At 43.0% G+C, this 72,089-nt stretch overlaps 2 protein-coding genes across 8 annotated transcripts; both read right to left on the reverse strand.

Moving 5' to 3' along the window:
* Nucleotides 1-18,170: 18,170 nt before the first annotated feature.
* Nucleotides 18,171-46,521, reverse strand: LOC110522468 (E3 ubiquitin-protein ligase pellino homolog 2). Its single transcript, XM_021600888.2, has 7 exons — nucleotides 46,196-46,521; nucleotides 28,117-28,246; nucleotides 27,893-27,994; nucleotides 26,558-26,755; nucleotides 26,066-26,251; nucleotides 22,644-22,849; nucleotides 18,171-20,118 (listed from the first exon to the last, which is right to left on the reverse strand). The coding sequence occupies exons 1-7, from the start codon at nucleotides 46,270-46,272 to the stop codon at nucleotides 19,719-19,721; spliced, it is 1,299 nt and encodes a 432-aa protein (XP_021456563.1). The 5' UTR covers nucleotides 46,273-46,521; the 3' UTR covers nucleotides 18,171-19,718.
* A 21,933-nt stretch (nucleotides 46,522-68,454) lies between these two features.
* Nucleotides 68,455-71,723, reverse strand: LOC110522469 (ADP-ribosylation factor 6). 7 transcript variants are annotated; one of them, XM_036976077.1, is made up of 3 exons: nucleotides 71,336-71,723; nucleotides 71,006-71,163; nucleotides 68,455-70,389 (listed from the first exon to the last, which is right to left on the reverse strand). In XM_036976077.1, exon 3 carries the CDS (start codon nucleotides 70,359-70,361, stop codon nucleotides 69,834-69,836), a length of 528 nt encoding a protein of 175 aa, XP_036831972.1. In that variant the 5' UTR covers nucleotides 70,362-70,389; nucleotides 71,006-71,163; nucleotides 71,336-71,723; the 3' UTR covers nucleotides 68,455-69,833. The 7 variants fall into 7 exon arrangements, with proteins under 7 accessions (XP_036831972.1, XP_021456565.1, XP_036831973.1 ...); XM_021600890.2 differs by having other exon boundaries at nucleotides 70,872-71,163; nucleotides 71,336-71,721; XM_036976078.1 differs by having other exon boundaries at nucleotides 70,872-71,184; nucleotides 71,336-71,721.
* Nucleotides 71,724-72,089: the final 366 nt, after the last annotated feature.

Here is a 72,089-nt window from a genome sequence, read left to right on the forward strand (position 1 = left end):
AAGACACCTGACCATTCTGGAGGATATACTGTAGGCTGTATTAAGACACCTGACCAGTCTGGATGATATAGGCTGTATTATGACACCTGACCAGTCTGGATGATATAGGCTGTATGAAGGACACCTGACCAGTCTGGATGATATAGGCTGTATGAAGACACCTGACCAGTCTGGATGATATACTGTAGGCTGTATGAAGGACACCTGACCAGTCTGGATGATATAGGCTGTATGAAGACACCTGACCAGTCTGGATGATATACTGTAGGCTGTATTAAGACACCTGACCAGTCTGGATGATATACTGTAGGCTGTATGAAGACACCTGACCAGTCTGAATGATATAGGTTGTATGAAGGACACCTGACCAGTCTGGATGATATAGGCTGTATGAAGACACCTGGCCAGTCTGGATGATATACTGTAGGCTGTATTAAGACACCTGACCATTCTGGAGGATATACTGTAGGCTGTATGAAGACACCTGACCAGTCTGGATGATATAGGCTGTATGAAGACACCTGACCAGTTTGGATGATATACTGTAGGCTGTATGAAGACACCTGATCAGTCTGGATGATATACTGTAGGCTGTATGAAGACACCTGACCAGTCTGGATGATATAGGATGTATGAAGTACCAGATGGCGAGGTGGTCGAGGAGGATGCTAGTTATTTGACAGATGCCCTCCCTACCTCCCCCACCCTGCCCTGAGTCATGTGCCTTGCCCACCTGTTTAGGCCAGCAGATAGGCCCTGAAAGCGTGCATGGCTGTGTGGATACACGCAAGGAGAGGTGGAAGGGGAGCTGGGGTATATCAATTCTGGCACGTGTGAGTCTTTGGAGCACTGTGTATATCTATTTGTGTGTGTGTGTGTGTGTGTTTGTATGAATGTGTGTTTTTTGTGTGTCCAGTCCCTCTCTCAAGGCTCGGACACAAAGTGGAGCATTTGTGTGTGTGCGTGTATGTGTTTGTGTGTATTTGTGTTTATGTGTGCGTAGGTGTGTTTGTGCGTGTGTCTGTATGTGTTTGTGTGTACGTATGTGTTTGTTTGTCTGTGTGTCTGTGTGTGTGTGTGTGTGTGTGTGTGTGGTGTGTGTACGTGTGTACGTGTGTTAGGCGAGGCAGGAGGAGTGTGCCTTCTCTGCACCCCCACGGACACCACACGCCTGGCCACCTGCTCGTGGATTAGGGAGCATGCGGATTACACACGTCACAATGGAGACACACTAACACAAATTCACCAAACACCACACACCACCCGCACAACAAAGGATACACAGCATCGCCTGTCAACATGACCCCACAACAACTATAGCTTTTGGCATTTTCATTAGTTTTAAATAAGGAGACATTTCATTGGTCTATTGTATTGAACTGGAGAGAGGATTAACAAATCCATAGCATATAGTGCCAATGTTTGACATTCAATACTATTTGTATGTGTTGACCCAATGTCTTTGTGTAAGGATAGTTGTGGATTATATTCAATATTATGATGGTGTAAATATTTACAGTTCATAGTAACCATGTGAGATGTGGTTAACAAGAGTGTGAAGGTTTTCTATGTATTGTGTTTTTGTGTTTGTGTATTCCTGTGTTTCACTTGTGTCATGTGTTTATCCTATACGATCTGGTGTGTTATCTGGGAAAGAGTGGGATTGTGTTTGTGGGAGTGTGTTGTTGTTCCAGGGAGTGTGTTTTCCACGCAAGGAGGGACGAGATGACGCACTCTGACCCACTACAGCCCCACTGGCCTAGTTTAACCAACAACAACACTGTGATGTCACCATCCTAGATAGAAAAGAGGGTCAAGTGAAGAAAAAAACACAACAACAATAATCCACAAGACAACAACATACAGTAAGCAACAATGACCATTCAAAACAACACCTTTGAATTGCCATGTATGTCCTTCCATACAAAGCACTTGTTATGGACAATGAGTAGGCCTAACTAGCCTACCCTGACATGGGGAGATTCTTTTGTGACCAAATTTGGTTTTGTTTGGTTATTTGTTTTGTTTGGATGGTTACAGGTACATTATTCGTTTCAAATTGTAATATGTTTATGTACCTGTAGGCTGCCACTCAAATGAAAGAAAGAAAACAGTAAGAAATACATACAGAGTTTAATAATAAATAATAAAACCAGGAGGATAACAAAAAAGAAGTGGACCTCCACCCTCGCATCCCATCCCATTCCATTCCACCAAGCCTAACCAGCCAACATCCACATTTTTCTATACTACAAAAGGCCGCCTTTCAGATTACAAGGCATTATTGTGAAATATTGGACTATGGGCATGCCATTTTGATTCCCAATTACATTGTTTTTCAAATTTGTGTCAAACAGAAATTGCGGGAGCAATTTATTTAAATGTTTTATTTAATCTTTATTTAACTAGGCAAGGCCATATACAGTGAATTCGGAAAGTACTCAGAACCCTTCACCTTTTCCATATTTTTTTAAGTTACAAAATGTATTAAATGTATGTTTTTCCTCATAAATCTACGCACAATACACCATAATGACAAAGCGAAAACAGGCTTTTAGACATGTTTGTGAATGTATTAAAAATAAAAACAAACATACCTTATTCACATAATTATTTAGACCTTTGCTATGAGACTCGAAATTGAGCTCAGGTGCATCCTGTTTCCATTGATCATCCTTGAGCTGTTTCTACAACTTGATTGGAGTCCACCTGTGGTCAATTCAATTGATTGGACAAGATTTGGAAAGGCACACACCTGTCTATATAAGGTCCCACAGTTGACAGTGCATGTCAGAGCAAAAATCAAGCCATGAGTTCAAAGGAATTGTCCGTAGAGCTTCGAGACAGGATTGTGTTGAGGCACAGATCTGGGGAAGGGTACCAAAAACATTTTGCAGCATTGAAGGTCCACAAGAACACAGTGGCCTCCATCACTCTTAAATTGAAGAAGTTTGGAACCACCAATACTCTTCCTAGAGTTGGCCGCCCAGCCAAACTGAGCAATCGGGGGAGAAGGGCATTGGTCAAGGAGGTGACCAAGAACCTGATGGTCACTCTGACAGAGCTCCAGAGTTCCTCTGTGGAAATGGGAGAACCTTCCAGAAAGACAACATTCTCTGCAGGACTTAATGGTAGAGTGGCCAGACTGAAGCTACTCGTCAGTAAAAGGCACATGACAGCCCGTTTGGAGTTTGCTGAAAAGCACCTAAAGGACTCTCAGACAATGAGAAACAAGATTGTCTGGTCTGATGAAACCAAGATTGAACTCTTTGGGCTGAATGCCAAGCGTCACATCTGGAGGAAACCTGGCACCATCCCTACGTTGAAGCATGGCGTGGCAGCATCATGCGGTGGGAATGTTTTTCAGTTGCAGGGCATGGAAGATCAGTTAGAATCGGGGGAAAGATGAACGGACCAAAGTACAGAGAGATCCTTGATGAAAACCTGCTCTAGAGCGCTCAGGACCTCAGACTGGGGTGAAGGTTCAACTTTCAACAGGACAACGACCCTAAACACACAGTCAAGACAATGCAGGAGTGGCTTCGGGACAAGTCTCTGAATGTCTTCGAGTGGCCCAGACAGAGCCCGGACTTGAACCAGATCGGACATCTCTGGAGAGACCTGAAAATAGCTGTGCAGCGACGCCCCCCCCCCCCCCCCCCCCTACCCTTTGTGTTATAATAAATAACGGAGCTCAACCATCTGCCTCCTGTGTCTGCATATGGGTCTCGTCTTGTGCTCTTACATAGTATCCTATTGTATTTTTTCATACGGGGACGACGAGGGAGGAGAGGAAATGTGGAAACAAATGCACTTGTATGAAATGAGACTCACATGTCATCAAGCAAATTGTTTACAGGGTTGCAATCCCAAATGAGTAAAAATACATTTCGATAGTTGTGCTAGACATTTGATAGATAAAAGGATAAGTAGCATATTGTTTAATGCATGCTTTTCTCCTCCGAGTAAACAACAGCTGCTTCAAAGGAGGTGTGGCAGATATCAAAACTATTTGGCGGGTAGAGGCTATCGAGGAGGCGAGGACACTCCTCCTGCTAACTAATTGACACTCTCTTTGACCACTCAATCACTTATCGGTTTCCTGGTCACGGAGGAGAGATAACGGAGTACGAACAAGTCGAGGAAAGGACGGTATTTTGCCCAAATGTAAATCTCCCATAGTGTCCCTCATGCTCCACTATCATGTAATGACAAGGGTCATCCCAAGTCCCCAAGCCCATCCAGGGTCTCCTCCAAGGGTCTCTTTGTGGATATGAGAGGTCTTGAGAACAGAGATGACAGGAAGGCAGTGAACCAGGTGGTTCTTCACTTGGTAGACAGACATCATTTGTTAATATGTTAGTGGTGGAGGTGGAAGAAAACTATTCATTTAGCTCTGGTCCAGGGTCAGTTAATGGTTAAATAATGTTGCGTTTAAGGTAGAGAAACTGATCCTAGAGCAGCACTTATTACATGGACGTCAATATTTTGTCCTCATACTGAACCCACCATTATGGTCCATCACAGTGCCACCAATAGGTTTGAGGATGTAGTGCATGGAAAGGAATTGACATAAAAGGTGACAAGTACAGTACAGTAGTTTAGTGATTTTCTTAGAAATGGAGAAGGGCATTCTTTATAGTGATGTCACACATTTCTATCCTACTAATTAGATGAGGAATCTCACTCAGTAGTGATTATTTCTCCCCTCTTGGGGATTGTTGTGTGGGGTTGGGGTTGGCAAGAGCAAAGTTTGGGGGAGTGGGGGGAGTGTGTGAGAGAGGGGAGATTTGCGCAATTGGGGGTAACTCTACTGCCCCTGCCACCCCTAGCCACTTGGTTGGAGTCATTGCAACTAAAGGTGGCACAACCAGTTAGAGTGTAAGGGGGCAATTCATTTTCTCTGCATATTTTTTTATAGCGAATGTTATCAACCAAAATCTAATATTAGATAAAGGGAACCTGAGAAAACAAATAACACAACAATTACATACTTGTTTAATTTATTTCCTAAAGAAAGTTATGCAACACCCAATGCCCCTGTGTGAAAAAGGCAAGTACTTTTTCACAGCACTATATGTCAGCTAATGTGGCACAAAATTACCCTCCTGAGGTGTTGAGAGGAGCTCCACCTTGACCAGGAGAAATGTCCACTCTGGCAACCTGTATAATGTTTATAATCTGGCAACCAGGAACATTCCCCTTGTAGCCCATCTTCCTCTGAAAGCAGGCAGAAATATCATTGTTAGAAACGCCTGTGGCCGTCCATGGCCATGAGTCTGTTTACACTCCATTACTCAAATGGGTCTAGGGTGTGTGTGTACAAGAGATGGGAGAGAGAGAGAAAGACACAGGGGGATAGAAAAAGAGGGAGAGCTAGTGTGTGTGTGTCTGCAAGGAAATGTGCCACCCATGACTTCAGAAAGTCCCGCAGTGGTTATCGCCTATCAGAAAGTTTGTGTGTGTGTGGCTGTGTCTGTGTTTGTGTTTGTATGTGTGTGCGTGTGCACACATTGAGTAGCCTTTTCACACATATTCAATATACAGTGTAGGTGCTCCACATAACATGTCAAATATGATAATAATGCATTTGATGCAAGACTGCAAATGTTCCAGCCAGGTCACACCTGATACAAGTCAGTATTCGACGTCCATCACTGTCTGAGGACGAAGGGAGATTACATGGGAAACGGCCACTAGGGGCAACAGTGAGCACTGTTACCTTCAAGTAGATTTTAGTTTTGCTAGGGCATTGTGGATGGGAATGTCAGATGGGATCTGCCTCTGATTCCAAAGGTTGCTGGTTTGAATCCAGTGAGAATGTTTTTTGGAGATTTTTATTTTAACAAACCTTAACCCTTACCTTATCCATTTGGAGTTAATGCCTAACCTTAAGATTTCTGAGTTAATGCCTAAACTTAACCATAAAAACCTTAAACAAATGTGTTGTTTTGCAACAACTTCAGAATTGGATGAACATGGACAAACATCTAATTCTGATGCGAGACTGTGAGAGCTAGTTGAATGTTTGGGTGCATCAGAGTCTATAGTGTTGTTGGCGGGTGAACACTGAGCAGACTACTGAAGTAAGGCAGGATGATAAAGATGAGAGAAGATGGAGGAGGAGAAGGACGAGTAGGCGGGAGGAAGAGAGGAACAGGGAAAAAAGAGATGGAAGGAGAGGTAAAAGGTCATTTAGCTTCATCCTCGTTTGAAGGTTTCAAAGTCCTGCCCTTGAGTTGTGGCACAGCCTCACAGTAGGCCAAAGACTAGCATAGGTACCAGTCTTCCTGCTACATTTGAGGGTTTTCTCATCTAAACAGATGGACCTATGGTGTTACAAATACGCCATGCTTGAAGGTGAGCACCACTGGGACCCAAGACAGGTAAGAGGATTTTAGAGGATTTCATTCACTTGTTCATTCACACACATACACTTACAGAGTGAAGCGGGCGCGCACACGCACACGCATACGCACACACACTCTTCCTTTTCAGACTCAGCGGGTGGCAAGTAAAAGTCATATTTGCAGCTCCCTCTCTTCCTGCCCCTCTCCCCTTCTCCCTCCTTCCCCCGCTCCCTCCTTGCATCCCTCCCTCCACTCCAGCCTCTATCATATCGGCCAGGGTCTACTTAGAGCAGTACGCCACCACAGAGAATAGGTAGAGAATGGGTATTATGACAGTGGGTAGAGAAAGAGAGGGAGAGACAGAGAAAGAGAAAAGAAAGGCAGACAGGGTATTATGAGAGAGAGGGATGAGAGCAGTGAAGGCATTTGGAGTCTTTATTCTCGGTTCTAAGCTGCAGGTTCTGCTCTGCAATCCAATTGGTCGATACAGCCAGGCATGTAAATGAAATGCAAAGCAGAGTGAGGCTGACTTTTCCTTCGCCAATTTGTGGCCCCCTTCTTCTTTCTCTCTTAAAGAGAAAGGGGGAGAGTTTAAATATGTGTATCACTCTCTTTCTTTCCATTTCTGTGTATCACTCTCTTTCTCTCTGTTTCTCTCTCTGTCTCCCCCTCCGCTGTTCTATTTGTCGTTGTTCTCCCCCTCCGTATCCTTCTGTCTCCCTCAACATCTGTCGCTCTCTCCCTCCTTTACTTGCTCTCTCCCTCCTTTACTTGCTCTCTAACGCTCTCTCTAGCTCTTTCTCTCTCTCTCTCTCTGAGGAAATATAATCATTTGCCTTTTCAGTGGGAGCTGAACTGTGCACTTCTCTAATGTTCTGCTCTGAGGGTTTTAATCCACAGAGGCTTTTTGAGTTCCTGGGAGACTCCAGTGGTGATTAAGCACATGCACTAGATTTCTCTCTCTCTCCCCCTCTTTCTCTCTCTCTCGCTCTCTCTCTCTTTTTGTGTGTGTGTGCTTGTAAGTGTGTAAATATGACCCCTTTGTTTCGACTGTACTTTTACTGCTGTGTATGTGACAGTGAAGTCAAGCTGCTCTGCCAGGCCAGTGTTTGTTCAACTGTCTGTCTGCATGATTTTCTGTCCAAGCATTCCAATGTGGCCAACTGTATTTGGCTATCACCATCCAGAAATAGAAAGGTAGATATGATGCAGTGTGCCACATCACGTGGCTGGCCTAGGGTTTTGGCTATACCCTAAGAGGGTACTGTGCGCTCCGAACACTCACCAGGGGGTAGAGTGGTGTTAATGGGGTGTCTGGCTGACCATAAAGCCCCCAGTTTAAAAAAAAGCTTGATCAGCCCTAGCAGTGTTTAGTGCACTAACAGGACTAGGCTGGGGCAAGGCACACACACACACAACAGACACACACACCACACACACACAGGGGGTAGTCAGTGGGACTGTTTTTAAGTGCAGATACACACAGACAAGGACAGTCTGTGACAGATTAAATACTAGCACCACTGTAATCCCTGGCCTGTCCCTCAGCCAAAATATAAGCTTTCCTTTACCCCTCGGAGAGAAAGAGAGAGAAGGTAGAGAGAGAGTCAGAGAGAGAGGAAAATCAAAGAAACAGACATGCAGATATATAGACAAAAATAAAGAGGAGTAGAGGGGGATTAGTCAGAAAGAGAGAGAGAGAGAGAGAGAGAGAGAGAGAGAGAGAGAGAGAGAGAGAGAGAGAGAGAGAGAGAGAGAGAGAGAGAGAGAGAGAGAGAGAAAGACAGAGAGAGACGAGATGTGTTCTCAACTCAACTCAAATGCCTCTGTTACTTTTCATTTAATTCCCATGTTCATTCTCAACTAACCCCTCAACCCCTCCAGGACATATTCACCCCCACATGCATGCACCCCAAACTGTAATCCCTGTGTGGTAGTGTGGTTGTCTTGGTTCAGTGGGGTCCTCTGGTTGCAGTGGAGAGTTCTCCAAGCAGATACTGCCCTCTGCAGGACACTGGTATATGGCCTATAGGGTTGGTCCAAGTTGACCTCAAGAGTATATCATCCTAACAACACTAAAGTATGATCCTGTTTCCTTACTTAGTCTTTTCATGTCACACACAGGGTGAGTTTCCCAAAGCCTTTGTTGTTTGTTTTGCGTGGCTGCGTGCAGTGTGTTTGAACGTTGTGACTGTCTATGCTGTGTGTGCCAGAGAACTCTCTCTCTCTCTATTGTGTGATGAAGCTTAGAGAGCTCTCTGCAGACTATCAGTTCACTGACAGACATGGAGGAGAGGAGAGAAGGCCTGCTCTATTCTATTCACACTCTGGGCCAAAACAACACTTGTGCCAGCTCCCTCATGACCCCACAATATACTCCTCTCTTCAACCCCTCTCCATCTCCTCCTCAGCCACCATCTCCTCCACCATCTCCTGAATTTCACTCCTCCTGCACTTCACCTTCCCTTTCTTTCAGTCTCCTATTCTTTCTCTCCCTCCTGTCATCTTCTTCTTACTTCAACCCCTCTCCCTCTCCTCCTCAGTCCTCATCTCCTCCCCCCATCTCCTAGCTTTCTTTCCTTCTCCCTTTCCTCTCCTCGCCCCCCACAGCCCACCAAGCTGACAGCTCCAAGCTCCGTGGCAAATGAGTCTCGCTCGCATTACAATCGCGCGGGACAGATTCCATTAGCGCTATCTGAAATTGAGTGTGAGGAGCAGGCAGGCGGCAGCGCAAGAGGCCGGTTATCAGAGAGGGAAAGAGAGCGCTGGAGTTGTAACCGACGACCTCATTAATCTGGCGGGTGGGATGGAAGAACGCACACAACGAAATCGAACAACCTCGCGTTTCCCGCTCTTGTTGCGACAAAAGGAGCCGTGTTGAGACTGAGACATTAAGGGAGAGAAAATGTTGAGAACAAATGCCATATGAAGGAAATAGTGATGAAACTGAGGAAAATATAAACTCTTTCTCTCTTTTACACACACACTCCATTTGTCTCTTTATTTCTTACAACCCTCTTGTCAGGGGATTTGTAATGTGTTAGTCAAGAGGTTGGGAGTCCCCCTCTCTCTCTCTCTTTCACACACACCACTTGAACCCTCCCTCCTCCCCAATATACTCATCCTTATAGTTATTAACCCTTGACACGTAATCCAAGGGTATGCGGTTTGCGATATTAGGTATGGGGGTGGGGCCATCTTTTATGTAGAGAGCTCTTTCACACAAGATCACTCAATTTAAATAGACCACCACTTTGATGTCTCTCCTCCCTTCTGTCTCTTGAACACACTCTCATTTCCATCTTGTAGCCCTCCAGTGCTGCACGATAAGGAGTAATGAGAAATGTTTTCAAATTACTCATAGGCATAGGATGCCGACCTGTCTAATAGGCTAATTGAGCCTGTAACTGATGCCCAACCTCACTGCTGGCTACTTCATATCAAGAGTGCCAATGTCTACTCTGGGGGACTCCACTATATTACACCCTATTCTGGAGCCAGGATCAACAAGGAAGGAGAGTTAAAGAGAAGAGTTGAAATATTCAACACAAGTGGAGAAAATCTTGGCCTGTGGGCAAGTAAAGTAGCCTAAATTGTGGTGGATGAGGCGTACACACACACACACACACTGTAATAAGGAAATAAAACATGTTCATTAGGCATCATTTACAGTGTATTATGGTGTGGTCCCTGAGGGCTGTATCGTTCCCACTGTACCACACTGACAGTTGAGACGTTGGGGAAGAAAAGATGGCTGTTCTTATGCTTGTATCCACCATCTTCATTTGTCCTCTATTTTGAGTATAATCTCACATAGTCTTATAATTGTTAACCAAGTTTGAGAGAGCGGTGTTCAAGTGGTTATGTCGATACTCAATTCTGTATTATTGAAAGTAATATGTGGACAACTGTTTAGTCCTACTGTAGTCATGGTATGAAAATAAAATAAAACAGACCTGTGCCCAGTTAGACATGAACAGTCTGGTCTGAACAGTCAGTTAGGTCTACAGAGGACAGGACACAGATATTTTCTTAAAGGCCAAGTGCAGTCAAAAATCATGATTTCCCTATGTTTTATACATATATTTCCACACTCTACGGTTGGAATAATACTGTGAAATTGTGAAAAATATGTCCTTTTAGTGTAAGAACTGTTTGAAAATACCACCTTAAATTTCAGCCTGTTTAGGTGGGATGGGAGTGACATCACCCGGTGGCAAATTAGTTAATTAGTTAATAAGAAAGAGAGTTCCAAACCTCTTTGCCAATAGCTGCTAGTTTTCAGTTTTTCCTTCCCCACTCAGACCACTCCCATACCGTCCTGGCTAAATTCTTGCTTGAGAAATTGCTCTTTGCTAAGAAGGTATTTGTGTTTCTTTTTGACAATTTTAATGGAAAAAGATCACAATAAGGTATTTGATAATGATATTGAGATAAAAACGGCTGCATTGGACCTGTAAAAGGAAAAGCACACAGACACCGGTAACAGGCGGGGTTTTTAAAGAGACCACTCAGAGCGATGGGAGACACTCAGGATTACCACAACACCACCTCCCTAATAGGATAACACAGCATAATAAACTCCTTTCAATAACCAAACTTATAACTGCTAACCCTATTTAATACATTATTCTCTGGCTTACACATACACACACTGGTTGTTCTACCCACATAAGAGGATATTATTATAGCTAAGACTATGCACGGGACAGCTTGTGAAGCCTTACTATTGACTTTAATTGGATTTGTAAATTGTGTGGCTAAATTAGTGCATTCTGTAGCATATCCCTGACTTAGCAAACGAAGTGTACAGGAAAGAAAAGAGGAAGTCAAGTCTTAAAGTGAATTAATTGCGGCAGGCCCCAAGCTTAATTCAAGTTGTAGTGCGTTAATGAGTGAATTGATTGAACAATAGAGAAGATGGCCTCTGCTGCTCTGATCATCGCTCCATAGGGACACACAGAGGAAGAGATGATTATAGAACCCAGTGATTACCACTGAGACACACACAAGACGAACAAACACACACAAACAAGTCCCCTGCAAACTTCCCTGTCACAAATACCCAGTTGTGCCATTGAGGGCTCCAAGTTAATTAGCCAAGATCAAAACCTGGAAATCCCTCCTCATAGAATTGAAACTGTTTGACTAAACCCTGCCTCCATCTCCATCACGCCTGATTTTCTGACACACACACACCCACGAGTTACTGACATGAACACACATACCCAGTCACACACACACAGTCTGGCCATCAGTATTGCACATGAAAATAAAGGTAATTACTGTTCAATTATATATGTTACTGTTATACAATAAAATAATTGAGTTCAGCTTGTATCTGCACTGTATTATTGAACAGTATTAAGGTTTCTGCTCTCTCAGATCAGTTCTAATGAAAACAGTTTGCTGACACAGTGACAAGAGAAGAGGGTCCCCTCCTGAAGAATTTTGGCAAACCAGTTCATATTTGGAATATACACTGAGTGTATAAAACATTTAGAACACCTTCCTAATAATGAATATGAATGTGTACTCATAGTCAACATGAATGTGTACTCAAGCTGCTTCCCAGGAAATGACCCACCAACAAACTCTGAACAGCTAGTTCTTTGGATCTCACAGAAACTATCTTTCTCTCTCCTCTCCCTCCTCTTTCTCTCTCTCTATGGAGGATGAGGTGAAATACTCTGTGTCACTAAGATACCCATGAAATAGGCTTCATAACCTTTTTAAGGGGGAAAAAAACAGTCTCCTCTTCGATTGAAGAGTGAAATAATTTCTGACCAAACTTTTACGTAACAGTCAGCAGGTTCTTTCTGAGTTTTCGGGCATCCAAAGAACAAACTGTCTCAACTCTTCCTAAACCTTTATCTTCATATCGAGGTAGTTCTATTATTACGAGTAAAGTAGCATAGCGTCTTATCTGGGTTAGGGTTGTATACTTAAGGCAGTGAGAATGACTCATTCTAATCAGTGAGATGAGTTGAAGAGGTGATGCAACACAAGAGCAACCCTTATATGATGGAGATTGTGGATGCATTCCTCTACCCAAGCGTTGCTGACGCCTGTCAGATCTTACAATGCCTGGATAGGTATTTTACATATCAGCTAACCACATCATATGTTATGGCAATTTGTCAGTCAATGACACGGCATGCAGCCATTGGTTGATGCATACAGCCGCTAAGCAGATGAACCCAATCGATGAGCTGATGGCCTCAGTCGGAGTTAACAGAGGCTGCCCCCTGGTGGTCTGGGTGGAAAACACATCTAGGGTCACCATTTGATGTCTCAGGCACAAACTTCAGTCAAGTCATCCTCAAATATTTTCTTAATAGTCAACTCATACAGGTATATTCTCTAGATATCCCATTTCCACTATTAATATAATTAGTGCAGACAAAGACAGTCACACTCACCAGAATCTGGGAGCTCCAGCCCATGTGATAGAAGGGTAAAATAATGATATTCAAATGAAAATGTTTATTTAAAAACATTTTTTATTTCACCTTCATTTAACCAGGTAGGCTAGTTGAGAACAAGTTCTCATTTACAACTGCGACCTGGCCAAGATAAAGCAAAGCAGTGTGACACAGACAACAGAGTTACACATGGAATGACATGGAATAAGCAATAAACAAGCCAATAATACAATAAACAAGTCAATGACACAGTAGAAAAAAAGAAAGTCTATATACAGTGTGTGCAAAAGGCATGAGGTAGGCAATAAATAGGCCAAAGTAGCGAATAATTACAATTTAGCAGATGAACACTGGAGTGATAAATGAGCAGATGATGATGTGCAAGTAGAGACACTGGTGTGCAAAAGAGCAGAAAAGTAAATAAAAACAGTATGGGGATGGGGTAGGTAGATTGGCTGGGCTATTTACAGATGGACTGTGTACAGCTGCGGCGATCGGTTAGCTGCTCAGATAGCTGATGTTTAAAGTTGGTGAAGGAAATATAATTCTCCAGCTTCAGTGATTTTTGCAATTCGTTCCAGTCACTGGCAGCAGAGAACTGGAAGGAAAAGCGGCCAAATGGGGTGTTGGCTTTGGGGATGATCAATGAGATATACCTGCTGGAACATGTGCTATGGGTGGGTGTTGTTATCGTGACCAGTGAGCTGAGATAAGGCGGAGCTTTACCTAGCATAGACCTATAGATGACCCAAGCCAGTGGGTCTGGCGACGAATATGTAGCGAGGGCCAGCTGACTAGAGCATACAGGTCGCAGTGGTGGGTGGTATAAGGTGATTTGGTAACAAAACAGATGGCACTGTGATAGACTGCATCCAGTTTGCTGAGTAGAGTATTGGAAGCTATTTTGAAGATGACATCACTGAAGTCGAGAATCGGTAGGATAGTCAGTTTTACTAGGGTAAGTTTGGCGGTGTGAGTGAAGGAGGCTTTGATTTTGGATCGGAGATATTTAATATGAGTCTGGAAGGAAAGCTTACAGTCTAGCCAGACAACCTAGGTATTTATAGCTGTCCACATATTCTAGTTCGAACCGCCCAGGGTGGTGATGCTAGTCCGGCGGGCGGGTGCGGGCAGCGAATGGTTGAAAAGCATGCATTTGGTTTTACTAGTGTTTAAGAGCAGTTAGAGGCCACGAAAGGAGTGTTGTATGGCATTGAAGCTCGTTTGGAGGTTAGTTAGCACTGTGTCTAAGGAAGGGCCAGAAGTAGACAGAATGGTGTTGTCTGCGTAGAGGTGGATCAGGGAATCACCCGCAGCAAGAGCGACATCATTGATATATACAGAGAAAAGAGTCGGCCCGAGAATTGAACCCTGTGGTACCCCCATAGAGACTGCCAGAGGTCTGGACAACTGCCCTCCAATCTAACACACTGAACTCTGCCTGCAAAGTAGTTGGTGAACCAGGCGAGGCAGTCATTAGACAAACCAAGGCTGTTTAGTCTGCCGATAAGAATACGGTGATTGACAGAGTCGAAAGCCTTGGCCAGGTCAATGAAGACGGCTGCACAGTACTGTCTCTTATCGATGGCGGTTATGATATCGTTTAGGACCTTGAGCGTGGCTGAGGTGCACCCGTGACTGGCTCGGAAACTGGATTGCACAGCGGAGAAGGTACGGTGGGATTCGAAATGGTCTGTGATCTGTTTATTAACTTGGCTTTCGAAGACTTTAGAGAGGCAGGGTAGGATAGATATACATATATAGCAGTTTGGGTCTAGAGCGTCTCCCCCTTTGAAGAGGGGGATAACCGCAGCAGCTTTCCAATCTTAAGAGATCTTGGACGATACGAAAGAGGTTGAACAGGCTAGTAAAAGGGGTTGCAACAATGGAGGTGGATAGTTTTAGAAAGAGAGGGTCCAGATTGTCTTGCCCAGCTGATTTGTACAGGTTCAGATTTTAAAGCTCTTTCAGAACATCTGCTATCTGGATTTGAGTGAAGGGGAAGCTGGAGAGGCTCGGGCGAGTAGCTGTGGGGGGGGGGTGGAGCTGTTACTCGCGGTTGGCGTAGCCAGGAGGAAGGCATGGCCAGCCGTAGAGAACTGCTTATTGAAATTTTCGATTATCATGGATTTATCGGTGGTGACCGTGTTACCTAACCTCAGTGCAGTGGGCAGCTGGGAGGAGGTGCTCTTGTTCTCCATGGACTTTACAGTGCCCCAAAACTTTTTGGAGGTAGAGCTACAGGATGCAAATTTCTGCTTGAAAAAGCTAGCCTTTGCTTCCTGACTGACTGCGTGTATTGGTCCCTGAACAGTTGCATATCGCGGGGACTATTCGATGCTATTGCAGTCCGCCACAGGATGTTTTTGTGCTGGTCAAGGGCAGTCAGGTCTGGAGTGAACCAAGGGCTATATCTGTTCTTGGTTCTGCATTTTTTTTAAAGGGGCATGCTTATCTAAGATGATGAGGAAATTACTTTAAAACAACGACCAGGCATCCTCGACTGACGGGATGAGGTCAATATCCTTCCAGGATACCCAGGCCAGGTCGATAAGAAAGGCCTGTTCGCAGAAGTGTTCTAGGGAGCGTTTGACAGTGATGAGGGGTGGTCGTTTGACTGCGGACCCATAGAGGATACAGGCAGTGAGGCAGTGATCGCTGAGATCCTGATTGAAAACAGCAGAGGTGTATATGGATGGCAAGGTGGTCAGGATAATGTCATGAGGGTGCCCATGTTTACGGATTTAGGGTTGTACCTGGTGGGTTCCTTGATGATTTGTGTGAGATTGAGGGCATCTAGCTTAGATTGTAGGACTGCCGGGGTGTTAAGCATATCCCAGTTTAGGTCACCTAACACAACAAACTCTGAAGCTAGACTGAGGGCGATCAATTCACATATGGTGTCCAGGGCACAGCTGGGAACAGAGGGTGGGGGGGGGGGGGGGGGGGGGTCGATAACAGGCAGCAACAGTGAGAGACTTATTTCTGGAGAGATTATTTTTTTTAATTAGAAGTCTGAACTGTTTGGGCATAGACCTGAAAAGAATGACAGAACTTTGCAGGCTATCTCTGCGGTAGATTGAAACTCCTCCCCCTTTGGCAGTTCTATGTTGACAGAAAATGTTGTAGTTGGGTATGGAAATCTCAGAATTTTTGGTGGCCTTCCTAAGCCAGGATTCAGACACGGCAAGGACATCAGGGTTGGCGGAGTGTGCTAAAGCAGTGAGTAAAACAAACTTACGGAGGAGGCTTCTGATGTTAAGGGGAGAACAGCTATTCCTTTTGACATTCATGACCCCCAAACCTTAATCTCATCCCCTTCCAGTCAGTAAACAGACAGTCTAGTTTTAAAACAGGTTTATTGACGTATGTACAGTGATTGTCTGTGCACCCCAGGATTACAGTGAAGTAAGAGGCAAAGCACTTCATAAGCATTTAGAGTTTTGGTCGCTCCAGAGTAATAGTTGTGAGGTTAACAGGACCTTACAAATCAAAGGTAATCTGTGAGGTGGGGATAAACAGATAGAAAAATGGTTTAATGTTGGTTTAATAAATTCCTCTTAACAGATCTAGGATCAGATTATGCTCACCCCAATTCCAGAATGAAGCTTTAGAGGGACTGAAACGATATCTGACCATGGACCCGTCGTTAGGAGTGACTTATACAGACTCTGGGGCGCAATGGGAGAATAAATCAGAGGAGAAAAAACAAAAGGATAAAATAACCCAGAACAAAAAGGATATAAAACAATAAAATATGACAAAAGTCTGGGCAAACATTATTTCATTCACCTGCTATATCATAATAATAGGCCTACATTTAAGAATTGGCACGTTCAATAGCAGAATATCCCGTGGACTGGGGCAAATGGAGATTTAACAGGGTAGGTAACAGAAATGTAACTGACTTTAAAAAAAAATCCTGACTAGTTCCACCACAACCCCTGAGGGACTGGGTAACTGTATCATTACCCGGATATGGAAGTCATCAGACTGATCTCAGACCAGGTCTGAGATCACCCACCCCTGTACTAAGGTCTTGAGAAATATTGAAAGGTGCAGTAAATGGGGCCTATTAAAAAAGGTAATAATGTTTTACCGAATGTTGCAAACAGAAATGGACTTTACCGAATGACATGACTCACTATTCATGTATTTCTAAACAATGTATTCTTATCGGAATGTTCTCTAACGTTGCAACTCTTTCAATGTGGCCATGAAATAAATGACCATCCAAAATCTTGTCTACTACTAGCTTACTGTAGCCGAGTGTCCTGTGCTGCCCCGTGGGCAAACTCTGGGTATTCTAAACCTGAGCTAATAGACAATCGGTTTGGTGAAAACACTGGCACTGAGGAAGAGAAGGTTGTTCTTTTAACAACTGAACTCGGAAGACGTCCTGATTGGTTGTAACATCCTGAAGTGCTTCTATCTTTACCCATTGGTAATATTACCCAATACACACTACACTACCAAAAGTATGTGGACACCTGCTCATCGAACAACTAATTCCAAAAACATGGGCATTAATATGGAGTTGGTCCCTCCTTTGTGGCTATAACAGCCTCCACTCTTCTGGGAAGGCATTCCACAAGATGTTGGAACATTGCTGCAGGGACTTCCATTCAGCCACAAGAGCATTAGTGAGGTCAGGCACTAATGTTAGGCGATTAGGCCAGGCTCGCAGTCGGCGTTCCAATTCATCACACAAAGGTGTTCGATGGGGTTGAGGTCAGGGCTCTGTGCAGGCCAGTCAAGTTCTTCCACACCTATCTCAACAAACCATTTCTGTATGGACCTCTCTTTTTCATGCTAAAACAGGAAAGGGCCTTCCCAAACTATTGCAGCAAGGTTGGAAGCACATATTCATCTAGAATGTCATTGTATGCGGTAGCGTTCAAATTCCCCTTCACTGGAACTAAGGGGCATAGCCCAAACCATGAAAAACAGCCCCAGACTATTATTACTCCTCCACCAAACTTTACAGTTGGCATGATGCATTCGGGCAGGTAGCGTTTTCCTGGCATCCGCCAAACGCAGATTCATCCATCAGACTGCCAGATGCTCCAGAGAATGCGTTTCCACTGCTCCAGAGTCCAATGGTGGCAAGCTTTACACCGCTCCAGCCAACGCTTGGCATTGCGCATGGTGATCTTAGGCTTGTGTGCGGCTGCTTGGCCATGGAAACCTATTTCATGAAGCTCCCGACGAAGACAGTTCTTGTGCTGACATTGCTTCCAGAGGCAGTTTGGCAATCGGTAGTGAGTGTTGCAACCGAGGACAGTTGATTTTTCCGCACTTCAGCGGCCCCCAAATCCACTAATTTCAAGGTGTGTCCACATACTTTTGTATATACAGTGTATTTCAAATACAGCATGGTAGTGTGCGGAGGACTGACGGCTGTAAACCTGAAAAAGTTAATACATCATAGAAAGGTAATATAGAGCTGACACGATTATCTCTATTCTAGATAACTACATCATGTCGGTTCTACTGCATGTTCTCTGTCCCTGAATAGCAGCTGAGTAGGCGTGTACATTTCTTATATGGGAAAGAACATGTTTAAATTATAGATTTCTGTTGGACTGCTCACTTCGCCAGCATTTCTTTTCACTTGAGGCATTTAGTACCGTGTATAATTAACATGTAACACTGTGTACAATTTAGCATAAATGCAAGGTTTGGCACAGTGCAAGATGTGTGTGTGTGTGTTCATGCAAGATAAACGAGAAGTAGTGTAGGTATGTTATTTAACGGGTTCATCTTCTTGAAGCAATTTGAAATGTTCCAGCTATATCATGATGTTTAGATAAAAAAATAGTAGCATAATATAGAACAATTCAATACGAGCACATTGGAAGGCTAAGCTAGTATAGCCTGAGTATTTGGCTACATTCATTGTCTGGGCAATTTTTTATGGTTGTGTGACACAGTGTTGGCAATTTTCTCACACTCACAAGCTCTCCCAGTTTCATCGAACACACATAATAATAATAATAATCATCATCATACACATATAGAAAACACTTACATTGACAAATCACATTTAACTAAAAACAATACTCAAGATAAAAAAATAGTTGTATCTTAACATCTAAATAAAATCCTAACCCATCCCAAACATCCCCAATTTTAATAAAATAGTTACATTTTAATTGAAAAACTGTTGTCTTATGAGGTTACCTTCGGTCACAGCCTTTGATCTTTCTGCTATATTGACACATGGCAAAGACCTTGTCTGTCTGACTGGTTCCCAACCTGAGGTGTGGTCAAACTGCAGAATGTTCACAAACATCACTTATCTTTGCTACTATAAAGTAAGTTATTGGTAATTGCGAGGTGAACCGCTTCGCAATATTACAATGTTTTGTTTTCAGAAAAATTCAAATTTTGTCAAATGGAATATTCAATCAAAAACTTTGGAAGCATCATTACATTTTTGGTTCAAAATTAGGCTGAGAGGGAAACCATTAACCATTATTTTCAGGAAACCATTAAATATGAACATCCAGTGACTTCAACATACCCCAGGTTTAGCCCTTGAGCTGCAGACAACATTCAGCCATGTCTGAAGAGACAACTGGAAACATGGATGACTAACGGAACAACTAGCTTATCTATGAGTGTAATGCTTTGCTATAGTGGAGTTCTTATTGCTTTTGAAGTGAGGTTCTGTTATGGACAAAATCTTACCTTGAGAGAAACGTGAGTCTAACTTAAACTTCCACACAGATCCTAAACTGACATCAACACATGATTTACAAAGATGTTTAAGTTACACGCACTTGTCTAAAATCATACATCAAGGATGCAGTGTAAATGGAAGAAATATTCACGTTAGTTCCGCACTATTATCTCAAGTTAGGATTGGGCCCTTGGCTTAGTGACATGGTTGGTTCCACGTTTGCGTAGTAGTTGTGGTCTCCATTCCCGGGGGCCCGAGCTAGTCGATAGGGCCCTGGAAGATGAGGCGTGTCCAGCCCTGTGGGGTGCTGCTGAGAGGAGCAGAGCAGAAGGGACAGGTGGGCCGGAAGGCATGTGTCCCATGAGGCAGTGGGGTATCCGCCCAATACTTGGCTGTCCTCTCCGAACAAACGTGGCCGCAGGGTACAAACGCATATGTGGGAGCTCCAGCATCCACGTACACGGCGGGCTCACACCCCAGCCACAGGGGCACGTAGGGCCCTACGCTCCTGCATAGAGGGCACTCCCGGCGGACCGTTGTGATCCCTTCCTCCCCCTCTTCTCCTCCCTCCTCCCGGCGCTCCGGACGCTGGCCCCAGTCATGGTGGCCATGCACATGTCCACAGGTGAGGTAGACCCAGGGCTGGCGCTCCTCCAGACTGGGGGGAAATGACAACGACTTGGTTTTAGCTTTTATCAAACTCAAAGCATCATTTTTATTCATTTTTGGTAGTAGTTATATTATATTGCAAAATAGCTATAAATAGATTACATGGGATAAAATCAGATTTGGAATTGGGTCATGTTGTGTCATGCTCAAGGTTGAATTTGCACCTGATCACTGTAACAGTAGATAGGGGCAACTTATGAATAGGTATAGCTCCTAGTGTACCACTGTTTAGTAGCTAGCCATCTGTGGCTGCTTACTGAGGCCTACGGGCTAGGAAGTGTTGAGCTACTAGTGTAGCAGTGTGTAGTAATAATAATAGTAATTGTGGGTGCTTATATTTGTCCTATTTCACACAAGTACAAGTGTTTATTAATATGCATTTGTGACTTAGATATATATTTTTGCATATCCCCTTGGAGTGGGGTATCTGCCATTATCAACGGAGACCATGGCGTAATTAGGGTTAAGTGCCTTGCTCAAGGGCACATACACAGATTGTTCACCTTGTCGGCTCAGGGATTCAAACCTTTCGGTTACAGGCCCAACACTTTGACCGATAGGCTATAACCGCTGTGTGTTTGTGTGTGGGTGTTGTAATGTAGTGGTAAAAAAAAAAAAGTAGGTGGGTTAACTCTGATCACCGTACAGAGTGAATCAACTAACACTCCCTATACTTGGTGATGATATTTATGAACAATAATTTTGATCCAATTGAGCAAACTGTACAAAACAGATCCGAAAGGTAGAAGGATTATTTTAAATATGTTATTGGACCATAAACAGATTTGGCTCATTAATCTATACAGTCCAAATAATGATGATCGAAGCTTCTTAAAAATTTATTTATCAAGCCTATATGCCTGTTATTATGGTGGGAGACTATAATACGGTTTTAAATACTTTAATGGGCTGTAAAGGAAATCACACTACCGACGATTACCCTCATGTACTTAAGGAAATCACAAAATACCATGGATATATAGGAACTAGTGGATATATGGAGGCTTTAATATCCTGACCTACACTACCAGTCAAAAGTTGACACACTTACTCATTCAAGGATTTTCTTTATTTTTTACTATTTTCTACACTGTAGAATAATAGCGAAGACATCAAAAGTATGAAATAACACATGTAGTAACCAAACGTGTTAAACAAATCTAAATAGATTTTATATTTGAGATTTTATTTGTCTTGTAGGAGTTCCCACATTTGCTGAGCACTTGTTGGCTGCTTTTCCTTCATTCTGCGATCCAACTCATCGCAGACCATCTCAATTGGGTTGAGGTCAGGTGATTGTGGAGGCCAGGTTATCTGATGCACCACTCAATTACTCTCCTTCTTAGTCAAATAGGCCTTACACAGCCTGGAGGTGTGTTTTGGGTCATTGTCCTGTTTAAAAAAAAATTACAGCCCCACTAAGATGGGATGGCGTATCGCTGCAAAATGCTGCGGTATCCATGCTGGTTAAGTGAATTCTAAATATATCACTGACAGTGTCACCATCACACCTCCTCCTCCATGCTCCACGGTGGGAACCACACATGCAGAGATCATCCGTTCACCTACTCTCCGTCTCACAAAGACACGGCGGTTGGAACCAAAAATATCAAATTTGGACTCATCAGACCAAAGGACAGATTTCCACTGGTCTAATGTCCATTGCTCGTGTTTTTTGGCCCAAGCAAGTCTCTTCTTCTTATTGGTGTTATTTAGTAGTGGTTTCTTTGCAGCAATTGGACCATGATGGCCTGATTCACGCATTCTCTTCTGAACAGTTGATGTTGATGTGTCTGTTACTTGAACTCTGTGAAGCTTTTATTTGACTGACCTTCATGTTTTAAAGCAATGATGGACTGTTGTTTCTCTTTGCTTGTTTGAGCTGTTCTTGCCATATTATGGACTTGGTATTTAACCAAATAGGGCTATCTTCTGTATACCACCTTGTCACAACACAACTGATTGGCTCAAACGCATTAAGGAAAAAAATTCCACAAATTAACTTTTAAATAGGCACACGTATTAATTTAAATGCATTCCAGGTGACTTACCTCATGAAGCTGGCTGAGAAAATGCCAAGAGTGTGCAAAGCTGTCATCTAGGCAAAGGGTGGCTACTTTGAATTATCTAAAATATATTTTAATTTGTTTAACACTTTCTTGATTCCATATGTGTTATTTCAAAGTTTTGATGTCTTCACTATTATTCTACAATGTAGAAAATAGTAAAAAGAAAGAAAAACCCTTGAACGAGTAGGTGTGACCAAACTTTTTACTGGTACTCTATATACAAAAGAAAATATTTGGGGGAATTGGAAATGATGCAGGCAATTACACTGATAGAAGCCACGATCTATCTGCAATATTAAAGATAATCTACCCACTAAATTGAAATAAATAAACACTCCCTATACTTTCAATGTATTTTTCCACAAATGGTGGGTAAACCCCCGCGCCAAAAAAAGGTGTGAGAACTCCATTTACCCTCCACTACATCACTGTGCATATTACTAACCTATGGCTGCGTGGCAAGCTGGGGAAGGCCAGGGTACTGAGGCCTACAGGACACTGTGGCCGGGCAGCGTTGAGCTCCTGTCGCAGTGCCTCCAGGTGGCGGAGGGTGGGAGCGCGGAGCAGGCCCTCTCCAGTACGCCACAGCAAAGTGGCTCCACACAGGTCCACCAGAGAACCATCACGAAGGGCACTGCTTTCTCCCTCCGCCTGAGGGAAAATACCTTTTATTTAGCTAGGCAAGTCAGTTAAGAACACATTCTTATTTTCAATGACGGCCTAGGAACTGTGGGTTAACTGCCTTGTTCAGGGGCAGAACGACAGATTTTCACCTTGTCAGCCCAGGGGATCCAATCTTGCAAACGCACAGTTAACTAGTCGAACGCTCTAACCATTGCACTCCACAGGTAGCCTGCCTGTTACGCAAATGCAGTAGAAGCCAAGGTAAATTGCTAGCTAGCATTAAACTTATCTTATAAAAAAACAAGCCATCATAATCACTAGTTATAACTACTGATCCAGGCAATATTAACCAGGTGAAATTGTGTCATTTCTCTTGCGTTCATTGCACGCAGATTCAGGGTATATGCAACAGTTTGGGCCGCCTGGCTCATTGCGAACTAATTTGCCAGAATTTTACGTAATTATGACATACATTGAAGGTTGTGCAATGTAACAAGAATATTTAGACTTAGGGATGCCACCCGTTAGATAAAATACCGAACGGTTCCGTATTTCACTGAAATAATAAACGTTTTGTTTTCGAAATGATAGTTTCCGGATTCGATCATATTAATGACCAAAGGCTAGTATTTCAGTGTGTTATTATGTTATAATTATGTCTGATTTGATAGAGCAGTCTGACTGAGCAGCAGCAGGCCCGTAATCATTCATTCAAACAGCACTTTTGTGCGTTTTGCCAGCAGCTCTTCGCAAGCACAGCTCTGTTTATGACTTCAAGCATATCAGCCTAATGGCTGGTGTAACCAATGTGAAATGGCTAGCTAGTTAGCTGGGTGTGCGCTAATACTGTTTCAAACGTCACTCGCTTTTAGATTTGGAGTAGTTATTCCCCTTGCGCTGCAAGGGCCGCGGCTTTTGTGGAGCGATGGGTAACGATGCTTTGAGTGTGGCTGTTGTCTATGTGTTCCTGGTTCGAGCCCAGGTAGGGGTGAGGGGGGGGGGACGGAAGCTATACTGTTACACTGGCAATACTATAGTGCCTATAAGAACATCCAATAGTCAAAGGTATATGAAATACAAATAGTATAGAGAGAAATAGTCCTATAAATACTATATTAACTACAACCTAAAACTTCTTACCTGGGAATATTGAAGACTCATGTTAAAAGGAACCACCATCTTTCATATGTTCTCATGTTCTGAGCAAGGAACTTAAACGGTTGCTTTTTTATATGGCACACATTACTTTCTTCTCCAACACTTTGTTTTTGCATTATTTAAACCAAATTGAACATGTTTCATTATTTATTTGAGGCTAAATTGATTTTATTGATGTTTTATATTAAGTTAAAATAAGTGTTAATTCAGTATTGTTGTAATTGTCATTATTACAAATATATATATATATATATTTTGTTGAAATCGGCCGATTAATCGGCATCGTTTCTTTTGGTCCTCCAATAATCGGTATCGGCGTTGAAAAATCATAATCGGTCGACCTCTAGTTTAGAGCTTGCGGTAGTCACCTCATACAAGTACTCGGGAGAATGGCTAGACAGTACACTGTCCTTCTCTCAGCACATATCAAAGCTGTAGGTTTAAGTTAATTAGAGACTTGGTTTCCTCTATCGTAATCGCTCCTCTTTCACCTCAGATGCCAAACTAACCCTGATTCAGATGACCATTCTACCTATGCTAGATTACGGATACATAATTTATAGATTGGAAGGTAAGGGTGCTCTCGAGCGGCTAGATGTTCTAAACCATTCGGCCATCAGATTTGGCACCAATGCTCCTTATAGGACACATCACTGCACTCTATACTTCTCTGTAAACTGGTCATCTCTGTATACCCATCGCAAGACCTACTGGTTGATGCTTATTTATAAAACCCTCTTAGGCCTCACTACCCACATCTGAAATTTCTACTGCAGCCCTCATCCTCCACATACAACACCCGTTCTGCCAGTCACATTCTGTTAAAGGTCTCCAAAGCACACATCCCTGGGTCGCTCCTCTTTTCAGTTCGCTGCAGCTAGCAACTGGAACGAGCTGCAACAAACACTCAAACTGGACAGTATTGTCTCAATCTCTTCATTCAAATAATCAGTCATGGACACTCTTACTGACAGTTCTATTGTTGTCTCTACCTTCTGCCCTTTGTGCTATTGTCTGTGCCCAATAATGTTTGTACCATGTTTTATGCTGCTACCATGTTGTGTTGCTCCCATGTTGTTGTTATGTTGTGTTGCTACCTTGCTATGTTGTCGTCTTAGGTCTCTCTTTATGTAGTGTTGTCTCTCTTGTCGTAATGTGTGTTTTGTCCTATATTTATATTGTATTTTTTATTATCCCAGGCCCCCGTCCACACAGGAGGCCTTTTGCTAGGCCAGCATTGTAAATAAGAATTTGTTCTTAACGGACTTGCGTAGTTAAATAATGGTTAAATAAAAAAATGTAAAGAGTCTAGCTAGCTACCTTTTCAGATATTACAACTTTCACATTTTGTCAAAGTCGAACCTGGTAGGTTAGCTACCTGCAGATTCATGCAGGGTAGTAATGTCACGAGTTGGGATTATGGTCCATTGTTTAGCTATCTAGCTACATGTCTAAAAACTCCACTTTGCAAGTAACTATTTCCATAGAATGTTTATGATGTCACTGCGACAATTGTCGATAGATGTAGCTGGTAAATTTGTTCTGGCCATCTACTCCGATTTCAGAACACTCTCGTCTGAGTGTGCCAGAGTGCAGAATAACTGATGAATTTACGAATGCCCAACACCCGTTGAATATGGCTGGTGTAAGTAAATTGTTGCCAGCAGCACAGTTGCAGTCACCAACACTCTGGCTAAGATAAAAACAGCCTAACCAGCTCTGCTAGTGCAAGTAAAATGGTCAGAGATGGGTGGGGCTAAAGCGTAAGAGTGTGTTAACGATGCTAAATGGGTGTAGACAAAGAAGAGCTCGCCAGTAGGTACCAAAACACTCAAGGGCCATTTTCTCAAAAGTGAGGTTACAAGTTTATCAACTTTCAAAGCAGAATTACTTTCCCATTGTTTCTCAACTGTAGTGTATGATATACCATTTTGTAGCTCTAAATCTCTACTTTTATCCAATGTAAAAAACACCATTTCAAATTTCGCTACATGAGACCGAATCGAGCCGGTGGGTCACATATATGGAATAGGGTGCCATTTGGGGCAGAGTTCTGGTTGTGCCTCTTGTAGCTTAAGTACTGACCAGTTTTCCTCGGCTGGGTCCGGAGCGTGTCTCTCGGAGGGCGTAGACGTCCCCACATACAGAGATCTCCCTCCATAGACCCTGTCTGCTGTCCTCAGGGAAGCCCTCAGGGTGCATCACCAGCACCCCGTTGGTAGTCAAACCATCCATGTGGCCATCCGGGTTCTTCCACTTAGTGGCTTTCTCCTGAAGGAGGAGGAGATGATGAAGAAGAAGAAGAAAAGGAAGAAAATCGAGAGAGAACAGAAGCTTGGTTATTTGTATCTATTGCATTCAGTAGGCACCCAGAGGGAGAAAACGTAGGTAGGTACTGCCGGCACCCGTCCACTAGGAACACACTCGTTTGTAACTATTGAATTTGGCCATAACGAAGTGTGATTCTTCTCCAACTCATTTTCAACTGACATCCAACTGTCTGGTCCAGCGATGGTGGGTTTGTGCCCATACATCTCTCCATTTGGTCTCTCTACCGAGCCTGTGCTACACACTAACCCCTAGGAAGATGTTTTTGGAGGAGTCGAAGCCAGCGGCATAGATGCGTGCGGTGTAGGGGGGGTTGCGTTCACACACCACCCTGCAGGCGAAGCGGGAGATGGTGCTGGGGGCCACCGAGGGGTCCTCACCCTCCTTCCCCTCTCCTGAAGTGTCCGTCACAACAAAGTCTATTGGACTTTCTGTGGAGCGCCCAATCTGCAGGGAAACGAGTGAGACGGAGAGAAACATTACATGGGATCTTTATTGTGTTCAGAACATGGTTCGATTGGAAAGCAATTTTAAGGCCCTTTGCTCTACTAGTAGCTAAAAGTAATATTTTATGTAGAGTCATGATTTTCGTTTTATTGATGATTTGAGCTTTTCTTTAGCTTGGTAATTAGGCCAGGACTTGAAGGATCCTGTTGTGCTTATGACTTACAATACTTTATCTTTCACACAAAAATAGCAGTAACATCCAGCAACATTTATTTTCAAGCTGTGTGTAGTTACTCATATTAAATTAACCACCTGTGATAAAACACTTAAGATACAAGTACATGTATTTATAGTTCTACACCCCTCTCCATCAAATCAAAATCAAATCAAATGTATTTATATAGCCCTTCGTACATCAGCTGATATCTCAAAGTGCTGTACAGAAACCAATCCTAAAACCCCAAACAGCAAGCAATGCAGGTGTAGAAGCACGGTGGCTAGGAAAAACTCCCTAGAAAGGCCAAAACCTAGGAAGAAACCTAGAGAGGAACCAGGATATGTGGGGTGGCCAGTCCTCTCCTGGCTGTGCCGGGTGGAGATTATAACAGAACATGGCCAAGATGTTCAAATGTTCATAAATGACCAGCATGGTCGAATAATAATAATAATAATAAGGCAGAACAGTTGAAACTGGAGCAGCAGCACGGCCAGGTGGACTGGGGACAGCAACCATGCTTTGAATGTATCTGGGTCCCTGTTCTCAGCTGGCCACCAACAGACATCTTTTCAGAACTGAATCTTCATCATGTTCCCCTGCGGTTGTAATGTGTGATGTGGTTCTTTCAGTACAGTAAGGGGTTTGGTGTGGGATTGCCAAGCCCATTGATGGTTCAGAGTATACCCAGCATCCGAGTCAAAATTAGGCATCCAATAAAAACTTTGTAGAACGTGGTATACACATAGCAGAAGCAATAAATAATAACCAAGTCCTTCAATTATCTATTCAAAAAGGGAAAGTGGTAGCAACACCTCTTTCTGTTCTTCCTGGTTATGGAAGACAAAGAACTCAGTGTTCTCTAGATAAGCTGGCATCATTCTGGTATTTAGCCTAAATAAAACCCTTGTTGTGGTGTTTACCTGGAACATGTCAGTGTCGTTGTCGTGGCAGTACTCCACCACCACTGTCTGGTTGCGGGACAGAGTGAAGGAGATGCTGTGCTGCCCTCTGCTGTGGACTGCCTGCAATCACACACAGACACAGACACAGCAATAATCCTTTTACCCTGTCCACTCTTACTGTAGGTTACCATGAGGACAGAATTTCCCACCATAGGAAGACTATGGTAACATCACACACACACCTTGCTGTCGTGTGGTGTGTTGAGGATGTGAACAGTGCTGGGTTTGACTCCGTTGGCCTTGGTCCTCCGGTACAGAGCGAAGCGGCTCTTCCTCCTCCCCCTGTCCCCACTGGGCAGAGAACCATTGTACCTACAGAGAACACAAAAACAAGTACACAGAGAGGCTACATAATTAGCGAAAGGGAATACCGCATGTATCCCATTCACCTCATGTGATCATTGAAGACAGTTGATATCGCAAATCAATACTGATCATTAGGCTCTTTTGTTTTGGCAGTTGGATGCCTGTAGGCATACTTTGCCACATAATTAAATATCCCTTTTATTATGCTAGCCTATCACACCCACCACTCATTCCTCACAGACAACTAATGTATTGTACAACTGCCTGCTCATCCATTGGTAAGTACAACATGAGCACAATTCACTGACAGGCCGCTTAGAATAGTGCGGTTACTGTGTGAACCCTCTTTACACTGAAATACCAATTAAACTGTATTCAGTGTGTGTGTGTGTGTGTGTGTGTGTGTGTGTGTGTGTAAGCAAGCAAGAGATGGAAAGAGAAAGAGTGGATGAGTAAGCGTTAGCCTAAGTGGAACGGTGCTGTCATCTCTGCTGATTGTTCAAACCTAAACTCTTTGTGTGTCGTCTCTAGCTTCCTGGGCAACAGAGTGGAGCTGCGCTGTCATGCTAGGAGTTCACAGACAGGGCCGCATGCTGGTTTTAGCTTTCAGCTAATCAGCGGTATTGTACCTATTAAAGACTATTCGGATGATGCCCAGTGGGCACAAAGCCCTTTGTGAGGGGACATCAACTCTGCTTCCAAATCAACTCTCCCGCTCTCTCAATATCTTTCCATTTCCCAGTGTTAGAATAGGGCGGCCCTGTCATGAGATCTGAGGAGAGGAAGCTGAAGGGAACACACTGCTACCTGTACAATTACCCTGTGTCACATTAGGACAGAGCTGAGGGAGAAGGGAGAGGAGTTAGAAGGCAGGGAGAGGGCAGAAAGAGGAGAAATATACCAGAAAGAGAGAGCAGGAAGAGAGGGCAGAGAGAAAGGGGGTGGACATGAGGGAGAGAGGGGGCAGAAGGAGAACAGGGCAAAGGTCATGAAGAGGGATACAGAAAGACTGCGGTCCAAACACTTAAAAAGACACACCCTCGTCCACTTACCCTTGCCTTATGCCCTTGGGGGAATCCCCGTCACCATCTTGGAGTGAGGTCCAAATGACTAGCCAAGCAAGGGACGTTTTCAACGTAAGCCCCTCAGTCCTCGTTTTTAGTCGGCTTTGCGAGTGCACAATAATGTTCACTCCGGGGCCTGAAACTCCCCATAATTCAATTTGCGACGATTGTACATCTGCTAAGAAAAGTCAGTGAAAACTTAAATACAACATGAATGGAGAAGTCAACATACTAGTGTCATGACGTTGGTCTGTGGGTAAGGTTTATGACCCCCCCCCCCATAAATACCTTTCTCCCTTCCCTCTCTCTGACTCTACTGAGGGACTCTTGAATAGCCTTTGTTAAACATAGAGCGTCTGGGAACATCAAACAAGTGGAGGGAAAGGAACCATATTTCGGTAATAGAACCAGGTACTTAATAAATATGATGTCAGTTCGGTTGTCATCTGAGACATTATGACTGATGACAGGATGACAAACTATCTGGGAAAGTCTACACATTATAGTTATCAGATTCACATGGAATTGTTGTGCAATTTAAATGCAATTTAAATAAAACTATTTGTGTAAAGATTAAATGTAATTTTAGCTTCCAAATGAGAGAATTGGGTTTTCATAAGATTAGAGCTCTGCTCAATCAGTGGCCCGCCCCTGTGAAGAGACATGGGTAATAAACTATGAAACACACCCTTTTCTCCCTCCACTATATAAGCCCTTGATGAAAATGTAACCTTCTGTTCCGGGTACATTAGGACGACGGTCCGATGTCAGAAGGATTCAGATAATAACTACAGAACGACGCCAACCTCAGCGTGAGCTTTGGTTGCGAATGGTATGAACTTTGAACTCTTATTCGCTATAGAAGTGATACCTCCTAGCCGTTGAGTTCGCAGCGACCGCTGTAAACGTGGGCTAGGAAAGGACGGACAGAGTATTCCATCTACCACACAACGACGACACTACAACGTATCCCGTTCACCACCAGAGACACTCTTCAAAGGACAAAGGACTCTGTTGGGCAACACGGCCTTCCATCCACCACCAACCTATTGAAGCGAAGTTCAGAGTAAATATTTATTGCATTTTCCTTTTCCAAATGGGCGGAGATTTAGAATGCACAAGATTTTGTATTTACGATAGAGTAGCTACCTATGGCCCAATAGAGACATAGCTTCTCCCTTTGTTCCTCAAGTCTACCCACTCTTTCACTCAAACCCAATCCCCTTTTCTTTGTGTAACCAGCGGTCATATCTGTTCCGTCCGCTAGGGACGTTTTCCTTCATGACATCATTTGTAATCAAGGTATGATTCATTCTGTGCGATTAGTTAGGTATTTAGTAAATAAATAATTAAACCCAATTTTGTATTGCTGATTCAACTTGTTAGCCAGGGTTCGTGAAGATAACCAAGAATTTACAACTCTCAGATGAGACTGAAATAAGGTGACGATTAATATTGACTGCTATTGGTGTAAAATATTACTAGATCTTTAAGAGTTTCTTCGGAAGATAACTGCTCTATAAATATTATTTCGTGGTACCCTGACTTTCTAGTTAATTACATTTACATGATTAGCTCAATCAGGTAATATTAATTACAGAGAAAGGATTTTATAGAATAGCATGTCATATCACTTAATCCGGCATAGCCAAAGACACGACACTAGTGTAAGTAAAAACGAATGTAAATAAGATAGATAAGGTGCTACTAAATGCACATGACGGCACAAACATGTCTCGGAAAAGGTACATATGTTTTTGTTTGGAAAATGTGGAAATAAAACATTTTCCTTATTTTCCAGCTAGGCAGGCTAACGTTAGTTAGCTAATTAACTTGATAGCTATCGTACAGTAGGCGTATATTAATAATTACATATTTAATACAAGTAGACATGCACTCATAATTGACTGTTGTGCATATAAAGCACCCACAAGCTACCGGTGGCTGAAAACACAATAATTTCCGGCTAAGGGTGGTCAATATAAAAATAATTCCTTCCTCCCTCGCCCCTTGCCCTGCAAGTGTAAACTCGTCAAATGTAATGATACGTCATCATCATTAAGTGTCCACTTAATTTGAGGCTGAAGGGATAGGGTGGCTTTTAAGTGTTTGGACCGCAGCCAAAAAGATGAGAGGGTTGAGATGCGATGAGATACATTTGACCTGGCCAGTTCTGGTCCGACAGCGTCACGCATATGCACCTCGGCAGCACATTGTACACAATATGAAATATTCACTCCCTCTGCTGAGAGAAAGGCAAGCGATAGCAGCAAAGTCTTGTATGGTAATACTTAAAGAAGTTAAATGAGAAGAAAATGCTAACTTAACGAGATGAGATTGAGGTACAGTAATGGTAGTACAGGTGCAATGCTTAACCATCCAGAAGGGACGCCAGTGAGACCCAAACCTTTAAGTGTGAGAGAGAAAGAGAAGACACAGGCTAGCACACAGAGCCCACTCAGCCCAGTGTAACTAAGGTAATGAAGGAGAGATAGCAGACAGACAGGGACTCACTGCAGAACAGACATCACCTCACATGTCCTGCACTGAGATATGCTCTGCAGTCTCTGCCTGTCTGTGATCCTTAAGGTGTACCTGGCAAATCATGCCATCGCAGCAGGATATAATCAAATCAATAATTATTTATACAGCACATTTCAAACATGGAATGCAACGCAATGTGCTTTACAGGAAAACAAAAACAAAAAAACTAAAAGAAAAGCTGAAATATTTACTACAGAGAAAACATAATATAAAAAAATTAACTATGACAAATTGAACAACTAAAAAGCACACTAAGGAAAAGCATAGCTAAGAAAATGTGTCCACAGTTTCAGCCCCCCTCCGCTTCTCTGGCAGGCAATTCCAGAACCTGGGGGCATAATAACTAAAGGCTGTCTCTCCATGCCTCTTGGTCCTAGGCTATAGGATAGTTAAAAGGCCAGTGCCAGAGGACCTGGAGGGACCTATTGGGTACATAACCTAATAGCATGTCTAACATTTATTGGGGTGCACATTCATGGATTGATTTAAGAAACCAATAGAATCATCTTTAATGAATTTGAAAACTCACTGGCAGCCAGTGCAGAGACCTTAAAACCACACCGTGACTGGGACGGGGAAAAGGGTTCGAAGCCGAGTCACGACAGACCAGAAAAATGCGAGTCCAATTCAAGAACATGATTGTAATTTTGTCAAATCAGCACCATAAGAGTTGAAAATGTCAAGTATTTCAGAACATATAGATTCTTTAGACATTCAAAATTGTGCAAAAGGGCATGCTGAAGGAAAATAGAGCCGCTCTACAAATTATTAATAACCCAAACACAGTGGTAAACAATGGACCTTCTACGCCTTCAGAGAAGGGCTAAGGATTTAAAAAATAATGATTATAATAATATATTAATGACAATAATTATGTTATTTTCAAAGATGTTCTGATTTAATCTCAGGGGTTAACACTGAAGAGAAAGAGAAAAAGAGGAAGAGAAAAAAAAAGGTCCAATCAGCAGTTCTTTGCTGGTCTCTCTGGAGATAAATCTAAACTCAGCAAAAAAAGGAAACATCATCTCACTGTCAACTGTGTTTATTTTCAGCAAACTTATCATGTGCAAATATTTGTATGAACATAAGATTCAACAGACATAAACTGAACAAGTTCCAAGGAGATGTGACGAACATAAATGGAATAATGTGTCCCTGAACAAAGGGAGGGAGGGGGTCAAAATCAAAAGTAACAGTCAGTATCTGGTGTGGCCACCAGCTGCATTAAGTACTGCAGTGCATCTCCTCCTCATGGACTGCACCAGATTTGCCAGTTCTTGCTTTGAGATGTTACCCCACTCTTCCACCAAGGCACCTGCAAGTTCCCGGATATTTCTGGGGGAATTGACCCTAACCCCCTCCCTCCGATCCAACAGATGTGCTCAATAGGATTGAGATCCGGGCTCTTCGCTGGCCATGGCACAACACTGACATTCCTGTCCTGCAGAAAGGGTACAGAACGAGCAGTATGGGTGGTGGCATTGTCATGCTGGAGGGTCATGTCAGGATGAGCCTGCAGGAAGGGTACCACATGAGGGAGGAGGATGTCTTCCCTGTAACGCACAGCATTGAGATCGTCAGCAATGACAACAAGCTCAGTCCAGTGATACACCGCCCCAGACCATGACGGATCCTCCACCTCCAAATCGACCCCGCTCCAGAGTACAGGCCTCGGTGTAATGCTCATTCCAACGACAATAAATGCAAATTTGACCATCACCCCTGGTGAGACAAAACCGCGACTCGTCAGTGGCACTTTTTGCCAGTCCTGTCTGGTCCAGCGATGGTGGGTTTGTGCCCATAGGTGACATTGTTGCCTGTGATGTCTGGTGAGAACCTGCCTTACAACAGGCCTACAAGCCGTCAGTCCAGCCTCTCTCAGACTATTGTGCATTCCTGGTGTAACTCGGACAGTTGTTGTTGCCATCCTATACCTGTACCTGTCTCACCCACACGTGTTGTTACACGTGGTCTGCCACTGCAAGGACGATCAGCTGTTTGTCCTGTCTCCCTTTGGTGCTGTCTTAGGCGTCTCACAGTACGGACATTGCAATTTATTGTCCTGGCCACATCTGCAGTCCTCATGCCTCCTTGAAGCATGCCTAAGGCACATTCACGCAGGGACCCTGGGCATCTTTCTTTTGGTGTTTTTCAGAGTCAGTAGAAAGGTCTCTTTAGTGTCCTAAATTTTCATAACTGTGACCTTAACTTCTTGACGCTACCCATCCCTGTCGCGGGATCATTTTCGTCAGCAACCGCTGAATAGCATAGCGCCACAGTCAAATAATATTACTAAAAAATATTCATATTCATGAAATCACAAGTGCAATATTGCAAAACACAGCTTAACCCTTTGTTAATCTACCTGTCGTCTCAGATTTTGAAATTATGCTTTACAGCGAAAGCAATCCAAGCGTTTGTGTAAGTTTATCGATAGCCTAGCATAGCATTATGTACACTTAGCATCAGGAAGCTTGGTCACGAAAATCAGAAAAGCAATCAAATTAACCATTTACCTTTGATGATCTTCGGATGTTTTCACTCACAAGACTCCCAGTTACACAACAAATGTTCCTTTTGTTCCATAAAGATTATTTTTATACCCAAAATACCTCAGTTTGTTTGTCGCGTTATGTTCAGAAATCCACAGGAAAGAGCGGTCACGACAACGCAGACGGAAAATCCAAATAGTCTCCATAATGTCCACAGAAACATGTCAAACGTTTTTTATAATCATTCCTCAGGTTGTTTTTAAAATATATATATTCGATAATATATCAACCGAGTGTGTAGGTTTTTCAATAACATCGGGTGGAACAATGGCCGCTTTACTCTATAGCGCACAACTCACTCTGAGAGCCCCCACCGATCCACTTCCGCAATGTGATCTTTCACGCTCATTTTTCAAAACAAAAGCCTGAAACTATGTCTAAAGACTGTTGACACCTTAGGGAAGTCATAGAAAAAGGAATCTGGTTGATATCCCTTTAAATGGAGGATAGGCATGCATAGGAACAGAAGGGTTTCAAAATAAGAGGCACTTCCTGATTGGATTTTCCTCAGGGTTTCGCCTGCAATATCAGTTCTGTTATACTCACAGACAATATTTTAATAGTTTTGGAAACTGTAGAGTGTTTTCTATGCTAAACTGACAATTATATGCATATTCTAGTTTCTGGGGCTGAGAAATAGGCCATTTCAAATGGGTACGTTTTTTAGCCAAAAACTAAAATACTGCCCCCTACACGCAAAAGGTTAATTGCCTACAGTCTGTAAACTGTTAGTGTCTTAACGGCCGTTCCACAGGTGCATGTTCATTAATTGTTCATGGTTCATTGAACAAGCATGGGAAACAGTGTTTAAACCTTTTACAATGAAGATCTGTGAAGTTATTTGGATTTTTATGAATTATCTTTGAAAGACAGGGTCCTGAAAAAGGGACGTTTATTTTTCTGCTGAGTTTAGATATCCAAGTCAGCCATTGGCTAGGCCATCATAAGCTAGATAAAGCCATCTGCCATTCAATTGTATCAGGGCAAAATTTTGGCGTGACATTAGAATCAACCAATCACATTTTGACTGAATGGGTGGAAGCGTTAACAAAAACCTATGGAAACCTCTGAATTCTTGAAGGCCAACAGATGACGACGGCAAAAGCGGGCAGTAGTTTTCCCACTATCTAGCTAGCTAGCTTTTTGTTGTCGGCTAGTTTGCAGGGGCTGCAGCAGGTGTTATTGAAGATGTTGTTGCTCATTTTTTTTTAGCTTCTTAATTTTCAAGAATAACGTTCAACAAGAAGTTACGTTTCAAATTATCATCACCTGGTGAGTGGAACGGTGTTTTTTTTTATTCCGTTACTCATCTGTTTGAAAATAACTTGTTGCATTTAAAGTGGAACTGACAGCATTTTAGCAACATGACATCTTATTAATATCTGTTCATATACACTTCCAGGAAGAATATGGCACTTCTTAAAAACATTATCTGACAAGCGACCACTTAGATATGGTCATTTTCACGATTTTATAAATTCTTAGAATGTTTGTTAAAATTCTTTAACAATATAGAGTGGGAAAGCGTCCGTGCGTTTGGACAATTAATAGACACTGCAGTAAATTAATCAGAATAAAAACATCTGTCTTGTCCAGGACCGGAGTCTACACAGACTGGCGCGCTATTGCCAATCAGAGCAACAGTAGGCCTTTATACAAACAAGCCATTTGCCACATGGGCCTGCTAACATTCGCTTTGAACTGGTCTTTACAGGAAGTTGCAACAGCGCAACTTTAGATCATTAGAACGCATTCGCCAAAAGCCACCTGAATGAATTTCTGCAAATATGTAAACACCACGGGAGTCCTCTTACATTTTGAAACTTATTCTGCAGCTTGCCTGCCAATGCATGCTTGTCCCAACCAAGCACCCAAGCTAACTGGCTAAAGTTGGCTAGCTTTCTAGCTAGCCAACTACTTCCAGACACAAATGAGAGAACACCTTATTTTACTCGCCGTAGCAGAGCTGGTTAGCCTGTTAACATGTTTCTAGAGCATTCCTGATTCACTATTACTTTTTTTGTCTACGTTTACACCGGTCACATTCAGCTGCTGTTGCACATTCGTAAATTCTTCAGTTGTTCTGCGCACTGACACACTCAGATGAGAGTGCTCTGAATCGGAGTAGATAGCATATCTTTTGCATTTGCAAATTCATTCTGGCTAACTGGATAACAATGATTTAAGTTCTTGCTAGCTAACCAAATGACACCTGCATCTCTAGCTGTGTATAGCTACCGAAAAACGATATGAGGGGAAAAAGTCAGTCACTAACCCACTTCTCCAATGGCATGGCATCCTCCTAGCAGTTAGCTAGCATTAGGCTCTGTGTTTTTATCTTGCTACATAAATAGATACCCTAGCCTCTATTAGCCACATTATGACTGACTTATGATCATTGCCCTTGCTAGTTTGATTATATTGACATTCCCAGCCTTAGTTACATTCGTCCGTTTTTGTCCAGAATATTGAGTAAGTGCAACCCGAATGGAGGCAGCAAACAATGTACCAGTCCAGCTGTGATTTACAACCTCATAGCAATATTTTTAGGACTACCATGAAATGTATTGGTGAATCATATTAATCATGCATTGAACTGCATCCATCTATTCTGCCAACAATGCTTAGTTTATGTCATGGAACGTTGAGTCTAATATAACCTGTTTTTAAAACCTCTTATAAAGTTGGTTTTGTAGCATAAACTGGGAATTGTATATTTTTTACTGATATGATTGTTTGTTTCATATCTGCAAAGTAGTTAAAATGCTGTCACTTCCACTTTAAACTTTAGATCACCGGTTACTTTTTTTTTTTTTTTGCAATGGGAAGTAATAGTTGTACATTTCGATTGGGAAATGCTCAACGGTTGTGTTTTTGTATTCTTATGATTGGCACCTAGTGGCTTATTATGTCCGAGGTTATGGACCGCCTATCCTTTAACATCATGTTGTATGTTACTGCTGTCTTTCCATTGGCCCTATGCAGTGGTGTAGGGAAAGGGGGATACCTAGTCAGTTGTACAACTGAATGCATTCACCTGCAATGTGTCTTCCGCTTTTAACCCAACCCCTCTGAATCAGAGGCGCGGAGGGCTGCCTCTCTGGGATATGTGGGACGGTAGCGTCCCACCTGGCCAACATCCAGTGAAAATGCAGCGCGCCAAATTCAAATAAATTACTATAAAAATTAAACTTTGATGAAATCACACATTCAATATACCAAATTAAAGCTACACTTGTTGTGAATCCAGCCAACGTGTCAGATTTAAAAAATGCTTCATGGTGAAAGCAAACAATGCTATTATCTGAGGATAGCACCCCAGTAAACAGAGAGAAAAGCATATTTCAACCCTGCAGGCGCGACACAAAACGCAGAAATAAAAATATAATTCATGCCTTACCTTTGACGAGCTTCTTCTGTTGGCACTCCAATATGTCCCATAAACATCACAAATGGTCCTTTTGTTCGATTAATTCCATCGATATATATCCAAAATGTCCATTTATTTGGCGCGTTTGATCCAGAAAAACACCGGTACCAACTTGCGCAACGTGACTACAAAATATCTCAAAAGTTACCTGTAAGCATTGTCTAAACATTTCAAATTACTTTTGTAATACAACTTTAGGTATTTTTTAACGTAAATAATCAATAAAATTGAAGACGGGATATACTGTGTTCAATACCGAAGGAAAACAAAGTGGAGCGTGCTTTCAGGTCATGCGCCTCTAACAAAGAGTACACTTCCCTCGAGCCTCATTCTGAACAGTGTTACTTCTTCATTTCTCAAAGGAAAAACCTCAACCAATTTCTAAAGACTGCTGACATCCAGTGGAAGCGATAGGAACTACAGGAAAGTGGATTAGAAATCTGGATTCCCAATGAAAACCCATTGAAAAGAGTGAACTCAAAACAAATTGAACGGTTTGTCCTCGGGGTTTCGCCTGCCAAATAAGTTCTGTTATACTCACAGACATGATTGAAACAGTTTTAGAAACTTCAGAGTGTATGCATATCTTATCTTCTGGGTGTGAGTAGCAGGCCGTTTACTTTGGACACACTTTTCATCCGGACATGAAAATACTGCCCCCGGTCCCAAAGAAGTTAATCGACAGCCACGTCGTCAGCACCCGGAGAACATTGGGTTAACTGCCTTGCTCAGGGGCAGAATGACAGATTTTTTACCTTGTCATTAAGTAACCTTTTGGTTACTGGCCCAACGCGCCAACCTGCCAGGCTGGAGAAGTGGGTATACACAGATTTTGCCAAAAAGTTCCCAATTGGCCTGCCCAGCGAAGGAAAGGCACCCTGTGTGAGTTTTTCCAGATTATTTTTTTAATGCAAAAATTTGATGGTCCACAACAATGCTTAAATCACATCAATTTGATTTGGTGGGCCTGTTAGGGCCTGGCTCCCCAGTGGATGGGCCTCTGTCCACCGAGGCCCATCCATGTCTACACCCCTGATGCAAACAGTGCATGATGACAATTGCACATCACAAATAGCCTACTTACCAACACTTTGGACTAAACTTTTTAAATACCTGGTTTGCATACCCATTGTTGCCTTAGTTAACATTTACTGGTAGATATCTTAAATTGTAAATGTCTTTCCGACCCCACCAGCTACCAATGTCATTCTTCTGTGAGTTGCTCCATGCCAAAACCAGTTGAGCGCTGCACTTTCTTGCTGCCTGCAGATGATATTCTGCTGAAACTAGGCTGTGTGCGGCGTGCATGTGAATATATTTCACGTGCTTTGCGATTGTGTAGACTATGTTGGGCATGACTACTCTACTGTACTACATACTTGATAAGTAGTATACCTCCACTACACTACTTTGGTACGCATCAGTAGGGATTAATAAGTGAGTATACACAATGCCCATTGAAAACAAAGTGGGTATACGGCTCCACTACACCACTGGCCCTTTGTGTTTTACAAAAAGTACACTGTCCTACATGAGTGCGCTGGTATTATGGTTGCTGTCCTTTCAGAATCACCAACCTGTCACACACTGAAGGCCTATTAGGTTCGCCACTGAGCAAACATGTCTATAATAGATATTAAGGCTGTTAAGAGACTGTATTAATGTTACAAGAAAGGAGTGTATATATTTGGCCTGGCGAAGCGGTTTTATGCGCTAATGGAATGGAAGCTAATAAGAGTTTTTTTTACTCTGCTGGTCTCGGGAAGAAATTAGTACAAATGTATTCAAATCATATCTAATTGTATTAGTCACATGCGCCGAGGTGTAGACCATACAGTGAAATGCTTACTTACGAGTCCCTAACCAACACTGCAGTTAAAAAAATATGAATAAGAAATAAAAGCAACAAGTAATTAAAGAGCAGCAGTAAAATAATAGCGAGACTTTATACGGGGGGTACGGGTAGAGTCAATGTGCGGGGACACCGGTTAGTTGAGGTAATATGTACATGTAGGTAGAGTTATTAAAGTAACTATGCATAGATGATAACAACAGAGAGTAGCAGCGGTGTAAAAGAGGGGGGGGGGGGGGGGGGCAATGCAAATAGTCTGGGTGGCCATTTGATTACATGTTCAGGAGTTTTATGGCTTGGGGTAGAAGCTGTGGAAGCCTCTTGGACCTAGACTTGGCCCTCCGGTACCACTTGCCTTGCGGTAGCAGAGAGAACAGTCTATGACTAGGATGGCTTGAGTCCTTGATCATTTTTAGGGCCTTCCCTGCCTGCTATAGAGGTCTTGGATGGCAGGAAGCTTGGCCCCAGTGATGCTCTGGGCCGTAAGCACTACCCTCTGTAGTGCCTTGTGCGCGGAGAAAGAGCAGTTGCCATACCAGGCATTGATGCAACCAGCTCTCAACGGTGCAGGTGTAGAACCTTTTGAGGATCTGAGGACCCATGCCAAATCTTTTCAGTCTCCTGAGGGGGAATATGTTTTGTCATACCCTCTTCATGACTGTCTTGATGCTTGGACCATGTTAGTTTGTTGGTGTTGTGGACACCAAGGAACTTGAACCTGCTCCACTACAGCCCTGTCAATGAAAACGGGGGCGTGCTCGGTCCTCTTTTTCCCGTATTCCACAATCATCTCCTTTGTCTTGATCATGGTGAGGGTGAGGTTGTTGTCCTAGCACCACACGGCCAGGTCTTTGACCTCCTCCCTACAGACTGTTTCGTCGTTGTCGGTGATCAGGCCGATGATCACTGTTGTGTCATCGGCAAACTTAATGGTGTTGGAGTCGTGCCTGGCCATGCAGTCATGAGTGAACAGGGAGTACAGGAGGGACTGAACACACACCCCTGAGGAGCCCCTGTGTTGAGGATCAGCGTGACATATGTTGCTACCTACCCTTACCACCTGGGGGCGTCCCGTCAGGAAGTTCAGGATCCAGTTGCAGAGGGAGGTGTTTAGTCCCAGGGTCCTTAGCTTATTGATGAGCTTTGAGGGCACTATAGTGTTGAACGCTGAGCTGTAGTCAATGAATAGCATTGTCACATAGATGTTCCATTTGTCCAGGTGGAAAAGGGCAGTGTGGAGTGCAATAGAGATTGCATCATCTGTGGATCTGTTAGGGCGGTATGCAGATTGGAGTGGTTCTAGGGTTTCTGGGATAATGGTGTTGATATGAGCCATGACCAGCCTTTCAAAGCACTTCATGGCTACTGACATGAGTGCTATGGGTCGGTCGTCATTTAGACAGGTTACCTAACCCTATTACAGGGGCTGAGTCACTGGCTTACTGGTGCTCTTCCATGCCGTCCCTGGGAGGGGTGCGTCACTTGAATGGGTTGAGTCACTGACGTGTCCTTCCTGTCTTGGTTTGCGCCCCCCCCTTGGGTTGTGCCATGGCGGAGATCTTTGTGGGCTATCCTCGGCCTTGTCTCAGGATGGTAAGTTGGTGGTTGAAGATATCCCTCTAGTGGTGTGGGGGATGTGCTTTGACAAAGTGGGTGGGGTTATATCCTGCCTGTTTGGCCTGTCCGGGGGTATCATCGGATGGGGCCACAGTGTCTCCTGACCCCTCCTGTCCATAGGCAATTTGTATAGGCTCAGTGACGGCTAGATATCAGCCTGTGACTAGAAACATGATGGTATGTACTGGTGAAGAGAGAGGAGTTTTAGACCCACAGCTCTGCTTCCAGTTCTCAACTACATTCTAACTGCTCTGCTCACACACAAAAAAAGGTATAAATCCAATATAACATAACCATGGAAGGGATCCACCATTTGGTGCAGCTTTCTGGGACAGATTATTCTTGTAATTGTTGATGAAGATTCAATCAAAATGTTTATTTCTGCATCTCTTTCAGTCATGTTTGTTTGCCTGTTCAGTCATGTTTCTTTGCATGTTTGGCCCTATCATCGGATGGGGCCACAGTGTCTCCTGACCCCTCCTGTCTCAGCCTCCAGTATTTATGCTGCATTAGTTTGTGTCGGGGGGCTAGGGTCAGTCTGTTATATCTGGAGTATTTCTCCTGTCTTATCCGGTGTCCTGTGTTAATTTAAGTATGCTCTCTCTAATTCTCTCTTTCTTTCTTTCTCTCGGAGGACCTGAGCCCTAGAACCATGCTTCAGGACTACCTGGCATGATGACTCCTTGCTGTCCCCAGTCCACCTGGACATGCTGCTGCTCCAGTTTAAACTGTTCTGCCTGCGGCTATGGAACCCTGACCCGTCCACCGGACGTGCTACCTGTCCCAGACATGCTGTTTTCAACTCTCTAGAGACAGCAGGAGCGGTAGAGATACTCTCGGCTATGAAAAGTCAACTGACATTTACTCCTGAGGTGCTGACTTGTTGCACCCTCGACAACTACTGTGATTATTATTATTTGACCATGCTGGTCATTCATGAACATTTGAACATCTTGGCCATGTTCTGTTATAATCTCTTCCCGGCACAGCCAGAAGAGGACTGGCCACCCCTCATAGCCTGGTTCCTCTCTAAGTTTCTTCCTAGGTTTTGGCCTTTCTAGGGAGTTTTTCCTAGCCACAGTGCTTCTACACCTGCATTGCTTGCTGTTTGGGGTTTTAGGCTGGGTTTCTGTACAGCACTTTGATATATCAGCTGATGTAAGAAAGGCTATATAAATACATTTTATTTGATTTGATTAGTGTTCTTGGACACTAATGGTGGTCTGCTTAAAACATGTTGGTATTACAGACTCAGACAGGGAGAGGTTGAAAATGTCAGTGAAGACACTTGCCAGTTGGTCAGCGCATGCTCGCAGTACACGTCCTGGTAATCTGTCTGTGAATGTTGACCTGTTTAAAGGTCTAACTCACATCGGCTGTGGAGAGCGTGATCACACAGTCGTCCGGAACAGCTGGTGCTCTCATGCTTGTTTCAGTGTTTTTTTGCCTCGAAGCGAGCATTTAAGTACTTTAGCTAGTCTGGTAGGCTCGTGTCACTGGGCAGCTCCAGGCAGTGCTTCCCTTTGTAGTCTGTAATGGTTTGCAAGCCCTGCCACATCCGACGAGCGTCGGAGCCGGTGTAGTATGATTCGATCTTAGCTCTGTATTGACGCTTTGCCTGTTTGATGGTTCGTCGGAGGGCATAGAGGAATTTCTTATAAGCTTCCCGGGTTAGAGCCCCGCTCCTTGAAAGCGGCAACTCTAGCCTTTAGCTCAGTGCGGATGTTGCCTGTAATCCATGGCTTCTGGTTGGGGTATGTACGTACGGTCACTGTGGGGACCACGTCATCGATAACACTTATTGATGAAGCCAATGACTGATGTGGTGTACTCCTCAATGTCATTGAAGGAATCCTGGAACATATTCCAGTCTGTGCTAGCAAAACAGTCCTATAGCTTAGCATCAGCTTCATCTGACCACTTTTTTTTATTGATCGAGTCACTGGTGCTTCCTGCTTAAATTTTTGCTTGTAAGCAGGAATCAGGAGGATAGAATTATGGTCAGATTTGCCAAATGGAGGGTGAGGGAGAGCTTTGTATGCATCTCTGTGTGTGAAGTAAATGTGGTTCAGAGTGTTTTCCCTCTGGTTTCACATTTAACATGCTGATAGAAATTTGGTAAGAAAGATTTAAGTTTCCCTGCGTTAAAGTCCCCGGCTACTAGGAGCAAAAAAGAGGAATCTGACAGTCCGTGGTGAGTAATAGCAGTTCTTATGTCCAGAAGTTATTTTCGGTCATAAGAGACAGTAGCAGCAACATTATGTACAATAAGTAAAAAAACAAGTTACACACAATGCAAAGAAATGAACAAAAAACACAATTGGTTAGGAATATGTAAAACGTCAGCCTTGTTCTCCATAGCCCTCTTGTCGACACTGAGACAAGACCGGGACACCCAATATGTGGTCTTGAGACCGGACTCGAGACGGTACTACTTAACAGCTTAAAACCAGTGTAATCTCTGTCTGGTCTTGGTCAGTACCTGTGCTGTTGCATTCTGTATGTTTTGCAGTATACCAATGGCTTTCTTGAGTAGACCAGACAGGAGAGCATTACAGTAGTCAAGCTTGGTTGTAATAAAAGCATGGATGTGTCTCTCTGTTATCAGCTTGAGAGAGAAACGGATGCACCTAGGCTAGTGAAAATGTACACATGATGTCTGATAGCGACGAGGAGAGGGTTCTCTCAAGATTATACTGCAGCTAGTTATCCAATATAGAGAACAGAGAAGAACATTCAGCATTTCATAGAACATCATTGGGTCTGGGGTGTGTGACGAATATTGCAAGAGTGTTGGGTCAGTAACCAAACGGTTACTGGATCAAATCCCCGAGCCAGCAAGGTGGAAAAATCTGCCGTTCTGCCATTGAACAAGGTAGTTAAACCCCAACAACAACTGCTCCCTGGACGGCGATGTCGATTAAGATAGCCCCTCGCACCTCTCTGATTCTGAGAGGTTGGGTTAAACGCATAAGACACATTTCGGTTTGAATGCATTCAGTTTAGCAACTGACTAGGTATCCCCTTTCCCTCGCCCTAAATCATTACAGTGTAATTACAGGCTTATTCTCACTACAAAAGAGAGGAAGGAGTATTCTGATAGTCTTCTGCAGAAATGCTGAGTACCTTGTGTCAGCCATGGCTGTTTTCTCTCTGTCACTGTCTGTCCTTAAGCTACATCCAGTTAATCATTATTCAAGTGCCCATGATAGTCAGCAGCATTTGTATGGATAGCATTGTCACGGGGGCTAGGTGGAGATTTGACCATAACACTAACACTTATCTACAATTACTAGACAATCTACAATTACTAGAGCTAGTAGTCAGTTTATTTTATTTTCAACTGAGTGGAACTGCCATCTCCTTACATATTTTTTGCACTTTTTTGAGACAGTACTGAAACGAGAGGGAAAGACAGTCCAGTGTGAGAAGGGAGGATGCAAGGGTTGAACCCCGGTCTCTGGAGGGGGAAAGCATAATGTGGTTACAGCCGGGAGCGTTAGTTAACACAGGACTGTATCAACCCCTAGCCCCTACCCTTATGTTGTGTTATCTGTGTAGGTCTGAGAGCATTGGAGAGGTACATGCAATATGCCAGAAGTTCCACCCTGGCCTATCAGAAGACAAGTGGTAGGCTAGATATATTAATCTAACGTAGCATGTGTAAAAAGACGCCTGAACGGAGTCCCCACACTCATTTTTCAAGGGAAACGGAAGTTAGGTTGAAAATAATGTATCCCTGAGAAACGGAAACATCTGCTTTCTGACACCCCACGGAGAGTGAGCTGTATTAACCATACTGTTTACACCTATCCAATCCTTTCAGATCTGTGCCAGGGTCAGGGCAAGGGGTTGATTTTGGATTGGGCAATGGTCTAGTCCAAGAGGGCTGCAGAGGGGAAGAGAGGGGCATTATGGGGTCACCACATCACAGGCGTGTATACAGGAAGCAGGACGGAAGTGTGGGTATAAGAGAGCACATGAGAGAGTAGTTAACCCACTGATCCTCTGGACTATAGACTGGGCAGAGATGGAAACGCTGAATGTCTGTCTCTCTCTTATGCACATCCTGTCTTGTATGTGTTGGGATAATATGTTTTCAGCCTACATGCAGGAGCCATTTTTGAATGCTCCAATAGGCCAATGTGTGTCTGTTGATTTAATTCCCCTATGTGAAACACGAAAGTGAGCTATATATACACACACATCAATGGTGGTGGCATATGTTAGGCTGAGTTTAATCGGTTGGTTTGGTTTCATCCAGTGTCCCACATTCTGCGATCTTCACAGATCCAGAATAGTATGACATCAGAGATGTTCAGCCTAAGCAATCGAGTGCTGATTTTACACCCACTCAGACATCCATTGAAGAAAAAAGGCTACATCCTTCTTTCTAATTTCAGTATGGGCTTACGATGATACAATGTAACGTTAGTAGGCTACTTATTATAACAATTATCTCCAGGCGCTGTTACAAAGTAACCCAGGCTATTGTGCTCAGCGCCTTTGGGCGAAAGTGTATATTAGCTCCAAAGTAACAATATGTTGTTGATGTAACCACCAGTGTATCAAATCTGTCCTAAAGTGTTACAAAGTTACTGTAACGTGTCCTTAGCGCTCGTTCTCCTGAAACTTCACAATAATTCTCCCACAATGTGTGGGGTAAATATGTTACAAAATAACAATACGTTTTCTGTACAGCACAGTAAATGACAACGTTTTTCTGTGTAGACCTAAACCAACCGAACTTAACTGCCTCGCACGTCATCCTTTCCATTTTTTAGTAGTAGGCTAACATAGTAGACTGGTAGCCTAAGTGCCCTACTACGACTATTAGCTCAGTTTCGAGACAGTGATATGAACTACAATTTATCCGTATAGCCTACCGTTACTCACCCCAATATGACCAACTCTCCGTATTTTACCGGGTCTTTAACGGGCACATCATCTTCGTCCTGGTTTGGCGAATTCATCCGACTGGCGCGAGCTTGCTCTTGTAAACCTTCGAGAGCAATAGTAGTGAAAAAAAGAAATAGGCTACACCTTTCAAACTATGAGGAAGTTACTTGAATGTTAGTATATCCGAGTTTGGATAGAGGCAATTGTTCTTGTTCTTCGTTTTATTGTTTTAATTCCGTGAGCTACCATCTTTTGGAAAGATTGTTGCAAAGCTATCGATTAAAGGCCCGCGCGACACGAATCTGTTCTGTAGCAGAGTACAAAAACATCTCGCGGCAGGGAGTCGACTGACCCATTTTTTTTTTTACAGGGAAGGACAATAAACATCTCTATATAATAAATATATATAATACAGTCCCTATACGACCACAATATTTTTTATTTTTCATATGTATTATTATAAATAAGAAATACTGTGTGGGAATAATACTGAAATACAATTTTGTGTTTTATGAAAATTATTCAGTTGACACAATCTCCCTTTGAAACCATTCAGAGTGATGAGGTCTTGATGATACGCTTGCTACTGACTGTTATGTAAAATAAAAAGGCGGTTTCAAATTCTGGAGGAAAAACACTCGCTTTGTAGCCTAAGCCAATTTACACCATGGGACATTCTTGTTTTCAAATGTAAAAAAATGTACAGAAAAGCGTGAAGAATTGTTCAATGTGCCAGTCATTATAAAGTACCACGTAATGAAACAGTTTGCCTGCTTCTCTAATTTACTATTTCGATTTTGTTTGGATTTCATTTACATTTTAGTCATTTAGCAGATGCTCTAATCCAGAGCGATTTAGAGTTAGTGTATTCATCTTAAAATAGCTAGGTGGGACAACCACATATCACAGGCAAAGAAAGTACATTTTGCCTCAATAAAGTAGGGGGGTGTCGAGGCGAGGAGGAGGATGGATTATTTAAAATACTGTTTGAAGAGGTATGTTTTCACAAGATTGGCAGGGACTGCTGTCCTAGCTTCAGGGGGATGCTGATTCCACCATTGGGGTACCAGGACAAGGAATTGCTTGGACTGGGCTAAACGGGAGGGCCAAGAAACCTGATGTGACAGAATGGAGTGCTCTGGTTGGGATGTAGGGTTTGAGCATAGCCTGAAGGTAGGGAGGGGCAGTTCATCTTGCTGCTCCATAGGTAAGCACCATGGTTTTGTAGTGGATGCGAATTTCGACTGGAAGCCAGTGGAGTGTGCGGAAGAGCGGGGTGACATGAGAGAACTTGGGAAGGTTGAAAACCAGGCGGGCTGCATCATTCTAGATAAGATGCAGGGGTTTGATGGCACAGGCGGGGAACCCAGGCAACAGCGAGTTGCAGTAGCCCAGACAGGAGAGGACAAGTGCCTGGATTAGGACCTGCACCGCTTACTGTGTAATGTAGGATCATACTCTATGGATGTTGTACAGCATGAACCTGCATGAGCGAGTCACTGCTTTGATGTTTGCAGAGAATGACAGGGTGTAGTCCAGGGTTACGCCAAGGTTCTTTGCACTCTGGGAGGGCGACACTGTGGAGGTGTCAACCGTGATGGAGAGGTCTTTGAATGGGCAGGCCTTCCCCTGGGGGAAGAGCATCTCCATCTTGTCGAGGTTGAGCTTGAGGTGGTGGGCCGACATCCAAGTTGATATATCTGCCAGGCACGCAGAGATACGTGTCTCCACCTGGGTGTCAGAAGGGGGAAGGAGAAAAGTAGTATCCTCCGCATAGCAATGATAGGAGAGACCATGTAGAGCCGAGTGACTTGGTGTGTAGAGAGAAGAGGAGAGGGTCTAGAACCGAGCCCTGGCGGACATCAGTACTGAGAGTACGTGGTGCAGAGTCTGATCGTCTTTCGTCTCCTGGTAGGAGCGGCCTGCCGGGTAGGATACAACCAAGAGTGTACAGAGCCTGAGATGTCCAGCCCTGAGAGGGTGGAGAGGAGGATCTGATAATTGTCAAAGGCTTTGATAAGTGCCTTTGATAAGTGTCAAAGGCAGTGGATAGATTAAAGAGGAGGAGAACAAAGGAGAGAGAGTCAGCTTTGGCAGTGTGGAGAGCCTTTGCGACACAGACAAGAGCAGTCTCGGTTGAGTGACCCATCTTGAAGCCTGACTAGTTAGGGTCAAGAAGATCGTTCTGAGAGAGATAATGGGAAAGTTGATCAGAGACAGCACGCTCAAGTGTTTTGGAAAGAAAAGAAAGAAGGGATACAGGTCTATAGTTTTTGACGTCAGATGAGTCGAGTGTTGGTTTCTTGAGGAGGGGAACAATTCGGGCCATTTTGAAGTCAGAGGCAACCCAGCCAGTGGTCAGGGATGAATTGATTAGGAAAGTGAGGAGTGGGAAAAGGTCTCCAGGTCTGGAGTTCTGGAGAAGAGAGGAATGGGGTTGAGCAGGTAGGTTGTCAGGCAGCCAGACCTCACTAGTTGCAGGATGTCATCTTGGATGCGGTCTAGTCAGCCATTCTTTAATTACAGGTAACCTAAAGCCAATTCCAGCATATTGGTCCAATTCACTCAGGATGGCAGGCAGCATGCATTGGACATGTAATAGATTTCTGATTAAAATTCAAGTAATCAAAGAAGTAATACATTTTGTTGGTCAGTTCCACCATCTATATTTTACAAAAAAATGAAGGCCTACCTTTTACTTTTTGTGAAATATTTGTAAGTGCTCACTCATTTCTGTCTGTCTGAATCTTAGTCACATTGGGTCAATACAATTGTGTTTACTTTAGCTGACTACTGCTAACTACTACACTTTAGACAAACTTCCTCCCTCTTGCCCTCGCTGTGTGTGTGTGTGTGTGTGTGTGTGCGTGCGTGCGTGCGTGTGTGTGTGAGTGAGTGCGAGAGCAGGTGCATTGTGTGAGAGAGAGACAGAGAGGGAGAGAGAGAGAGACATTGAAATTCACTGATAGCTTCAACTCAGGGACTGTTCCCCTTCGGCAGAGAAATGTCTGCTTCCTGCCACAGGAGGTCAGTGCTATTCACAAAGTTTCTGAAGTTTTCAAATACAAGTGAGGAAATTTAAATGGTATCTATTTATCACCATAAATGACTGTGTTGACAATCACTATACACCTCACTGTGGTTAGAGCGTTGGACTTGTAACCGAAAGGTTGCAAGATTGAATCCCCGAGCTAACAAGGTCGTTCTGCCTCTGAACAAGGCAGTTAACCCACTGTTCCTAGGCCATCATTGAAAATAAGAATTTGTTCTTAACTGACTTGCCTAGTTAAATAAAGGTAAAAACCGGGCCATGGTGTGCCACTATGTCTGTAAGGGTGTATGTTTGGCCTCCACAAGGTCAGAGACTGGCTCTAAGGCTGAGGCATCACCTGTGGCTATGCTAGGGTTAGGTTGGGTTGCCAACTGGGATCAAACTCCTTCTGGTATGTCATCAAAGTCCTTCAGGTGTGTCATCAAAGTCCTTCTGGTATGTCATCAAAGTCCTTCAGGTATGTCATCAAACTCCTTCTGGTATGTCATCAAGCTCCTTCTGGTATGTCATCAAACTCCTTCTGGTATGTCATCAAACTCCTTCTGGTATGTCATCAAAGTCCTTCTGGTATGTCATCAAACTCCTTCTGGTATGTCATCAAACTCCTTCTGGTATGTCATCAAAGTCCTTCTGGTATGTCATCAAAGTCCTTCTGGTATGTCATCAAAGTCCTTCTGGTATGTCATCAAACTCCTTCTGGTATGTCATCAAAGTCCTTCTGGTGTGTCATCAAAGTCCTTCTGGTATGTCATCAAAGTCCTTCTGGTATGTCATCAAAGTCCTTCTGGTATGTCATCAAAGTCCTTCTGGTATGTCATAAAAGTCCTTCTGGTATGTCATCAAAGTCCTTCTGGTATGTCATCAAAGTCCTTCTGGTGTGTCATCAAAGTCCTTCTGGTATGTCATCAAAGTCCTTCTGGTATGTCATCAAAGTCCTTCTGGTATGTCATCAAAGTCCTTCTGGTATGTCATCAAAGTCCTTTTGGTATGTCATCAAAGTCCTTCTGGTATGTCATCAAACTCCTTCTGGTATGTCATCAAAGTCCTTCTGGTATGTCATCAAACTCCTTCAGGTGTGTCATCAAACTCCTTCTGGTATGTCATCAAACTCCTTCTGGTATGTCATCAAAGTCCTTCTGGTATGTCATCAAACTCCTTCTGGTATGTCATCAAACTCCTTCTGGTATGTCATCAAAGTCCTTCTGGTATGTCATCAAAGTCCTTCTGGTATGTCATCAAAGTCCTTCTGGTATGTCATCAAGCTCCTTCTGGTATGTCATCAAAGTCCTTCTGGTGTGTCATCAAAGTCCTTCTGGTATGTCATCAAGCTCCTTCTGGTATGTCATCAAAGTCCTTCAGGTGTGTCATCAAACTCCTTCTGGTATGTCATCAAAGTAATTCTGGTACGTCATAAAAGTCCTTTAGGCTTTAACACTGTGTACATTTGACAGTATTCATTTCAGTCTGGCGTTAGAAAAAATCTCCCAGAATAACTCCACTGCTCCCTGGGAGGTAAAGGGGTAAATGTCATTTCCAGGAGACTTGGAAACCCTATTCAGAGTGAAACGTCTAAATCTGCTGGTTTATAAGGGCCAGCCTGAGTCAAGGTGCTGGTCAGATGATCTGATCTACAAATCACTTAAACTTCTAAACAACTGGGGGTTGACTGGTCCTTATTATGGAAAGATTAGCTAATCTCAACAACGCTTACCTCTTGCATACCTTAAAGAACAAGCAGTCTGATTTATGAATGAACTTGACTCTTTGTAACCCTAACCACATCCTCATTTAGTGAAGTAGTAGTACACCATGTCTATAGTAAGCCTAATAAAAGGCTGGAGTCACTGAAAAGGTTCTTGTGGTTTCACTTTGTGGCTGGATAGTTTATATAAAGCAAAAACAACCAGTTTACTTTATTTATCTACAAGTCGCTGTCACAGAGAGAGACTGTCTAGGAACCATATTTGGTATGCTGATTTGAGATCTGACTGTGTGCCTTATTATCGTGATAGTGCGGAATGCATTACTCTCTACTATCACTGTGCAGCCAGCCGTTGATGCAGATTTATTTCAGTGCTAGAACAAGAGCACAGAACAGCCAGTACAGAGTTTGTTTTTGGAAACACACACATTTATATACACAGATATACAGGCAGATACATGCACATACACAAAGCATACACTCACTACTACTAAATGTTTGAACAACCAGTCATACATTCCATAAGCACACGTTCCCCTCATTCCCACTCTCACTGAAACATTCTTTCTTTCATACTCTCTCTCCCTCTCTCTTACATACACACACAAGCACATGGCGCACACACACGCAGGCCCGCACACACACACAGTAATTATGTCATGGCTCTGGAGAGAGGGGTGAAGTATTTTGGCTGCTGATCATGCTCCACATGCAGCATCAAGATGTTTCCTGATTGTGGTTAAGTTATCGGCTGATAAGTCTGAGCTCAATGATGAATGGGACTTAATTTGGCAGACTATGGGAGAACACTCTCAATTTATAGTGGTCGCCACTGACACAACTGCCAACAAAGCAAAGGTATTTAACAGTGCAGTGATCTAACCTCCTGTGTCTGTGTGCTCACTACTCTAGTTATGCTTTGGATGCTTTCAGCATTGTCTAAGGTAAAAAAGGTGAAGGTGTGTGTGTTCCTTCACACTTTACATGATATGATATGCTAGGCAGTGCTTGACTGACTGAAATAGGTGGGGGTAATCATTTTGAGTGCTGGTACTCTCTATATTTAGGTGCAGGAACTCCACAACACTTTTGAGCTAAGAGGTGCAAAGAACATTTAAGGTGCTGGTAGAACATTTGAGGTGCTGGTATTCAGTTCTGGTGAGTTCCTGCCTGGGTCAAGCACTGGTTATATGTGTGTCAGTAGTTCAGTTGATATGATATAGAGGGTTATATGTGTCAGTAGTTATAGAGGGTTATATGTGTGTCAGTAGTTCAGTTGATATAGAGGGTTATATGTGTCAGTAGATCAGTTGATATGATATAGAGGGTTATATTTGTCAGTAGTTCAGTTGCCATGATAGAGGGTTTTATGTGTCAGTAGTTCAGTTGAAATGATATAGAGGGTCATATGTGTGTCAGTAGTTCAGTTGATATAGAGGGTTATATGTGTCAGTAGATATGATATACAGGGTTATATGTGTCAGTAGTTCAGTTGATATGATAGAGGGTTATATGTGTCAGTAGATCAGTTGATATGATATAGAATGTTATAGGTGTGTCAGTAGTTCAGTTGATATGATATAGAGGGTTATATTTATTTTATTTTACCTTTATTTAACTAGGCAAGTCAGTTAAGAACAAATTGTTTTTTCAATGACGGCCTAGGAACTGCTTTGTTCAGGGGCAGAACGACTGATTTTTATCTTGTCAGCTCAGGGTTTCGATCTAGCAACCTTTCAGTTTGTAGTCCAACGCTCTAACCACTAGGCTACCTGCCACCCCATATGTGTGTCAGTAGTTCAGTTGATGTTATATGGAGGGTTATACTTACAGTACCAGTCAACAGTTTGGACACCTACTCATTCCAAGGTTTTTCTTTATTTTTACTATTTTCTAAATTGTAGAATAATAGTGAAGACATCAACACTATGAAATAACACATATGGAATCATGTAGTAACCAAAGAAGTGTTAAACAAACCAAAATATATTTGAGATTCTTCAAAGTAGCCACACTTTGCCTTGATGACAGCTTTTAACACTCTTGGAATCCTTGGAAGGTGTGTGTGTGTCCAGCAAGTGTACATAGCAGATGTTTGAGCTCTTGGGAGGGAGGTTATTTAAGGATAACGTGTCTTGTTGAGAGAGAGTGAAGTGGCAGGCTATTTAAGGATGCAGTGTTAATGTGAGGGTCTGTCTGCGGCAGGTGTGTGTGTGTGTGTGTGTGTGTGTGTGTGTGTGTGTGTGGAGGATATGAGTCAGCTGATTACGCCGTTCCCCATGGTCTTGCTGACCTTGCAGAATTCCTCTTAAATTCAATCCAGATAATTGCAGTCGCTTTGCCAATTAACAAACAAACAACAGGATTGATATCTTGGATCAGAATCAAGTAATGTGTCTTTGATTGTTTTATTTTCGGATGTACTCAAGTGGATTAGAGAATGTCTGTGTGCTGTAGTAGAAGGGTTATTATCCCAGTAGGCCGGTGGGAGGAGTTATAGGAGAACTGGCTGGAATAGAATGGAGTCAAACGTGTGGTTTCTATATGTTTGATACTGTTCAATTTATTCCATTCCAGCCATTACAATGAGCCCGTCCTCCTATAGCTCCCCCCACCAGCCTCCTCTGCCTGAGTATAACCATCTGTCTCTGGACCTCAGAGCAGCCTTTTTCACTCATTCTGTCGTTAGCATTGGATTGGTCCAATGCTTTATACTGTATCCTATAGGTGGAGGGAACAACTGCAGACATCAGGAAGGAGGAGACTCAAGATTGGAATCTGCATAGAGGAACTTAAAACATATAATTCCTTTTATATTTGGGACCTGTTACAGCACTTTTCAAAAACACATCCATTCTTCCTCCCTTCCCTGGAAGTAATCACTAAGCAATCAGCATGATTGGATAAGCCTTGTTTTTACCTAACCAATCGTGATCAGTGACTCCAAGTAATCTAGAAAGGAAGGATGCATAAAAAATGAACAGGGCTCGATTCCACTCATATTTATTTAGGTCTAGCAGCTCGCATCACATCCTGTTAAAGAGGGTATCAACACGCATCCCTCCCACAAATCCCTGCCACCAGATGCACTAGGCCCTCAAGGCACTATAGAAGTGTTAGCATGTGGAAAAAAGCAGAAGGAAAAGCTCTCTGTGACATTTTCTAAAGAGGCTGGTTGCAGCCTCAAGGCTGAGCGACACTGTTGAAGCACGGCATGGCTGTTTTATAGAGCAGTGTAAAGCATCCATAGCTGACCAGACAGTGTGTGTATGTGTGTGTGTGTGTGTGTCTCATTAGACCAAAGTGGTTTCCTCTCCCATCAGCATTCATATGAAGGCACACTGGGTATATGTGAAATCTTTCATCTCCATCTTGACTATATTGTAAGATTCCATTCTCAAGGGTAAGGATAAATGAAAGGAGATAGGAAGCTATTTTGAGTATTGAGATGAATCCTGAGTGATGTCACACCTGAACAGGATGGCAGGTGAGTAGAAGGGGCAGATAATTACTACTAATTGATCAGAATACCTGAAAGTTCTACAGCTGCGCCATCAATTGGAAAGCTGCCGTGGTCATCCCCCTCTTCAAAAGGGGAGACATTCTAGACCCAAACTGCTACAGACCTGTATCTATCCTACCCTGCCTTTCTAAGGTCTTCGAAAGCCAAGTTAACAAACAGATCACCGACCATTTCGAATCCCACCGTACCTTCTCCGCTATGCAATCTGGTTTCTGAGCTGGTCATGGGTGCAACTCAGCCACGCTCAAGGTCCTAAACTATATCATAACCGCCATCAATAAGAGACAATACCGTGCATCCGTATTCATCGACCTGGTCAAGGCTTTTGACTCTGTCAATCACCACATTCTTATTGGCAGACTCAACAGCCTTGGTTTCTCAAATGACTGCCTCGCCTGGTTCACCAACTACTTCTCAGACAGAGTTCAGTGTGTCAAAAAGGAGGGCCTGTTGTCCGGAGCTCTGGTAGTCTCTATGGGGGTGCCACAGGGTTCAATTCTCAGGCCGACTCTTTCTCTGTATACATCAATGATGTCACTCTTGCTGCTGGTGATTCTCTGATCCATCTCTACGCAGACGACACCATTCTGTATACTTCGGCCCTTCTTTGGAAACTGTGTTAACTAACCTCCAGATGAGCTTCAATGCCATACAACTCTCCTTCCGTGGCCTCCAGCTGCTCTTAAATGCAAGTAAAACTAAATGCATGCTCTTCAACCGATCACTGCCCACACCTGGCCGCCCGTCCAGCATCACTACTCTGGACGGTTCTGACTTAGAATATGTGGACAACTATAAATACCTAGGTGTCTGGTTAGACTGTAAACTCTCCTTCCAGACTCACATTAAGCATCTCCAATCCAAAATTAAATCTAGAATCGGCTTCCTATTTCGCAACAAAGCATCCTTCACTCATGCTGCCAAACATACCCTCGTAAAACTGACTATCCTACCGATCCTTGACTTCGGCAATGTCATTTACCAAATAGCATCCAACACTTTACTCAGCAAATTGGATGCAGTCTATCCACTACTGCGACCTGTATGCTATAGTTGGCTGGCCCTCGCTTCATATTTGTCGCCAGACCCACTGGCTTCAGGTCATCTAGAAGTCTTTGCTAGGTAAAGCCCCGCCTTATCTCACCTCAATGGTCACCCCCAAAGCCAATACCTACTTTAGCCACCTTTCCTTACAGTTCTCTGACGCCAATGACTGGAACGAACTGCAAAAATCACTGAAGCTGGAGACTCATATCTCCCTCACTAACTTTAAGCAACAGCTGTCAGAGCAGCTCACAGATGACTGCACCTGTACATAGCCCATCTGTAAATCGCCCATCCAACTACCTCATCCCCATGCTGTTATTTATTTTGCTCCTTTGCACCCCACTATCTCTACTTGCACACTCATCTTCTGCACATCTATTACTCCAGTGTTTAATTGCTAATTGTTACCTCCCTTATCCTACCTCATTTGCACACACTGTATATACACTTTTTCTATTGTATTATTGACTGTATGTTTGTTGTTTGTGTTGCACTGCTTTGCTTTATCTTGGCCAGGTCGCAGTTGTAAATGAGAACTTGCTCTCAACTAGCCAACCTGGTTAAATAAAGGTGAAATAAAAAATGTTATAAAAAAATAAAAAATCAAGAGCTGGTTGCATCACCGCCTGGTATGGCAACTGCTCCGCATCCGACCGTAAGGTGCTACAGAGGGTAGTGTGTACAGCCCAGTACATCACTGGGGCCAAGCTTCCTGCATCCAGGACCTATACACTAAGCGGTGTCAGAGGAAGGCCCAAAAACTTGTCAAAGACTCCAGTCACTCAATTCACAGACTGTTCTCTCTGCTGCCTCACGGCAAGTGGTACCGGAGCGCCAAGTCTTGGTCCAAAACACTCCTTAACAGCTTCTACCCCCAAGCCATAACCCTGCTGAGCAATTAATCAAATGGCCAACCAGACTATTTGCATTGCCCCCCCCTTGTTTTTATACTGATGCTGCTCACTGTTTATTATCTATGCATAGTCACTTTACCCTTACCTACATGTACAAATGAATTAGACTAATGTGTACCACCGCACATTGACTCGGTACCGGTACCCCCTGTATATAGCCTCGTTATTTAAATTTTATTGTGTTACTTTTTTATTTATTTTTGACTTTAGTTAATTTAGTAAATATTTTCTTAACTCTATTTTCTTAAACCTGCATTGTTGGTTAAGGGCTTGTAAGTAAGCATTTCATGGTAAAGTCTACACCTGTTCTATTCGCCACATGTGACAAATAAAATACAATTTGAAGGTAGAATCTCCCAGTGTGTCGGTTTATGTGCTTGTCACCATACAATAGGCCTTCCTTCCTACTGATCCTAAGGACTTTCAGTTTGATGTTTTACACATCAGATTGCTGCTTGTGTCTGAGATTGAAGTTTGGGACATATTACTAAAATAAAATACCATTTTATTGGTCACACTCACATATTTAGCAGATGTTATTGTGGGTGTAGCGAAATGCTCCTAGTTCCAACAATGCAGTAGTATTTAACAATTCACAACAATACACACAAATCTCAAAGTAAAATAATGGAATTAAGAAATATATAAATATTAGGACAAGCAATGTCAGAGTGGCATTGACTAGAATACAGTACAATACAGTATATACATATGAATTGAGTAAAACGGTATGTAAACATTATTAAAGTGACCAGTGGTTCCATGTCTATGCACATAGAGCAACAGCCTCTAATGTGCAGGATTGAGTAACCGGGTGGTAGCCAGCTAGTGACAGTGACTATGTTCAGGGCAGGATACTGGGATGGCTATTTCAGTCTGATGGCCTTGAGATTGAAGTTGTTTTTCAGTCTTTCGGTCCCAGCTTTGATGCACCTGTATTGGCCTTGCCTTTTGGAAGATAACGGGGTAAACAGGCTGTGACTCGGGTGGTTGATGTCCTTGATTATATTTTTTGCCTTCCTGTGGCATCGGGTGCTGTAGGTGTCCTGGAGGGCACCTCTGGCAATGCAATGGGCAGACCGTACCACCCTCTGGAGAGCCCTGTGGTTGCGGGTGGTGGGGTTGCCGTACCAGGCAGTGATACAGTCCGACAGGATGCTCTCAATGGTGCATGTAAAAGTTTGTGAGGTTCTTAGGGGCCAAGCCAAATTTATTCAGCCTCCTGAGGTTGAGAAGGCGCTATTTGAAACACTGCCGATTTTGCAGGTTTTTCTACTTACAAAGCATGTAGAGGTCTGTAATTTTTATCATAGGTACACTTCAACTGTGAGAGACGGAATCTAAAACAAAAATCCAGAAAATCACATTATACGATTTTTAAGTAATTCATTTGCATTTTATTGCATGACATAAGTATTTGATACATCAGAAAAGCATGACTTAATATTTGGTACAGAAACCTTTGTTTGCAATTACAGAGATCATACGTTTCCTGTAGTTTTTCACCAGGTTTGCACACACTGCAGCAGGGATTTTGTCCCACTCCTCCATACAGACCTTCTCCAGAACCTTCAGGTTTCGGGGCTGTCGCTGGGCAATACGGACTTTCAGCTTCCTCCAAAGATGTTCTATTGGGTTCAGGTCTGGAGACTGGCTAGGCCACTCCAGGACCTTGAGATGCTTCTTACGGAGCCACTCCTTAGTTGCCCTGGCTGTGTGTTTCGGGTCGTTGTCATGCTGGAAGACCCAGCCACGACCCATCTTCAATGCTCCTACTGAGGGAAGGAGGTTGTTGGTCAAGATCTCGCAATACATGGCCCCATCCATCCTCCTCTTAATACGGTGCAGTCATCCTGTCCCCTTTGCAGAAAAAGCATCCCAAAGGAATGATGTTTCCACCTTCATGCTTCACGGTTGGGATGGTGTTCTTGGGGTTGTACTTATCCTTCTTCTTCCTCCAAACACGGCGAGTGGAGTTTAGACCAAAAATATCTATTTCTGTCTCATCAGACCACATGACCTTCTCCCATTCCTCCTCTGGATCATCCAGATTGTCATTGGCAAACTTCAGACGGGCCTGGACATGTGCTGGCTTGAGCAGGGGGACCTTGCGTGCGCTGCAGGATTTTAATCCATGACGGCGTAGTGTGTTACTAATGGTTTTCTTTGAGACTGTGGTCCCAGCTCTCTTCAGGTCATTGACCAGGTCCTGCCGTGTAGTTCTGGGCTAATCCCTCACCTTCCTCATGATCATTGATACCCCACGAGGTGAGATCTTGCATGGAGCCCCAGACCGAGGGTGATTGACCGTCATCTTGAACTTCTTCCATTTTCTAATAATTGCACCAACAGTTGTTGCCTTCTCACCAAGCTGCTTGCCTATTGTCCTGTAGCCCATCCCAGCTTTGTGCAGGTCTACAATTTTCCCTGATGTCCTTACACAGCTCTCTGGTCTTGGCCATTGTGGAGAGGTTGGAGTCTGTTTGATTGAGTGTGTGGACAGGTGTCTTTTATACAGGTAACGAGTTCAAACAGGTGCAGTTAATACAGGTAATGAGTGGAGAACAGGAGAGCTTCTTAAAGAAAAACTAACAGGTCTGTGAGAGACGGAAATCTTACTGGTTGGTAGGTGATCAAATACTCATGTCATGCAATGAAATGCAAATTCATTACTTAAAAATCATACAATGTGATTTTCTGCATTTTTGTTTTAGATTCCGTCTCTCACAGTTGAAGTGTAACTATGATACAAATTACAGACCTCTACATGCTTTGTAAGTAGGAAAACCTGCAAAGTGTGTCAAATACTTGTTCTCCCCACTGTGTGTACTCCGAAAATTGTGAAGCATTTCACCTTCTCCACTGTGGTCCCGTCGATGTGGATGGGGGCATGCTCCCTCTGCTATCTCATGAAGTCCACAATCAGCTCCGTCATTTTGTTGACGTTGAGAGAGAGGTTATTTTCCCGGCACCACTCTGCCAAGGCCCTTACCCTGTATTCTGTCTTGTCATTGTTGGTAATCAGCTGTGGTGGGAAAAGTATCCAATTGTCATACTTGAGTAAAAGTAAAGATACCTAAATAGAAAATGACTCAAGTAAAAGTGAAAATCCTACTTGAGTAAAAGTCCAAAAGTATAAATAATTTCAAATTCCTTATATTAGCAAACCAGACAGCACAATTTTCTTGTTTTTTAAATTTATGGACAGCCAGTGGCACACTCCAACACTCAGACATAATTTACAAACAAAGCATTTTTGTTTAGTGAGTCCGCCAGATCAGATGCAGTAGGGATGACCAGAGATTTTTGTGAATTAGACCATTTTCCTGTCCTTCTAAGCATTCAAAATGTAATGAGTACTTTTGGGTGTCAGGGAAAATGTATAGAGTAAAAAGTACATTATTTTCTTGAGGAATGTAGTGACGTTAAAGGAAAAGTTGTCAAAAATATAAATAGTAAAGTAAAGTACAGATACCCCCAAAAAAGACTTAAGTAGTACTCTAAAGTATTTTTTACTTAAGTACTTTACACGGCTGGTAAATCAGGCCTACTACTCTGGTGTCTTCTGCAAACTTGATGATTGAGTTGGAGGTGTGCGTGGCCATGCAGCCATCAGTGAACAGGGAGTACAGGAGGGGGCTGAGCACGCACCCTTGTGGGGCCCCTGTGTTGAGGATCAGCATTGTGGAGGTGTTGTTTCCTACCTTCACCACCTGGGGGCGGCCTGTCAGGAAGTCCAGGACCCAGTTTCACAGGGCTGAGTTCAGACCCAGGGCCCTGAGCTTAATGATAAGCTTGGAGGGTACTATGGTGTTGAAGGCTGAGCTGTTGTCAATGAACAGCATTCTGACATAGGTATTCCTCTTGTCCAGATGGGATAGGGCAGTGTTGAGTGTGATGGATATTGCATCGTCTGTGGATCTATTGGGGCGGTATGCAAGTTGAAGAGGGTCTAGGGTGTCAGGTAAGGTGGGGGTGATATGATCCTTAACTATCCTCTCATTGCACGGTTTGTTGTTTTGAACGTTTTCAACGTCTCTGAAAAAGTGTTTTATTTAAAAAGTTTGGTTACTAGCTACCTTTAGAATTTTGATCCCGTGATGCAGTTACCATCAGTTGCTGGGACCACTAATATTTGTCCAGGGATCCTGCAAACAAAAGTCTGAAGAGCTGCTTGGCATAGCAGCTAGCCTAGCTGCCAAGCTAGCAAGGTTTCCTGAAAGCTGAAAACCATGAGGAATAACATTGTTGTGGATGACATACCAGTTTTCGAGAACTGAGCCGAGTCTAAAGAGAAGGTAAAAAAAAGGATCACTGAAAAGCTGCAGATGAATCATAAGAAGATTGAGGTGGAGCCACACTCACAGGTCTGGAAAACCTGTAACCAGCCCAGGTGACAGACCCAGGCCGATAGTGACCAAGTTCCTCAGGTTTAAGGGTAAAGGAAAATATGGCTGTTCTGGAAAGTGCCAATAACTTGTAGAAGAACCAACATCTTCCTTAACGAGGACTAATTATTATCCAGTAACTGGAAGCTTATTATCCTAGCAATGAAAGCTGCCAGAAAGCATGAGGACATTGCTTACAGTTACTTCTGCTATGACTGGGAGGAGTGAGAGGGCTTATTTCCAAAGGCTGGGACTAAAATAGTGTACAAGAGATCATACAAAACGTTTTGTACTGATTCCTATGTTGAAAATGCAAAAAATATTTGTTGGTCTGATGTGTGTAATGAGGAGCATCTAGACACTGCACTTGATGCATTTATTAAATTGTTTCTTCCAGTTATTAATAAGCATGAATCTACTAAGAAACTAACTGTTAGAACTGTTAAGTACCTGTGTATTGATGTGGAATTGAAAAGCTGTATGGTGGAACAAGGCAAACGGAGTGGTGAATAAGTCTGGCTGCACATCTGATTGGCAAACTTACTGTAAATTGAGACATTATGTGACTAAACTGAACAAAATAAATTGTGTTATGAAACCAAGATAAATGACAAAGTATACTTTAAATAAAATGATGGGCAGAAAGGCTAATTCATCTACATCTTTCATTGAATCAGATGGCTCATTTATCACAAAGCCTTTTGATGTTGCCAATTACTTTAATGACTATTTCATTAGCAAAGTAGGCAAATTTAGGCATGAAATGCCAACAACAAATTGTGAGCCATCATTTTCATGCATAAAATACCTAACAATTAAAGCAATGCATTGTCATTTGGAATTCTGTAAAGTTAGTGTGGGCGAGGTGGAATAATTATTGTTGTCCATCAATAATGAGAAACCAACTGGTATTGGTTTTGACAAACTTAGATGGAAAGCTACTGAGGATGGTAGCAGACTAAATTGTCACTCCTATTTGTCATATTTTATCTGAGTCTGGAGAAAACATTTTGTCCTCAGACCTGGAGGGAAGCCAAAGTCATTCCGCTACCCAAGAATGGTAAAGCACCCTTTAATGGTTCTAACAGCCAACCAATCAGCTTGCTGCAGACTCTTAGCACACTTTTGGGAAAAAATGGTGTTTGACCAGATACAGTACAATGCTATTTCTCTGTAAACAAATGAATAAAAGACTTTCAGCATGCTTATATGGAAGTGCACTCAGCATGTAACACTGACAGTTACACTGTCACAAAGGATTGATGATTGGTCTAAATACAGTTATAATAAGAAGATTGTGGAAGCTGTACTGTTAGATTTCAGTGCAGCCTTTGATATTATTGAGCAAAACCGATTGTTGAAAACGGCTTTTCAACCTTTTCCATATCGTGGATTCAGAGCCATCTACACTGAACAAAAATATAATCACAACATGCAACAATTTCAAAGATTTTACTGAGTTACAGTTCATCTAAGGAAATTAGTCAATTGAATTAAATTCATTAGGCCCTAATCTATGGATTTCACATGAATGGGAATACAGATATGCATCTGTTGGTCACAGATACCTTGAAAAATAAGGTAGGGCTGTGGATCAGAAAACCAGTCAGAATCTGGTGTGACCACCATTTGCATCATGCAGCGTGACACATCTCCTTCGCAGAGAGTTGATCAGTCTGTTGATTGTGGCCTGTGGAATGTTGTCCCACTCCTTATCAATGGCTGTGCGAAGTTGCTGGGTGTTGGCGGAAACTGGAACACGCTGATGTCCATGTCAATCCAGAGCAATCAAACATGCTCAGTGGGTGACATGTCTGTTGAGTATGCAGGCCATGGAAGAACTGGGACATTTTCAGCTTCCAGGATTGTGTACAGATCCTTGAGACATGGGGCCGGGATCTCCAGCGTGCCAGTGGCCATCATAGGTGAGCATTTGCCCACTGAAGTCGGTTACGATGCCGAACTGCAGTCAGGTCAAGACCATGGTGAGGATGACGAGCACGCAGATGAGCTTCCCTGAGACTGTCTTTGACAGTTTGTGCAGAAATTCTTTGGTTGTACAAATCCACAATTTCATCAGCTGTCCAGGTGGCTGGTCTCAGACAATCCAGCAGGTGAAGAAGCAGGATGTTGAGGTCCTGGGCTGGCATGGTCTCTAAAACAACATTGGATGTGGCTTATGATAGAGAAATTAACATTAAATTCTCTAGCAACAGTTCTGGAGACATTCCTGCAGTCAGCAAGTCAACTGCACGCTCCCTCAAAACTGAGACATCTGTGGCATTGTGTTGTGTGACAACTACATTTTAGTGGCCTTTTATTGTCCCCAGTACAAGGTGCACTGTGTAATGATCATGCTGTTTAATCAGCTTCTTGATATGCCACACCTGTCAGGTGGATGGATTATTTTGGCAAATGAGAAATGCTCACTAACAAATAAACAAATTTGTGCACAACATTTGAGAGAAATAAGCTTTTTTTGCATATGAAACATTTTTGGAATCTTTTATTTCAGCTCATGAGACATGGGACTAACACTGTACATGTTGCGTTTATATTTTTGTTCAGTATAATAGAACACAGAGGGTTTTCTTTAATAATGTAAGCTTCTTTAATGCTAAACATGTAAATTGTGGTATACCACAGGGCAGCTCTCGTGACCATCTACTCTTTTCTATTTTTACTAATGACCTGCCACTGGCATTAAAACAAAGCCTGTGTGTCTATGTATGCTGAGTATTCAACCCTATACGCGTCAGCAACCACAGCTATTAAAATCACTGCCACCCTAAACAAAGAGTTGCAGTCAGTTTTAGAATGGGTGGCCAGTAATAAACTAGTCCTGAACCTCTAAAACTAAGGGCATTTTATTTGATACCGTGCAAATCATCCTCTAAGTTCTAGACCTCAGCTGAATCTGATAATGAATAATGTTGCTATTGAGCAAGTTAATGAGACTAAATTACTTGGTGTTACCTTGGATTGTAAACTGTCATGGTCAAAACCATATTGATTCAATGGTTGTAAAGACAAAGCAAGACCTGCAGGCTATAGTTTCTGATCTTGATTATTGCCCAGTCATATGGTTAGGTGCTGCAAAGAAGGACCTAGAAAAACTGCAGCTGGCCCAGAACAGAACGACATGTCTTGCTCTTCAATGTAATCAGAGGGCAAATATCAATACTATACATGCCAGTCTCTTTTGGCTAAAAGTAGAGCAGAGACTGACTCCATCACTTCTTTTTATAAGAAACGTGTTGAAAATTCAAAATTGTTTGCATAGTCATCTTACACACAGCTCACCCCCCCCCCCCCCCCCCCCCCCACACACACACACACACCACCAGGGGTCATTTCAGTCCCCAAATCCAGAAACAAATCTAGAAAACGTACAGTATTATATAGAGCTATGATTGCATAGAACTCCCTTCTATCTCAGATTGCTTGTGAACAGAATACCTTGTTTAAAAAAAACTGATAAAGCAACACCTCATGGCACAACACCTCTCCCCTATTTGAGCTAGATAGTGTGAGTTTATGTACTGATATGTAAGCTATGTGTGACGTTTTAACTTTATGTAGTTCGGTCCTTGAGCTGTTCTGGTCTATTAATGTTTGGTATTATGTCATGTTGTCTGGACCCCAGGAAGAGTAGCTGCTACTTTTGGAACAGCTAATGGGGATCTAATAAAAGACTAGATTCAAGGACCCAACACTGAAAACAGTTATCCTTTCACTGAGTTCAGCATGCCAGTTCCTTATTCTATACAAAGACACAAACTAGAGGTATACAAATATAACCTTGAAGGGGGGTTAGAGATTCAGAAAATAAAATATTTTGTATTAACCAGAATTCCGTAGCAGTGTGTCTTGTGGCCTCCAGAGAGGCGCAGCGGTCTAAGGCACTGCATTTCAGTGCTAGCTGTGCCACTAGAGATTCTGGGTTTGAGTCCAGGCTCTGTTGCAGCCGGCCGTGACCGGGAGACCCATGGTGCGGCGCACAATTGGCCTAGCGTCATCCGGGTTAGGGGAGGGTTTGGCCGGCAGGTATGTCCTTGTCCCATCGCACACTAGTGACTCCTGTGGTGGGCCAGGCGCAGTGCACACTGACACGGTTGCCATGTAGACTGTGTTTCCTCCGACACATTGATGAGGCTGGCTTTCAGGTTAAGTGGGAATTGTGTCAAGAAGCAGTGCGGCTTGGTTGGGTTGTGTTTCGGAGGACGCACGGCTCTCGACCTTTGCCTCTCCTGAGTCCGTATGGGAGTTGCAGCGATGAGGCAAGACCAACTACCAGTTGGATACCATGAAATTGGGGAGAAAAAGGGGTAAAATAAATATATAAATACACAAATAAAATAAAAAATAAGGTGTGTCTTGTAACAACTGCTGCTATGTTAATGTTAGTGTTGGAGTTGGGTTAATGTGTGTGTGTGTGTGTGTATAGCTGTTTCATAGGTAGGCTTGAATGAAGCTGTCATGTGATGAACATCATTAACACTTTTATTAGTCACCCCAGTGAACACAACAAACATCCCCTTTACCAATATTGTGTGATTGTAAATGTACAGTCCATTAATAACCAAAGTAGCATTGCATTTGGTTGTGGTGTTTATAAATAGTTATGTTTTGTTCAAGAAAGAATTGTTGTTTATGTGTGTGGTTCAATACAGCATTAATAAGATTAAAAGCAGGGAGGGACGCCTGAGTAAACTAAATTACAGGGAACTGGCAACAAGGTTTATTAAACATTTTTGGTTTAGTTCACGCCTCCAAAACGAACACAATAGATCGGTCCACCCCCACCCTGCAGCAGACAATGGTCCGGCTGAAGGCTAAATCCACCCAGCAAAACCCAAGCAGGTTCTCTTTGCCTTTCCATGAATCATACTAACTATATGTGCCTCTAATAACTTTCAATTCTAAACCCTTCTGAGTCACTCAAGAAATGAGAGGAAAGTGAGCAATTCAAAAGTAGTTCCCCTAATCTTGATGTAAAAATATTAGAACCAGAAAAGCAGGGAATACAACTTCAATGTGTGTGTATTGCAGACCTACATGTGTCTACTAACTTTAAAAAGAAGTATTTCAGACAGACCTTCATGATAACGTTCAGAGGCTTTACTGAACACTGCAGAACACAAACTCTTTAACATGTAGCCACAGGTGAGACAGACAGCAGAGGATGTTAGCTATTGTCTATTGTACATCCGGCACAGAGTGCAGTGACAGCTGTAGAAAAGCCTCTGACACGTGTGCTTCTGAGCCTCTCTAATCAAACACTATAGGGCTGAGCCTCAACAGTCTAAAATGGCTTCCTGTCCTTGGGTCCTCTCTTTCGTCTGAACTAATTTGGAGAGAAGTGGACAGGTAAAAGCAAATACCAACATGGTGCTTTCGCATCTCATATGTTGTCAGGTTATTGAAGATGAAAGATGATAGAGAAGGAGAGGATACAAGGAGAGTAAGCCACAACAGTCGACTGTGACGCAGTCAGAGTTCAACTCCCCGCACCGTGTATTCTGGGATCTCTAGTGTGCATACCAGGCAAATGGAGACGCTGCTTATTCAAACATTCACCATTCAGCTAGCGAGAGAGGGACAGCAGGGGGAAGTTTTACTTTTGTCTTTCTACAATGTAGCTAAGTTTACAGACAGTTGCAAAAGCATCAGCGGTGAAAGCAGGTTGATTTGGACGAGATAGCAGGTGGCTGCATTTGATCTCCCTGGTGTGGACTTGAACTACACGTCCTTGGTCCAGACAACCTGAGTCACTCAATCCTTTCAACACAGCGACACCCAGGTCAAACTCCAAACCAACAGACGCAGAACAAACAACACAGCAAACACTGCAGCCATGCCTCCATTTAATAAGGGAAGGGAGTGAGAGACAAGAGCAGGACTGACATTCCTTCACAGACTCAAGGGTGGGCACTTGCTGCCTGATTAATTTGAGTGGGTAATACAAACTGCCACAAACTGTAGAGTAGAATACTACAAATATATCCAATACCCTAAACTGCTCCTTGTTTTTTTCTTTATCAGAAAGGTCACACTGAACCTCATCTAAAAGCAAAAGTGAAGCGTCACACTTGGCTGGCTGGCTGTCTTAGCACTCGTGGACGGCCGGGCCACACCCCAAACAACAATCACACTGACGTGCATGGGAGAATCGCAATTTCATACTCCTCGTCTCCTTCTCAAAACCCATTGGAGTAGGTCGTCAGTGGGGGGACCTCTGGCTTTCTCGTCCAATGGGTTTTCAGATGGAGACGAAGAGAGCCGACACGAGGAATATGCAATTGAGATCTTCCCTCTGTCTTCTTCTAGCATTTTCTGATTTCAGTCGCTGATGTCACACCAATAATTCACCCTGTCTCTCCATCTGTCAAAAGATTAACTTGCCCATAGACACTGATCTAAGATCAGTTTTGCAGTCCCCCACTCTAATGGTTAAGGTTAAGGAGCAGGTAAACTCAAATCAAATCAAACTTTATTTGCCACATGAGCCGAATACAAGTGTAGACTTTGTGAAATTCTTACTTACAAGCCCTTAACGAACTGTGCAGTTCAAGAAGAAGAAAATATTTACCAAGTAGACTAAAACATAAAGTAATAATAAAAAGTAACACAATAAGAATAAGAATAACTGATACTAGATCAGGGCGAGCTGCCAGCCAGGCTGGTTGGGGCCTTTTGTGTGGTTGACACCCTATTCCCTATACAGGTCACACAAGCATGAAAGATGACATCACTCTCCAGCCCAGTCGCCAAGCAAGTTCTCATTGGTGTGAACTGAAATGCATTACAGTACACTTGCCAACAGATTTGCCAATACAGTAACTTACTTTGAGCAACTATGAGATTGATAAAATGTGACTGACCCCCCCCCCCCCCCCCCCTCTGCCTTATGTATTATTTAAATCTGTGGATTTATATAGTTATACAGGTCAACGTACATACTCAAACACACTGAGTTGTTTGTTCTTGAGGACAAAGCCTAGTTTGAATGACCCACATCAATCAGATTATCTATTCGCTATGTACACAAGTGTCAGTCAGTTTCATAGTCGATGTCTTTCAACTGTGGCCATTTGAAGGGAATCGCCTAAGTGGTGGGGTTCAATATATCAATCTTCCAGCAGTCTCCTATGTTCTCAAACCAACACCAACTTTAGGACTCACTTTGCTTAAAACTTCAAGTTTGACTAAGGATGAAGAAACAGAGTTCCAAAACAGAACCCCTTACAAATTCACAAAAGAACACGTCCCTAAATGTCCAAAAAGCACTTTGGGTTGAATACACCAGAGACTCCTAGTACAGTATTCTAATGATGGACTAAGAAATACAGTCTTGAGGTAGGCCTGGAAAGTTGGACCTAAGCTACCTACCAATCACTACCCCGAAACCAGAGATCTTATCATCACTTATTCACAGCCGGTGACTCACGAGCACAACGGAAACACACCAAACTGACTTCACACATCAACTTTTTTCCCCCTTCTAACTCTTATAAACGGCCAAATTTCACTTCCTCTTTTGTGACATTTTAAATCCTTTAGGCAAGTACATGCTCATTGATAATGTGAAATGTTGCAGGATTCATATTGAAAACGCTCCACTTCCATGTTGATCTGGATACATATTTTTATTATTTCATCAGCATAGCAAATGGAACAAAAATAATTAAACAAAGCATTTTCATATCTATAACTTATGAACAGAACATGTAGTCTTGTCTGACTGCATGAAGAGCTGTACAACTGATGTGAATGGATAAAACAAACTGAGCAGGAGGCCCCATTTACTGGAGAGCAGAGCACCATGGAAGTGGTGTTGGATTGAAAAGTAAACACTTGCTTACTTGGGCCCAAGAGTCAGTCAGAAAGAGTCAGTGTGCACTTTTAGTCAAGGGGCCCTATAGTATTGTGTTTCCCCCCACCCCCTTGTGGATAGGGTAGTCATTCCCACCCCTAGTGAAGACTTAGCTATGAGGGTGCTTTCCACCACACTGTCTGTCTTTCTGTTGGTGCACCTGTAACTCAGGGCTTCCCAAAAGGCAGCCGGAACTACAAATACTCAACTGGAAATGGAAGCTCTTAGAAGATTAGAGGCAAAAAGAGATCAGTGGTAACAGATTCTGACCCGAAACAGAACAAAAATACAATGATATCCATCCATGTCGCAGTGTCCATGGTGTCTTCTCAGAAAACCCCCCTAGCAGACATGGGATGGAATCACTGTTTAAGGAATTAAGTACTAAACACATTTTCCTCAATCATCTCCACCATTTTGTACAATCAATCAAAAGTGAAAACAGTACTTCTTCATGAGGTCCTTACATGTCTGTAATACATATTCTTAACTCTTTAAAAACCATGGTGGCAGTTTGGAACCATGAGAACTGATATGCTGAATCTGTCCCTTGGTTTCCGGCGCAGATATGAGCGGGTAACGTCCACACAGGGGCATTGGCCTTTCCCATCCTTTGGGTGGAAATTGGGTCATGAGAATACTGTATGAAAACTGAATAGAAGGCTGTCTGTAATGTATCTATAACTGAGGGACAAAAAATAGCACACCCTAACCCTGAACCCTGCCACCGCAGAAATAAATCATACAAGAGAAAAAAAACATTTAATCTGCCTCTTTCAGAGCTTCTGAAAATAATATTTTGTGAATTATTGAGTGATTAGACTGTGAGTTCAGTATACTAGAGTCAAAGTGAACAAAAAAAAGAAAGAAAAGCCAGCCCAAAATAATTGCATTTTGTTTATAAAAAACATGGGTTATAGGGGCATCATTCACCATTATCAAAAGGAAAAAAATGGAGGATTATAGTCAAACTTCTCTTTTATATAGGCCTACTCATCTGAGAAGTCATGTTATTCATTGACTCATGTTGTCATTTTTTTCTCATCTGTTGTTCATTTCACTTCTTCTCTTTTTGCTTTTTTTGCTTGTTATTGTAACTAAACAGTCCAGGTTGAGCATAAAAGTGATGAACATTAAGATTTGTAATTTGAGGTGAGCCAGGTGAGACCCTCGTATAGTCCATCACCAGTGGAAGCACACGAGGGCTGAACGTACCAATTCCTATCTCTGATCCGGGTCAGGCCAAGCTTCTCCTGGATCTCGTGGGGCTTCATGGCGTCAGGCAGGTCCTGCTTATTGGCAAAGATCAGGATGATGGCATCCCGCATCTCCCGGTCATTGATGATCCGGTGGAGCTCCTGGCGGGCCTCGTCTATCCGGTCCCTGTCGGCACAGTCCACCACAAAGATGAGGCCCTGAGTGCCAGTGTAGTAGTGCCTCCACAGCGGCCGGATCTTGTCCTGGCCCCCCACGTCCCACACGTTGAACTTCACGTTCTTGTAGGTGACTGTCTCGACGTTGAAGCCGACTGTTGGGATGGTGGTGACAGACTGGCCCAGCTTCAGTTTGTAGAGGATGGTGGTCTTGCCAGCAGCATCAAGTCCAAGCATCAATATCCTCATCTCCTTGTTGCCAAAGATCTTTGAGAGCATTTTCCCCATCTTGTAGGCTGTGCATAAATATTACTTCCTTGGGGGAAAAAAAGTAAATTACTTCCCTATGATTTCAAGAGAGCAGAAATGGTTCTTAAAAATAAAACAGATTTTTGTTTCTAATGCTGTAGCAGGTTGCCCGACAGCATAAATCCACGTGACAGTCTATCAGTGGTGGATTGACAAATATAAATTAAGGTAGCAGTTACAAAAGTTAGTTCCAGATAACGTTTCACTTGTGTCTAGAACGACGGTCAATCTATGGAAAATGATCCACTGAAAGATACAAATATCCCGTTACACTAACAGCTGTCAAAAATAGCTGGGTGCTAGCCTATTCGAGAGGATTCAAAGGGAAATTGAAGTGCTCGAAAATTGGGCGTCTCAGTGCACGGGAGAGGGTGGGGAAATATTTTCATAATCTACAACACTCCGATTCAAACACTTTCTCTTTGATTAAAACGATTAGCGCACCGTCATCTTTAAATCTCAATTTCAGTTCCCGGTGCGTAGGCCTACCTTTGTGTTTTTAATAATGTAGAGAGAGAAATACAAAAATATATACAGCCTAATAGTTGCGTTTATGAAATTAGGCCCTCTCAAAAGCCCGTGGTAAATCCGACTTCCTCCTTGTCTGCCGGCTGTCCACTTGCCCTTATTCCAATCGGCGGATTCAAAAGAACGATTCTATTCAGTAGTTCATTGTAACAGACAGATAAGATCACCCCCGGTCGTATCTTCGCCAGGTCATCCAGGTCTAGAATGCTCAAAAGGTCATTGATTCCTCCGACTTTCAGCTCTTCCTCTCTCCCTATAACACAGGAGCGGAGCGCTTCAGAAAAGGGAGGGGTGTCAGACAGACAGAGCACAACTTTAATCGGCTACCGTTCTGTCCAAAGCGCATTATTCTAGGCTGAAAATAGCGCGTAATATAAATCAAAAGCTTTCACAAAAAGAGCCACGTTGGAAAATGTGATAGGTACCTGCAACTGCGGCAACCCCCCGGTCCCCCAGGTTAGTTATCCCTGCTCTTGCCTCTCTACCTCTCTACAGTCGTTCAGTTACAGCGTTGGCAGTGCTGTGTTACCGGAAAAGGTGCGGACCCAGATCACCCGCCACTTCCTCTCGATTGCTCATGCACAGATGCACTACGCCATTTGGCATGCGCACACGGAGCGACTCAGCAGCAAGCCGATCATATGATAGTTGAAATGGACGCCATTTCAGCTCTGTGTCGCTCCGTGTTTTGTCTGTCTCGAAACTAAATTAAAAAAATGCTGTAGTTTTTTTGGTATTATTAAGGAATATCTCGTGTGTAATGATAGAAAACAACACGTTTTAAATTTGTCTTGTGATTCTCTGTTTCTGTGTTTTACACATCGAGAAACTGATCTCCCTATTGTTTACGTCATTTTCATCGTCTGCTCATTATATGACGTCGTGATTGTTCATTGGCTGTATAACGTGAGAATTTGCAATGCCCAGATTGAGAGAATGCCGGTAATTTTTCCATCTGTAATCTTGTTTTTAAATGCTGTATTTGAGCTCTTCCTTTTGCAACAGCAACGGCATCAATAATAAGGCAACAATAAGCACAATAGTATGCCATATATATCACGGGCGGCTGGTGGCACCTTAATTGGGGAGGATGGGCTCCTAGTAATGGCAGGAATGGAATGGTATCAAGCACATTAAACACATGGTTCCATGTATTTAAAACGATTCCGTTCACTCCAT

Source organism: Oncorhynchus mykiss, chromosome 4, assembly GCF_013265735.2.
Source record: "Oncorhynchus mykiss isolate Arlee chromosome 4, USDA_OmykA_1.1, whole genome shotgun sequence".
NCBI lineage: Eukaryota > Metazoa > Chordata > Actinopteri > Salmoniformes > Salmonidae > Oncorhynchus > Oncorhynchus mykiss.

Bases quoted from the DNA above. Each gene is read 5' to 3' on its own strand.
- LOC110522468 (XM_021600888.2), bottom strand. From the start codon at position 46,272: ATGAATTCGCCAAACCAGGACGAAGATGATGTGCCCGTTAAAGACCCG. The intron at 28,247-46,195 runs GTGAGTAACGGT...TGTTCTCTGTAG, and splicing joins GGAGAGTTGGTCATATTGGG to GTACAATGGTTCTCTGCCCA. The intron at 22,850-26,065 runs GTCAGTACTTAA...ATTTTCCCTCAG, and splicing joins GACCCAGCCGAGGAAAACTG to GCGGAGGGAGAAAGCAGTGC.
- LOC110522469 (XM_036976079.1), bottom strand. From the start codon at position 70,361: ATGGGGAAAATGCTCTCAAAGATCTTTGGCAACAAGGAGATGAGGATA.